The sequence below is a fragment of the Hibiscus syriacus genome, unplaced genomic scaffold (assembly GCF_006381635.1).
Source record: "Hibiscus syriacus cultivar Baekdansim isolate YM2019G1 unplaced genomic scaffold, ASM638163v2 tig00110283_pilon, whole genome shotgun sequence".
Classification (NCBI taxonomy): Eukaryota; Viridiplantae; Streptophyta; class Magnoliopsida; order Malvales; family Malvaceae; genus Hibiscus; species Hibiscus syriacus.
The window spans coordinates 773840-845928 of record NW_024062661.1 but is presented as its reverse complement, the minus strand read 5'-3'; the positions used below and the strand labels follow the sequence as shown (position 1 = coordinate 845928).

The window sequence follows — 72089 nt, the reverse complement described above, 5'->3', positions numbered from 1 at the left end:
TGTTTTTATTGTTTATATTCTTTGAGGGAAACCCAAAATCATGGGAAAACCTTCATTATTCTTTGACTTGATACTATGCAGTTATAATTTCATCTTATCGGTTTATTTATTTTTCTTAATATTTTTTAATAAATTTTAAATCTAATTCTATAATTTTATTTAGAGGGGAGGGATACTCTAGGAGAAGGAAGGGGAATTCTCCTAATGAGTCAGAATCCATGAGTAAGACAAAGATGAATAATTTAATCGACTAAATGTACTTGCTTTATTTTTTCTTAATACATATGTGCTTTATTAATAAGTAACGTATAAGTGATTATTTTCTTCAATCACTAAATGAATGCATGTTTGTTAATTCAAACATTTGTAAAAAAAATCTAAATAATGTGAGACTCAAAAAATCTTATGACAAAAAACATTGATTTTGAGCTATTAAATGCATGTTCTAAATTTTAATTAAACACATGTCATTATAATAATTAAAGGAAGTTTTGATTATTCAAATTTCAAGTATTTCAGACAATAACAACTGACAGAGAATTTCAAGTATCTAAAATTTTCTTTAGCTATCATACTGATACGAGTCTGAGCAAAATTTAAGACATGTCTTTGATAACTCAAAATCAACAATTTTTGTCATGAATTTTTAAATATCACATTGTTAGACTTTTAAAGTATTTAAATATATCTTTTTTAAACATATATTCATTCAATGATTGAATATATGTATCTTTTTAAACATATACTCATTTAAAGATGGAATACAAGATAAATATACATGCGTTGTTGTCTGACTTAATTCATGCTCATATAGACACGTGTTTTTCACAAATATCATGTGGATGCATTTTTAGATAAAATTAATAATTTAAAGTTAAAGCGTAAGAATTACACGAAAACTTTGAAGTAAATTGTATAGACTTTTATCCCTAATTTAACATGGGATTGCTTAATTTTGTTTTTTGTTTTATTTCATTTTTAAATTTGCTGCTTAAAACGATAAGAAACCAAAGCTTATGGATTAATATGAAAAAAATAATAATTTAAAAAGTCGTTAAATTGAAGAACTAACTGCTGCTATGTTATATCATTTTTAGAAGTAGGATTCCTAATTTTAGGGATTTTTCTTGTGGGGAAAAAATCGTCGGAGATAATATTATTCCGAACAAACATCCATCATGGAAGCTTTTCCGATGGGATCATGAAGCATATTCCTCAGATGAACAATTTCGTTGATAATATATACTCATGAAATATCATCAAAATCATTTCAAATCTTCATAAAAATCCAATACATAATTCACTGCCTTAAAATATTGCAGGAAAAATTTCAGACAAGAAAGCTCAACAGTTTCCAGTGTTACAATGGGATCTGAAAGTGAAGATTTTAGCCGCTGGGGACCCAAACACCTTAGCAGCGTTGACTGGCACAACGCCGACCATCGAAGGTGCGTATCAGCCTGCTTGGTTAAATGTGCTTACATACTGGAAAGTGATCGACAAGAGAAACGTCAAGGTTCTCAATGCCTTGCGCCACCATGGTGGGAGGCTTTCAGCTTCAAATTGATTTATCAGCTAATCGATGAGGATGATAACAGCATCTTCGGCGCCATTTACCAATACAATCCTCCGACTTATACCTATCATCGTTCCATCGATGGAAGCCCTCAATTTGTATTTGCCTTTCGAGCCACTTTAAAGAAAGAAGGATCAATTTTTAGGGATCTCGACTTGGATTTCAATGTAATCCGAAATGGACTTCATGAGAGTAGTCGTTTTAAGATGGCCATGAAAGCTGTTCAAGCTGTGGCCCCAGTGTTTGGTTCTTCAAATGTCTGGTTAGCCGGCCATTCCCTAGGGGCAGCCATTACAATGCTTGCTGGAAAAAATATGGCGAAGAGAGGCAGTTTCTTGGAAGCTTTTTTGTTTAATCCCCCATTTGTGTCTCCTCCGATTGAGAGAGTCGTCAAAGATGAGAGAGTGAGGCATGGACTTCGATTTGCAGGAACTTTAATCAAAGCCGGCCTTGCATTTGCTGCTGCAAGTGATAACCACAACAATTCAAAGGGTATTGAGGATTCATTTGCTGTAATATCTGGGTGGATTCCGTGTCTATTTGTGAATTAACTTGATCCCATATGTTCTGAATATATCGGTTATTTCGAGCATAGGAGAAAGCTTGAAGACATGGGAGCAGGGCGACTTGCAAGGCTAACAAGCCAGAATTCACTGGGAAATAGAATACTGGCTAAAAATCCTTTTGTAGTTGCCATCTCATATACCAGGGTTGAATATAAGAGAAATCCTTATAAGTAACTTTTCTTCTAACCCTAATTTCTAGTATCTATCTATAGAGATAGCTACTTATTATATAAGAAACTTAGTTAATGTAGATCTGCTCAAAGATTTTTTTTTTATATTAATCAACATAAAAGAAAAATGTTTCATACTTTCATTCAAATTAGGTTTCTTATCTTCATCAATTTTATTTTAATTTTATAACTTTATTAATTTGAGTTTGATTGAATTCAGATCAAACTCTAATAATCATCATCTTGACATGAATTATGAACGTGCAAGGAATTGGATACAAAAAATCCCAAATTTAAACACACTCAACAAAAAAAATCATTTCTTCATCTTGACAACCAAGTTTTCTACTTCTACGAAACTCCTTAAAAGGGTATGCTTTAACAATGATAGCCAACCGAATCCAAGTCTTGTCGAAATCTGGATATATGAGGTAACTTAGTCTTCATATCGATAAGGTTATACTAAGTATCGAATTTTCCCATAACTGTATCACTACAAGCAATATCATGTATAACACAATTTCGATCATCAATGAAAATCTTATCCTTTTTGTTATTAATCAATGTGACCAATTAGACTCTCTATTCCTTCTCAATTTTATTATGGTCATGGAACTAATTTTGTCCAGATAATTCAAATCATATTACAGATGATCGAAAGGTCAAATTAATTTAAGTGACATTGATGGCACTGGTGAAAGTGGTTCGTGGAATTATACATGTGATGGGAGCGCGGAAGGAGTTTGATTGTGAATGATGAGTTTACACCTTTGCTTAATTAGGCTTAGTTGAGCTTGGAACCATGGATGTTCATCATAAGTATAAAGTCTAAATTAAGCCAAATACTCAAATGATTAAACTCATTCCAAATTAAATGTCCATTTACAAATTAAATTAACTCATTACATCACCCAAATTTAAATTACAAGTCCAAATGCCACCCAAATTAAAACCCATTACGATAACCCAATTCAAATAGACATCTACATTTTACCCAAGCCCATTACAACATATCAGCCCATATCCTAAACATTTTGATAAAACCTAGGGCTCCCACCCTTAGCTGCCGCCGCCGTACTCTCCAACAGCCACGTCCCAGCAACTTGTGGTCCACTTTCCACATCAGTCACCAATAGCCCCTCACGCGCATTAGCCCCACGGTCCACGCCAGCTCCTCACCTCGCCATGCATGCGGCCAAATGGTCCCCTCCATACGTTGTCAGCAACACATGCAAGCACACAAAACAAAAGAACGAAAAAATAGTCTTTTTTTTGTTTTTGACATTTTGTAAAAAAGGGATGAATATAAAACCCCAAAATTTTCATTTTTTTGGGGGCTCTTGATTATTTCAGCAAGAAAAACAATACAGTGTAAAAGGAGCTCTTTATTTGGAAAAATATATGGTCGCTCTTCTTCCCCATTTGAAGCAAAGCAAAGCAATATAACAACAAACTTTTTTCCTCAAAAGGTTAACTTTTTTCCCCACAGCAATCGTTTTTTATTCTTTCAAAACCAAACAAAAAGAGAAGAGAGTTAGTTGTTACCCTTAGTCGGTCGCCGGTCGTCGGGATTGCCGAGAGGTCGTCGCCGGAGTTAGAAGTCGAGCTTGCGTCGGGTTGAGGGCTCTTTTTTTAGGGTTTAGATGAAAAGAGGTTAGGTTCTTTTTTAGGGGTTGAGCTTTGGTTCAACCAACCACCGTTGGTGGCAGTTGGTAAGTTTTAGGTACCAAGGCGGTGGTCGGAAGGAAAGTGTAGGGTCTTTGGTTTATAGTGTTCTAATCTCACCTTAAAAATGATTGGTGGCGACTCGCATATTTTCATAAAAATCCTTTTATTTTCAAAATAGACTGATCGATCTTCCTCCCGAAAATCAGCTACGACACTTCTCAAAACCATTATACCTACAATTGTCTTGTGCAACATGAAATCCTCTTATGGTTTGTTCAATCAAAAGATGTTTTCACCTATAAATCCATCATCTAACACAAACGAGGAAGCAACAAATACATCATATAAAATTGTTCAACTATATAGAACATAAAATTTGATAATAATTTTTTGCCTTTCCATCACAATGAGAAAGTTGTTGCAAATTTTTATAACTTTACTTTTAGTGGAACATCTATATCCTTTTGAATCATGTAACGACCTGCTAAGTCAATCTTGAGAGTTGACACAAGCTAATAAATAGTAAACTTTAGTGTTTTGAGTTGTTAGTTAAAGACTTGAGCCTTGTTAGGGGAGAGGCCCAATTTGTGAGTTTTAGGAGAAGGGAGAAAATGAGGGGGACTTAAAAGTGTAATTATTTGAGAGTGATATATAGAAGGCCATATTAGTGCTAAGAGTGAAAAACTTCGAAAAGAGTTGTAAGCAAAGATGTGTTTAACCATAGAAAAAACTCCATATATCTCAAAAATGTATTATTATTCAGTATACTACTCGTGAAAGTTAAAATTCCACAAATATAATTAGAACGACAATTACATGTTTATTTCTTAATTTTTTAAAATATATTTTTAGATTTTTAAATGATCATTTAATTTTCTTTTGTAAGTCTTACTCGTAAGATGTTTTTTACTTTGCATTTTACTATGAATGTAATAAGACCCTTTTAAAACTTTGGCAACAAAAAGTATATTTTCAATTTAATAACTTTTAAATTAGGAACCCCATAATTCGGTATTTTCGAATTATGTAAAAGATTAAAAATATAACTTTTGTGTGCTTTATAAAATAAAAACAAACCCTTGTAAATAAGCATCTCAATTCCCAACTTATACCAACCTCTGAGTATTGTGAAATTTTGTTTTAATTAATAATAATAACGCAAATCAATTAAATAAAAATTTAAATTTAGTCCCATATTATTTGAGTGTTTGTATGAGAATCCAAAAAGTGAAGCATGAGGTCAATATCAACTACAGGTTTTAATAATTTTTGTTACTGCCCCACCCCAGTCGAGGCATATTATTTGATTCAAATATATCAACTAAAGATGCATTTATACTTTGCATAAGAACAATTTCTTTTATTTGATTCCCCACCACTGCTTTACATTTTTCATTGCATTATTCCACTATACGCTTGTTTGAATTTGATTTGCGGACTATTATAAGTGATTTTTTTTAATTTCATTTAATATATTTCTGAATAAATATTACTTTATAATCATCTTGTATTATGAGAAATCGGAGAAGATCAAAGTATTTTTAAAAAAGAAATAGTGAGGAATTTGAAAAATTATCAATATGACGTAGCAAACAACTTATTGAGAGAAATGAAAAAAATAAAGAAAAGTGTACACAAAAATTATGTTGTGGGTGTAGTGAAATAATAAGTGAATGAATTAGACTCCAGGTATTTTGACTTTTACGGTTTAAATTTATGTTTGGAGTTGTAATTAGAATTAATTTAATTAATATTTTAATTGATAATATATATGATATTTACAACTATCTACATAAAATAATGACTTAAAGTGTATGTGTCAAAAACACAATAATTAAATAGAAGCTTAAATTGCAGGATCAGTTAAAAAGTTTGTTCAGAATAAATAATCAAACATAATGAAAGAAATTACAACAACATTTCAAAAATATAAAGTGAAATATATTAATCTAGAGAACTAGAAATGGTTTCATCGTCCAGCTCGATAGCTTGGAAGATTCAAACAATGCTTTTTGTTGTGCCCTTCACCTCTGTAATACCCATAACACTTTGGTTGACTTTCTTTTCTTTCAGTATCTTCCATATTTGTATGAATACATATAGATTCAAGTTGAATCTTCATCTTCTTACGCAGAACTGGATCTTGTAACCATTCTTCATAAATTTAGTCTTTAGGTTAATAAGTTTCGTTCGAGATATGCTTAAACTCACAAATGTAGATGTTATGCATATTGTGTAGGATAAAACAATCATCAACATACGTGTATGGGTTAATATTAACGTGGATACATGTCGTGATAACGTGTGAGCATGGGAATCTAAATACTTGAAACCGACTACGGTCATAATGTCTTCTATTAAGATTACCTTGTTAGGTGATAGAATTTTCTCTGTGATGTTGTCGAACAACAAAATTTGCATCAAGTCGGAAGAACGCATTAACAAACATTGAGATTGCCTTCAATTGATTTTTCTATATTGTTTCCTCCAAATCTATAGCCTAATGTCTCTCATTGTTGAACATGCCTCAGTTTTTTCGCCTTTGTCTAATCAAAATCTTCCCAACTTGAAGTAAGTCTCCTTAATAATACTTACTATTGGGAAACGAAGCCTAATGTCTCTTGTTGTTAATCATGGCCTTAACTTGCTCGCCTTTGTCTAATCAAACTCTACCTAATCTGAAGTAAGCCTCTTTAATAATACTTACTATTTGTTGATGGTGTGTCCCTTTAAGCATTGAATTTATACATTTGGAAAGGTTCGTCGTTAAATGACTGTAACGTCGACCATAATCAAGGCTTGTGACTATCTTTTCTTAGGGATATCAGTTTCGAACTTCCAAACGTCTGTATCGTAATTTCTCAAATTCTCTAATCGTAAATGAAAGTTTAGCTGAAGAGCTCATTCCTTGGAAAAATGAAGTTAAGAACCAAATCAGAAGAACACAAATTTTACAACATATATGTAATGAGTTTATAATTTATTTTTGGATCTTTTTATTCTTAAGCCTAGTCATAGCATTAGACTCAATATGACATATATAATACGTCAAGACGATTCATCATGATCAATGGCGGTTCTGTGACTGGAAATATTTAGTAACTTTTATAGATTTTTAATTTTTAAGGTGTTTTAAAGATATTTTATAATTAAAAAATTAAAATGATATGGATAATAATAAAAAAATATATTAATTTCTTTTAATTAATGTGTAGGATTTTTATTGATTATAAAATACCATAAAAATTATAATAGAATACATATAAGATTTGATATAATATTTATTGGTTAGACTAATGATTTTAATAATGAAAAAATCTCATTGATGTAAAATGATAGTTTCAAGATCTAATTACAATAATTTAAAATTTAAAAACCAAAATAAAATTTAATTATTATTTAATAACGATACATACAATTAACCCAAATAAAAATCGTAACACTAACATATGGCATTTTCTCCAAGGAAGTATATGCCAAAGCTATCACACGACATCTCTACAACGTCATATGCCCATGTGATATATATTCCTTACACTGTCTTAGATATTTTTGTTAATACAAAAATAAAAGATCAGTCGTTTTGTAATCTGATTAAAATAATATTTTTTTCAAATTAAAAAAGAAATTAAATACAATTACGTAAATTAGGTTATCACATTTATCAATTATTAGAACGTTTGTTACATTATTTTGTTCTCACTCTTCATTTGCCAAAAGTAAAATGTAAAAATCAAAATTTTAGTCAATTTTTTCGTTCCATGTATGTAATATAATTAATTTAACAAATTAGATTTAAATTTTAATATTTAAACATTTGATAGAACAAATCCACATACCATTCTATAATTATATAATTATGATCAAGACACGCTCACCTCTTAAACTTTATTATATAAATTTTTAATAAAAATGAATTTATATTTTATTAAGATTATATTTAAAAAATAATCGAATAATTGAATTTATAGGTAATTGATTATAATTATAATTTACAACATTTTTAGTTTTTATTTTTATTATCATTCAGTGCATCCCATTAAGATGAGTGTAATCTAAATATTCTAATTACACCCTTTAATTTTTATCGGGTTAAGAATTATAATTATAATTAGTCATAATAACTTTAAAATTTATTTATTTATTTTTAGTCATTAAATTTCAATAAATTATTTAATTACATTTTTCCATCTAAGTATATTTATAAAATCAAAATTCGTTATAACTATAAGAGATATATAAGTATACATTCCTGCAATTACTTTACGATATCAAAATACACTTTATTGACATGAACCAAATTATCTCAGAGATTAAAGAGGTGATTATCATCTCTAGAGGTCTCAGGTTCGAGCATATCATATGTTAAGGGTGTTTGAGCATTTATTATCAAATTGATTAAAAATCTTTCGAACAGATACAACATTGTAATCAGCCTTAGATTAATCAAAATACCTTATTGTATATATATAATTCATATTTGATACAATATCAATATACCAATTTATACGTATAATTAAGTGAATCAAATAGTAATGTCTCGTTACAAATAACTCTAGGTGTAGTTATTTAAAGGTAAAGTACATAAATGGTCTAATGACTATAGAATGTTGTTTTGTTGAATCTCCAACTATTAAAAGTTACAAAATAATCCTCTAATTATAAGAAATTGTTTTGTTGAGCCTCCACCATTAAATGTTACAAAATGATCATTTGACTATTCATATGTTCCAAACTCATCATTTTCTGTTAAAAAATGACAGCCCTCTGTGCTGGACGTTAACCAATTGATTGAGATATGATAAATCATATTTTAATGATATCTACTCGCACTACCAACATTGCTTTTGAGCATTGACTCGAGAACATAATATAAACAGAGAGTCGATCCATGAAATACAACTCAATCAGTTATAGGATTAGATTTTATCATATCTCAATCAACAGATTAATGTTTAGTTTAGAAGACCGTAAATTTTTTAACAGAAAAGGAAGAGTTTGAAATATATGAATAGTTGGATGAACACTTTATAACTTTTAATAGTTGGAGGACTCAACAAAATAACACCTTATAGTCGAGAGACCATTTTATAACTTTTAATAGTAGATGGATTCAACAAAGCAACGTCTTAAAATCGAGAAATCATTTCTGTACCTTATCCTTATCTCAGACATTTATAATAAAGTGATACCAAAAATCAATGATCTATATTAAATGATTCTTCATTCTAACATTATTAAGAATTCTCTTTAGTTGGATGCTTTGGCTTCTGAATTACAATTTCTATGTATATATATACATATGTGATGGGGTTCAACAAAGCAAACATAACAAGTTTAAAGGGTGAGGGAAAAGGATGAGAACAGTTAGAAGAGACGATCTAAGACCGGGAGATCACATCTTTTCTGACAGGACATTACGTCTCTATTATCATCATGGTACACTCCCTCTATTTTTCTCTTTTCATTTCCTTTAAAAATCAGAAAATTTTATAATTTTCCTCAATCTTTTGCTTCTTTAGTTGGGAAAACCCAACAACATGCATGGATTTGTTATTTTATTTATTATTACTATTTTGCTAATCCATCAATTTTTTATGTTAACATGATTTTTAAAATATGTTTTAATATAATATTTTAGTATTTTTTAGGGGTAAAGTACACAAATGGTCCCTTAACTATAGGTGCTGCTTTGTTGAGTCATCCAACTATTAAAAGTTACAAAATGGTCACTCGACTATTCATATGTCCCAAACTTATCATTTTTCATGAAAAATGACGACCGTCTAAGCTTAATGTTAACATGTTGATCGTGATATGATAACAATCATATTTTAATGATGTCTACTAGTACCACCATTGCTTTCAAGCATTAACTCGACGACACAATATTTTCAATATTTTAAGCATTGACTCAATGACATAATGTAAACAGAGAGTCGATCTACAAAATAAAGCTCAAACAGTTATGAGATCAGATTTTATCATATTTTAGTCGGCATGTTAATGTCCAACTCAAACAACCACTAATTTTTCAATAGAAAATGACGAGTTTGAAACATATAAATAGTCAAGTGATCATTTTATAACTTTTAATAGTCGGAGAACTCAACAAAATAACACCATATAGTTGAGGGACCATTTTACAACTTTTAATAATTAGGAGACTCAACAAAATAATATCCTATGGGCGAGAGACATTTGTGTACTTTACCCATTTTAGACTTGAGCACTTTACACGGTAAAAAAAATTGGATGTCATAGTAGGAACCGCCCTATGGATTTTAGCTCGAGGAAACATTTTTTCTTTTTGTTACCAAACGATAAACCAATTTTAACAACATATTTGCATTCAAAAATAGCGATATATGGATATATAAAAGAGCATTTATATTCTGAAATAACTTTCATACGGAAAAAGGCAGAACCTAATAAAAATCCAAATTTACATACAAAATCATGTGAAAAATAATTCATTGCATATGATAATAATTCTATATAGTATCATTTGATTTCAAAGTGAAAGAGAGAGCTTTGGTTACACCAGGCATATATGTGGGCGATGATATGGTGATACATCTAATGGGACCAAGCAAGACTTACAACCGAGCACCCTGCAAGAAATGTGGGTTCAAGCCACAAACAGGGATATTCAAGACCTGCCTCGACTGCTTCCTCGAAGGCCACTCGCTCTACCTCTACAAATATGACGTTTCTTACCTAAAACTGGTTTTCAAACGCCGTGGCTCTTGCAGCATGTGGGATTGCAAACCGGCAAACGAAGTCATCGAAACGGCCTATCGTCTGCTCGAAGACAAGAGCTTCGGGAGCTACAATTTTTTACTCAACAATTGCGAGGACTTTGCTGTGTATTGCAAAACGGGCAACGCAATGAGCAATCAAACTGCAGGGTTATTTGGATTTAATTTGGTTGGCTCCGCCGGATATCATGTTACGAAAGCGGTCCACGACACTATTTTCAATTAAAGAACTAAGAACTGATCGACAAATTAAAGGCTTAAGAATGAATATGCTGTGTATGGAAATGTTTGTCTTCTAAAGTTTACAATATCTGTAAATAAACAACCGCTTGAAATTGGAGTTTACATAAAATAAGATATGTACAATAAATAAGATTTAACGTGGTTTGACATTGTCTACTTCCAGGAGCGAGAAGAACAACAATCCACTATAGATGTAGAGATCACAAATGATACAAATACACAATAGCACATGTATCTTAAAATCTAACATCTATACCAAAATCCTGAGTATCCCAAATCTCTACAAAATCAATCTCTGCAGCATAAACCCAAAAGTTACAGAGATCCCAAAAGAGATCAAATAATCCCTCCAAAATAATTATCTCTCGCATAACCCTAAAGACTAAGACTTAATCTTTATTTATAAAGCCAAATATTGCTCACCTAAAATTCTTAAGAAAATAAATATGTACTTAATAAATAAAATAATTACTAAGAAATCACTATAATTATAATAAAATCTAACTTAATTACCAATTATAATTTGGGTTAAAATATAACAAATATTCTCATTGATCTAAATTTCATCAAAAATTGATCTTCAAATCTTCAATAACTTCAATCTTTATGTAAGCCACATATCTGTTAAAGCATCATTGGATCAATTGAGAATTATTCCACTACAATTGAAAACTCATTGCATCATCATCTTGCATATATAAAAAATCGCTAGAAATTCACATCCACAAATTCCTTCAAAACATCATAGTTCAAACTATAGCTATGATATAGTTTGTTAAGAATTTCACAATGAAAACCAAAATGAATTAAACGATATCAACATATAAGAAGACATACACAAGAGACATGATTTAACGTGGTTCGAACTTACCTACCTCTACAGGTAAGAAGAAAAACAATTCACTACAGATGTAGAGATCACAAAGAGTACAAATACATGATATCATATGTATTCTAAAATTCGATATCTATACCAAAACTCGGAGTATCCCAAAACTCTACAAAATTATCTCTGCAACATAAACCCCAAAAATCACACAACTCTCACAAAAAATTATATTTCTCCAAAACATGTCTCTCTTTCATAACCTTAAAGGTTAAGAAATAATCTCTATTTATAGAGTCAAATAATTAGTCACTAAAATTTTTTATCTTGTCTAAAATAATTATTTATTAAATAAAGTCAATTACCAATAAATATTCAACTACTAGAATTGCAATAAAATTCAATTTAATTACTAATTATAATATGGGTCAAAATATAATATGTTCATTTGTTAAGTTAAATAAATAAGTATGAACAAATTTTTTATTTTCATTTAATAAACGAGCGTTTGTGTGTACGGTTCGTTTATGTTCACAAACTGTAACCCCCTAGACCCGACCTATGCGTTTCGGCTAAGTCTAGCGGATTACATTAAAAATTCTGAAAGTCATTTTTTCCAAAAACATTATTCGATAATTTAAAATCATGTTGCAAATGACCTTTATATAAAAGTATATAATAATTAACGATAAAAACTAAATTCGTAAATATAAAACATAAAAGATACCAGGTAAAACATTACATGAAATAAATCCGGAGCATCGAAAATCAAACATCAATAACAACAGCAGAAAACGTCATAAAACGATAAATACTTCAGAAATAAGGTACATGCCACCATAATTAAAAACAGTTCAGAAAACAGAATTTTACAACAAAATACTCTGAACTAAATGTACCAATCCTCCAAGTGCCTGATACGGAGTGTCTATCCGAGAGTATCTGAAAGGGGTAAAACAATTTGAAAAGTGAGCTAGAGGCTCAGTGTGTCCCGACAGTGCAGAAATAAAAACATACAATTATGATTTTTAAAACCAGTACATGTCACAGTTATTAAAACCTCCTAGGAGTTTTTAATTTAAAAACTCTGCATCGTCCTCCAACCGAACGCCGTGTGTAGATCCCCAGAACTGCACAATCTAAGGGAGTAACTCGGGGCCTGCGAGCCTACCCAAGACAATTCCTGGGGCCACTAAGGATTACCCAAGAAAATTCTCAGGCCCGCAGAGCCTACCTAAGGCTCGACTTAGGTCCATAAGGAATTATCAATCGGTGTTGAACCTGTCAGAGGAATTACCAACAGCGACTGAACCTGCCAGAGTCTTCATACCAGAACCCAGAGTACCCCGAAGAAAACATTTTTCAGATGGTAACCAGTAGTAACAGAAATTCAGAGTTTAGACAGATCATCAGTTCAAATAAACCGGTATTCCAGAAATCATAAGTTGGACAATCATGCTTTATATTTCAGTAAATCCGAAATCAAGTAAATCATACAGTAGTCAAATCAGATCAAACATTATATTTCAAATCAGAGAAAACAATCATGTGCATATGAGATTTCAAACAGATATTTAAAACATTTATACTGCACATAAGGAATACACCTCGATAATAGGGTCAATCTGTAAGATCTATCGAGTACCAGCTTCACTAGGCTCTTCGACTGAACGGGAACCTAAGCCATATCAGAACATGATTATATTTGGAATAATATTCTAAACAGAATAACTAACAGGGTTTCAGAACTATTCGAGTATTCACGACTTCACGTGGTCGAACGGATCGAGAGGAACCAGGTCGAGCAATGAAACAATCAGGAGATCCCCGAGTACCTTTAACATAACTATAATTAGTCCTTGACCATTCAATTCAATTAACTAAATTAAAACACTTAGATAAATATGAATTTTTCAGGTTTACGGGCTAATTCGGAGGCTTTCGAGTCTAAATTTGACCAAACCGATTGCGGAATCGGAATCAGGACATCGAAAAACATAAAATATGACTTTTCGAAAATCCAAATTCTTGGTCAAAGTCAAAGTCAACGGGGTTGACTGACGATTTGGAGGCCTTCGGGTTCGAATTTGGAGAAACGAACTTCGGAAACGGATTCGGAACATCGAAAAATGTCAGGATAGGTATACTCGGAAAAAGTCAAAGTCCGTTTAATGGCCGGTCAATGCCGGTCAAAGTTCTGGTCAACGATACTCACAATACAATCAACTTTTACAAAAATAGCACCCTAACAGAATTAATTACGAAACTAACACCCTTTTAAAAATATTTACAAAAATAACACTATTAAAATATTTACGTAAATAACACCCTTTTAAAAATATTTACGAAAATAATACCCTTTTAGAAATATTTACGAAAATGACACCCTTTTAGAAATATTTACAAAAATAACACATTTTTTAACAATATTTACGAAACTAACACCTTCTTAACAATATTTACGGAACTAACACATTCTTAACAATATTTACAAAAATACCACCATAACCGAAATTAATTTCGTATTAGTCATTCTTTTAAAACTATTTACAAAAATAGCTCCATAACATAAATTAATTACATATTAGTCATTCTTTTAAAACTATTTATCAACAATCTAAACCAACAACAACTATAATATGTTTTTAATCTAAACACTGAAATATTATCCAAATTAAACGATCTGACTTTACCTACGACGAACGGACGAAACAAGACGGTCGTTGAAATGGTCGGAATCGACAGAATTAAAACGACGATTGGGGTTTTGGGTGTCTATTTCCCTTCTCGATTTGGCCTAATTGTGATCGATTTCGGAACGAGGTTGGTCGGGATCGCTTCGCGGAACTCAGGCGCACCTGATGGAGGTGGCGGTGCTGTCCACCGCCGGTCGGAGCAAGGAGGAGGAAGAGGGGTGGCAGCTAGCTTAAATGAAGGAAATTGAGTTTAAAACACCGGGGAAGAGGAATTTGCCAACATGGGTAATCATCCATCTATAATAATAAAACAACCCTTTATTATTTTGAATAAAAAAATTGTAACATGGCTTAGTGCTCTATATTTATTCTTAGTGCTATAATATATATATTATTATATTTTTTTGTGTGTGGCTAATATGGGATAGAGTGTGACACAAACAAACTCGTTTTTTGACTTGTTCGTTTATGTTCATGAACAAGTATATTTAATGACTTGTTTATAAGCTCATTTACTTTTTTTTTTACATTTTAAACATTGAATGCATGGTGAAATTCGGAGTTTAAACTATGAAGCTTAAAAAGTTTAAACATCAGTTACAAAATTATACAATTTTTAAGCTTACAAATGAATATATTCGCGAACATTCAATAAACATGTTTGTGAATATATAAACAAGCATTTTCATGAATGCTAAACGAACATGAACACGATATTATAAATTTAAACGAACACAAATCGAATACGAACATCTTTAAAAATAAACAAAAGAACATGAGCATAATCTTGTTTGTTCAAGCTTAATTCATTTACACCTTAGTGATTATATAAAAACTCTCTTTTCTTCATAAACCAAAAATAAATAAAATGGAGCAAATGTGTTAGAAATTGAATTAAAACGTGTTAAATATATTTTCAAAGATGCTTTTAGGAACAAATTGGGTTAAGTCCCGGATGTCAGACATTTGGCTAAGACTTCGTTAATAACCACTATTTGGCTCGAAAACAAAGGCAAAAGAAAAACCAAACTTAACGGTCTTCTTGAACAATGTCAGCCTCTCGAAGACCCAACTTTCACTCCCTCACAGGCACACAAATATTACTCTCCAATCTTTTTTCTCTTTCTAATTTTCCCAGAAAATTTCTTCTTTTTCCGTTTTACTTTGCATTGCAATTTTCTTTTCAATAAACTGGAATGTGTTAATTCCTCGTTTAGGAAATCTGGGTTGTTTCCTTTTTATGATATTAACTTGGTTTTGGTTTTGAATTCTTGCTGGAATTTCAACAAAGCCTCCATGGCTGATAATAAGGAGCCAAAAGTTGTGTTTAGAAAATCTCATATTCATTAGAATTTCGCCAAGCTTCGTATTGAGTGATTAACAATGGTAATCCGAAGTTTACATAGTGTTTTTTTCTTAAGTCTAATTTAACACTAACATATAAATATAGATCTAGTTATTATGGTTTCACTTATATTTATTAATCGAATACAAAGACTTGGGATATACAGATGGACAGGGATGGACCGCGGAGCGGATGGGACAGCCGGACAGTGGTCCTATGAATTTTTTAAATTTTTCTATATTTTTTTATTGATAATCTGATTTTTCCCCTAAAATTTATATGTTTGCCCCTATAAAATCATGCGTCCTTAGATGGATATAAGCAAGTAGTGGAACACTTTTGTTACTCAAAATTTTTGGCTTTTTCATAAAATAATCCTCCAAATATGCCCAAAGCTTACCCTTATGCTTATGCTTGACAATGTGGTTAAGCTCAGAATTTGCTGTTGTACTTCTTGGTAGAAAGAAAAACAAAGTATTGTTTATATTCAAGTATGAAACTTATTGTTTTACTGAAAATTTGGCTTTTATATGTTACAGGCAACTTCTGTGAATATTACTGTAGGTTCTCATGTCTGGGTTGAAGACCCAGATGAAGCCTGGATTGATGGGCAGGTTTCAAAAATCAATGGAAAAGATGCCGTGATTCAGACCACCAATGGTAAACGGTATGCATACTACCTATAATAAGCATTGCATTTGAATTGGGGCCGAATTATAGGGACTCGAGTGAGTGTTGCATATGCTTATGTTTTCGATATAAGTATTTTTTTCCATATATTTAGAGCATCAATATCTCCATCTCCGGTTATTTTCTCACTATTTAATCAATTATCATGTGTCTGGGATTGACGTTTCTCATGTTGATCAACATAAAGGTCACAGCAAACTTATCGAAAATTTATGCAAAAGACATGGAAGCTCCCCCCGGTGGAGTTGATGACATGACAAAGCTGTCTTACCTGCATGAGCCTGGAGTTTTGCAGAATTTGAAAAATAGATATGAATTGAATGAAATTTATGTACGATTCTCTCTTATTTTCATGAAATCACTGCTTTCATATATACTTATATATATGTGTGTGTGTGTGTGTGCAGACTTATACAGGGAACATTCTAATTGCTATAAATCCATTTCAAAGGCTGCCTCACATCTATGGTTCTCATATGATGCAACAATACAAGGGTGCCCCTTTTGGAGAGCTAAGCCCTCATGTTTTTGCAGTTGCAGATGTTGCATACAGGTTATTCTTTTTCGGATTATGAATGTAGAAATTTTTTAATGTTTTTCTGGGTATAGTTGATGAACAAATTTAAAGAGAAATATGAACAACAACCAGGGCCATGGTTAATGAATCAAAAAGCAATTCAATTCTGGTGAGTGGTGAAAGTGGAGCAGGTAAAACTGAGACAACCAAAATGCTTATGTGATACCTGGCGTATCTCGGCGGTAGAGTTGCCACCGAAGGACGGACAGTTGAACAATAAGTTCTTGAAGTATGATTCAATGGTTTCATATTATCATCCATCAGAAAATGTCACTATGATTTCTTGCATGGTATCTGATATGAAAATTATATTGTATGAATTCAGTCTAATCCAGTCCTTGAAGCATTTGGCAATGCTAAAACTGTCCGAAATAACAACTCCAGGTAAGACTAGACCTGGCAATCCCTGTACTTTTACATTTCATAATCATGTTTAACTGTGTTATAAGAAGAAGCGTATAAATTTGAATTTTTTGTAAGCAACTGATGCTTAAACAATGACAAAATGATGGAACTTATGGGATATCTTATGCACTGGCACATTTCTTGCCGCGTAAGAAATCATTGAACTCGTTACATCTTATCTCATGCACACATACATATAAAGTTTATTGATTTGCTTCTTTGTAAACGAATCGATGATTAAACAATGAAAAGACACAAGTTATGGGAATGTCTTATGCATTGAACATACTAGAAAGTCCAGGCAATTTAGTCTATCAAACCCTTCCTGTTGCAAAAGAAATCAATGAGCTCATCCCATTCGTGTAAGTACATACTCCTGGTAACACTGATCTATCCTAAAACTAATACTGGTGCAGTCGTTTTGGTAAATTCGTTGAGATCCAGTTTGATAAGCATGGAAGAATATCAGGAGCAGCCATCAGGACTTACCTTTTAGAGAGATCTCGTGTTTGCCAAGTTTCTGACCCGGAGCGCAACTATCACTGTTTTTATCTTCATTGTGCTGCACCACCAGAGGTATTTCTGTTGGTTTCTTGTGAGATCATCTGCATAATTGGAAATTTTAGGCATTTTATATTTTTCAGTGATGCTTAAATTACCATTTTTAACAGGAAGTTGAAAAGTACAAGCTGGGAAAACCCGAAAACTATCACTATCTTAACCAGTCGCGTTGCTTCGAACTAGTTGGCGTAAGTGATGCCCAAGAATATCTTGCTACAAGGAGAGCTATGGATATTGTAGGAATTAGTGACAAAGATCAGGTATATATATTTATATATATATATATAACTCTTATACCTGCGAGAATTCGTCTGGTTACTTATGAAACAAAAACTGGGGTGATCATCCTTGTATCCCACTTGCAGGAGGAAATTTTCCGAGTTGTTGCTGCAATTCTTCATCTTGGAAACATTGTATTCACTAAAGGGAAAGAGGCCGATTCGTCGCTTCCAAAAGATGACCAGGCTAAATTCCACCTGAAAACAGCTGCAGAGCTTCTCATGTATGTGCTTTTTTTCTTCTTCTTATTGTCACAGAAGCCGTTTTTTTGTGTATCTTAACTGCCATATTTATCAAACCACTGAATTTTCACTTAATTATCAGGTGTGATGTTAAGGCCTTGGAAGACGCACTGTGTAAACGTAATATGGTCACACCCGAGGAAGTTATAAAGAAAAGCCCCGATCCGCAAAGTGCGACAGTTAGCCGGGACGGTTTGGCAAAAACAATTTATTCACGATTGTTCGACTGGTGAGACGAGCTTGCATACAAAATACTCTCATATGATCAGCTGAGAAATGTTTTGTAGGTTCTGAGATAATGCGTCTCTGCTTGTGTGCACAGGCTGGTAGACAAAATTAATAATTCAATCGGACAGGATCCGAACTCAAAATTTCTAATCGGAGTCCTAGACATCTACGGTTTCGAAAGCTTTAAGACTAATAGGTATGCTCTATTCTTGTAGGCTTCATCTAAGTTGTTACAACTCCAAGGATCCTCCGTTTCATGAAAAAAGTTTTGAAAATAAATAAACATATCCGTCTCCGACACTCAAACCTAAGTCTGAGTAATATTCAACATCTCTCTCCGTGCAGCTTTGAGCAGTTTTGTATTAACTTAACAAATGAGAAGTTGCAACAGCATTTCAATCAGGTAAACTCTTGAACCATGATTTGATCATTTCAGTTATATGAATTTATCCAAAACAACAAATTTATGTGTATCTCGTGTGTTCTTCAGCATGTCTTCAAGATGGAGCAAGAAGAATACACAAAAGAGAAGATCAATTGGAGCTACATAGAATTTGTTGATAATCAAGATGTCCTGGATCTTATTGAAAAGGTTAAATCCCCTATGTACTATGTTTAGTCATTAATGTTGGATGAGGTATCGATGAGTTTTTCATCGCGTTTATGTGTACCAAACTCCTCATATGGATTAACTCTTTTCATTCAAACCTGAAGAATGTATTAACTTAGCTCGTAGTATTCTGCAGAAAGCTGGTTTGATATTCCATACTGCTGTATATTTCTGATATTGAACACAATCAAACCTTGAACAAATTGGACATATCCCTTCATTTCATTTAGATTAACTCATTTTGCTTAATGATAAGTATTTCTTTTTTCTTTCTTGGCAGAAACCAGGGGGAATCATTGCTCTTCTTGATGAAGCTTGGTATAACATTAGGCCTTTGATGTCTTATTCTCAATGAAATTTACCTGCAATTAATTACATAACTTCCAAACACTTAGTAGTTTCTGTGTTCTTTCAGCATGTTCCCAAATCAACTCATGAAACTTTTGCAAACAAGCTTTATACGACGTTTAAGAACCACAAACGATTCATCAAGCCGAAATTGTCTCGCACCAATTTCACCATTGCTCATTATGCAGGAGACGTATGCTTCCAAAGCACAATGTTTACGAGTAAATAGCTGGATCTTATGTGACATTTCTGGATTATATTTTAAATAACGTTTCATTTTCAGGTCCTATATCAATCTGAGCAATTTCTGGACAAAAACAAGGATTATGTGGTTCCTGAGCATCAAGACTTGTTGAGTGCTTCCAAATGTTCATTTGTATCAGGTCTTTTCCCTGCACTTCCAGAGGAATCATCTAAATCAGCCAAGTTTTCCTCTATTGGTTCTCGCTTTAAGGTCGTTTTGCGTTTGTTGTCTTACAGATTTTGGTTGAATCCCTGCTACCAACTGAATAAAACCTCTTTCAACGTCTCATTTTAGCTTGTCATATACTGCAAGAAGTTTGGGGAGTAACACTGGCTTGATAAAATGCTGCAGATACAATTACAGTCACTAATGGAAACGTTAAACTCTACGGAACCGCACTACATCCGATGCGTAAAGCCTAACAACCAACTTAAACCGGCTATATTTGAGAACCAAAATGTCATGCAACAACTTCATTGCGGAGTGAGTTGAGAGTTCTCATTTATTTTCAGTTCTCAACTGGTTTTGCAAAGGGATTCTTGTTTCCTCTTAATATGTTCTATTTTTTTACACTAGAAGTTGGACATTGTAGGGTGTTCTAGAGGCAATTAGAATCAGTATGGCTGGATATCCAACTCGTAGACCTTTCTTTGAGTTCATTAACCGGTTCGGTCTTCTTTGTCCTGAGGCTTTGGAAGGAAAGTAAGAGAGCTCTTTTCGTTTAAAATCGCAATTATTTGTGATGAAATCGGCGTAATCCTGTTTAGATATGAGCTTTGCTGTTACAATATTGCTCCATATAATTGAACTAATGTGTCCACTCTTCACTTCAATTACATTGATTATAAGCAGTTACGATGAAAAGACTGCATGCCAGAAGATTTTGGAAAAATCCGGACTTCAAGGATTTCAGGTAATTCAATAATTTTTCATGTAGCAGTTGGAATTGTGCACTTTATAATGTGATATTGCAGTGTTGAAGCATCAATAATTGAGCTCAAAATGGTGTTTTTTTTTTCTTTTGCAGGTAGGTCTAACAAAGATTTTTCTGAGAGCTGGTCAGATGCCGGAATTAGATGCACGAAGAGCGGAAGTACTCGGTGGTGCCGCAAATATTATACAGCGCCGAATTCGTACGCATATATCTCGCAAAAGATTCCTTGCATTGCAAAAGGCCGCTATTGATCTTCAGTCTATTTGTAGAGGTAAGAGTTGACAAAGAAACAATCTACTGGCATGAGGTGTGAGTTGTTAGTGTATGCTTAAGTCTTCCACCTTTTTCTTTGGTTGTGATATGAAGGCTGGAAATAGTTGAATAATACATCAGAAAATGTTAAATCGACATCATTCTCGAGATAATTTTCTTACAAACATGAATAATCTGTAGGAACATTGGCCAGCAAAATTTATGAAAACAAGAGAAGGCAGGCAGCAGCTGTGAAAATTCAAAAGAACACCAAGAGGCATCAAGCCAGAGTAGCTTACAACAAACTCCACATATCTGCCCTTGTCTTACAGACATGTTTGCGTGCAATGGCCGCTCGTAGAGAATTTCGATCCATGAACTTAAATAAAAATGCAACTTTGCTTCAGGTTATACTCTCAATCATATTAGGTTGCTTCTTTCCTAGTCTATCTGTTTGAGACTAGTCCTTATCTTATAATTCAGAAAAATCGCAGGCTTGGTGGCTCTGTAGGAGAGCTGTCTCATTACAAGAAACTTACGAGAAGTTGTATTGTGACCCAAACCAGGTGGAGGGGAAGACTCGCACGAAGAGAGCTCCGAAAGCTTAAAATGGTCAGTGTTGGATAAACTTTCTTTTATAGCTATACATCATGCATGGTGATGGTTTCTTCAAAGTATTTGATTTCTATCCGTTTAAGCTTCTCGTTTTGCCTTCTTTATGTAGGCGGTGAGAGAAACTGGTGCACTGAAAGAAGCAAAGGATAAGCTCGAAAAGAACGTCGAGGAACTTACATGGAGGTTGCAGCTGGAAAAACGTTTAAGGTAATAGTTTTGTTTATGCTAAAATATGACAGATTGTGTTTCATGGTGCATTAAGCTAATGCAAATCCTATTTAGTTACAAGAAATAATGTACATATTATTGTGTGTTCTGACTTCAGCGTCGACATTCTTCAATTATATTCGGTTTATAGATATGTATGTTCATGGAAAGCCTTGAAACTGTCTGCAGACTGATCTAGAAGAAGCGAAAGCTCAGGAGATCGCGAAACTGCAGAACACAGTGCAAGAAATGCAGAAAGCCATCGATGAAACCAATGCATTGCTAGCTCAAGAACGAGAGTCTGCAAAGAAAGCTATTGAAGAAGTGCCCCTGGTTGTTAAAGCGAAAGAAGTTTTAGTCCAAGACACAAAGAAAATTGAATGTCTAACAGAAGAAGTGGAAAGCTTAAAGGTATTATCCTCCAAAACCGAATATATCTTCGTATAACAATGCAAGAATTTTGTAGTATCCATGACCTTATGGTTCTTATCATCTTTGTTTCCCACAGGCCACATTGGAATCAGAAAAACTAAGAGCTGATGAGGCAGAAGGAAAGTACAATGAAATCCGGGAATCGGGTGAAGAAAAACGAAAAAGAATGGAAGAAACTGAGAAAAAAGTTCAACAACTCAGTGATACAATTAGAGGGTAGCCTATCAGGGATAATTTGCCTTGTTTACTATAAATGGTCATGTTTTTATGTCAAGAACATGTGATAAATATGCTTTTCATGTGGTTGGTTGAACTCAGGTTAGAAGAGAAGCTCGCTAATATAGAATCGGAGAATAAAGTACTACGGCAACAGGCAGTTTCAGTTGCTCCCAATAAGTTCCTTTCAGCACGTTCAAGATCGATTTTGCTGGTAGTTTGAATAACGAGCTTGTGTACAATTTGCGGTTGAACTTTGAATGTCTTGTAGGATTGAGGAGATTCACTGGTTGTCTAATGATTGACAGAGAGGTTCAGAGAGTGGTCACCTGGAAGCAAGGGCATCCATGGTAAGGTTCTGGTAACTTGACACCATTAGGTCTCGGTATTCTTTGTTGTCTGAACTGTTTTTCACGGTCAATGTACACTCAGCCGGGTCTTCAAAGCCCCTCAATGAACCTTCGGGAGACTGCTGATGTCGAGGAGACACCACAAAAATCATTGAATGAGAAACAACAGGAAAACCAGGATTTACTCATTCGATGTATAGCACAAAATTTAGGCTTTGCAGGGAACCGACATGTTGCAGCCTGTATCATATATAAATGCCTTCTGCAGTGGCGATCGTTTGAAGTTGAGCGAACTAGTGTCTTTGATCGGATCATCCAGACTATAGGGAATGCTATTGAGGTTGGATTATCAAACTTTTCACACTGATGTTTTTCAAGTTTCTTATTAGAAACCTCGGATTCTTGAACTGATTGTTGGAATTTGAATTCCAGACCCAGGATAACAATGAGATCTTGGCCTATTGGTTATCCAATGCCTCCACACTTCTCTTGCTACTGCAGCGCACGTTGAAAGCTAGCGGTGCCGCTGGAATGACTCCAACACGGCGACGATCATCATCGGCTACTTTGTTTGGGTCCCTAGTAAGAGTTGTCACTGAAGTTGTCACTGATGTCAACATATACCCTTCAGTAACTTTTGGTTTCTGTTATTAATCCATGTATGGCTTTTATTGTCTTAAAGAGTTTCCGTGGAGCACCGCAAGGCGTCAATCTCTCCTTAATTAATGGCAGCATCAAAAGTGGGGCGGATAATCTCCGACAAGTTGAAGCCAAGTACCCAGCTTTGCTTTTTAAGCAACAACTTACAGCATATGTGGAGAAAATATATGGAATGATTAGAGATAATCTAAAGAAAGAAATTTCACCACTGCTAGGATTATGCATCAGTATTATACATATAATATAAATAGACACACACACCCGCACATATATCAGAATCTGATTAAGTGAAGGAAATAATGAGAAGAAAGAAACAATAACTACCTTGTTTTATTCTAATTTAATGATATAGGCACCAAGAACATCCCGAGCAAGCTTAGTTAAGGGTGCATCGCGATCCGTTGCAAATACTGCAGGCCAACAGGCTTTGATTGCTCACTGGCAAGGGATTGTGACGAGCATTGGAAATTCTTGAACACTTTGAAAGCAAATCATGTTAGTTACAGTCCAACTTTTCCCCTTTTGTTCATATCTGTAGTTTCCTTGTTTTCTGCATGAGTACTCTGACATAATCACATTCTGAAGTGAACTTAGTTCAGCCAAGTTCCTCAATTTTGGTGTAAAAATGCTACCATTTGCCTTGTATGTTCGAATGCCGTTTCCTCAAAGGATTAACATTTGGTTGATTCCTTTACAGGTGCCCCCATTCTTAGTCCGAAAGGTGTTCACACAAATATTCTTATTCATCAATGTTCAACTATTCAACAGGTAACAACAGTCCAGGCTGCAATTTTAGATCTTCATAGTTGGTCTTCTGCTTACACTTTTGAATTTGAATTCACTATCTTGTTGCAGCCTTTGCTGAGGAGAGAGTGTTGTTCATTCAGTAACGGTGAATACGTTAAAGCCGGATTGGCTGAACTGGAACACTGGTGTTACAAAGCAACCGATGAGGTACCTTCAAGTACCTCTGGATTCACTTTCCAGTTCATGGATATGCGCTTGCAAAAAACTAAACGCATTATAAATGCAGTATGCAGGTTCAGCTTGGGATGAGCTCAAGCATATTAGGCAGGCCATTGGTTTCTTAGTATGTTCCCATTGTTGCAGAACTTTCTATCTGTACCTTGATTACTATAGTTGTGCATTAATAATATCATTGGTATTCTTGATTCTGATTCAGGTAATACATCAAAAGCCAAAGAAAACACTGGATGAAATAAGTCATGATCTCTGTCCGGTGAGATACAATACAAATGAAACCCGGAATGAGATATAAATCTCCCCTGCTGAATCTCATGTCTCATGATAACTTGATTTCCATTTGCAGGTCCTCAGCATACAGCAGCTGTTTCGTATTAGTACGATGTATTGGGACGACATGTACGGTACGCATAGTGTGTCCCCAGATGTAAGTTTCCCAAATGCAGGTTTCCAGGAAAAAAGGGATTAAAGCCACATCCTGACATAGTTGAGCTTTGCTTGTTTATCGAAATCTAGGTAATAGCCAATATGAGAGTGTTGATGACAGAGGATTCAAACAATGCAGTTAGGAACTCCTTCCTGCTAGATGATGATTCCAGGTTAGCAGATGCATTCGACACATAGATGACTCGAGTCCGACTAACAAGCTGAAAACATTGATTGGAACATAATCTGACATTGTTCTAACACTTAACTTGTATTACTTCTGCAGCATTCCATTTCTGTAGATGACATATCGAAGTCGATGGAACAAATAGACATTGCAGACATCGAACCACCACCACTTATTCGTGAGAACATAGGATTTAGTTTCTTGTTGCCACGGTCGGATTAATCGAAAAATGATTCTTACAAAGGGATTGGTTCTATAATTTGAATCCGTCCATGATGTAGAGTCAGCTTCCAACCTTGTTGATTGTGGATGTCTTTATGGTGCTCAACTTATTTTTACTTTATGTTTAGAAGTATTATCATATAGGTCATTCATTGCTCCCTGTTTGGTATAACTGTCGAATGTTGTACAATTCCCAATTTTGCGGTTCTTTCAAAAAAAAAAATCTACATTTTTTTAATAATCTAAGATGATTATAAATAGAATCTGTTTAAAATTTTTATTATCTAAGTAATCAAATTAAAGGTTACTACAAATATTATCTAACAGTATTTAAAATGTTATAAGATAATTTATTATGATATTTTATAATATTTTAAGTACATACTAATATATATATATAAACACTTGGATATAAAATAATTTTTCTGGTAACTAATTGTATGGATACTTCAAATGTATTAATTTTGTGTATATGCTCAATTTATACAACTTTGTGACATTTAGGATATATATCAAAAGTATTACTATAATTTTAATGATGTATGTACATAAATAAAAATATATATAACATTTTATCGCTTGTCAACTAACTTTAGTGATTAAAACGAATGTTTTCTCTTGAAATTTTGTGTTCGACCATTAACGTTTGTAAGGTGTATGTGCATTGTCAATGATTAAGAAATATTTTAAACATATACTATCTAACACTCTATACGATTTTTTTTAGTAGAATGAACCAACTAGATCAATCCAAAGATCGAGGACCCTGTTCAAAGCTGGCCTTGGACAAGATCTTTATTACTTTAGTTCATATTGAATTACTAAAATTTTGAATTTAATAAAATATAGATAAATTATATTATTATCTTTTAATAAAATAAGAAGAGAGATAACATCGTATCTTTACAAGTTGAAAAGATCATAATCTTTTTATATTATTATGATCAAGTAATTTAAGAATGGTGGATGAAGGATTCAAAAAACTAGTACTCCCAACGATACAATTAACAGCTAACATTGCAAACGATCAACAACTGCATTCCTTGGACAATAAATACTTGTATTTTTAAGTACTAAATAAGACAAGCAAATCGTGAGCTACTCGAGATTGACTCGGTCAAAACTTGATAAATACCCGACTCGAATGGACTCAAGCTCGAGTTCTTAATGAACCGAAACAAACTACTTGATACTCGACTCGAAAAACTCGCAAGCAAATAGAAAAAAACAATTTATCAAAATTTTCTTTAAAAAAAATTAAATTATTAATAATATTAACATTTATGTATTAATTTTTTAAAAGATACAATATAAGGTTTTTATGTTTTGAAGGTTCATTGTCAAATGGTTGAGAGAATATTTAGCACGAATTTTCGAGCTGAGTCAAACTCCGTTTTAGAGTTTTCAAATCGAGTCAAACTCAACAATGCTCGAGCTCGACTCTTTACAGTCCTAATTATTGCAGGATTATGCATACATAAGATATACCATCTCAGGCGATCAAGAATTCATGGCGTGATGCATGGTCATCAATGTCCAAGTGTACACACTTGAATTAAGAACAAAATAAACTTGAAATGATGTTTTGTTTTGGTTGATAAAAATGCAGTTGTTTTTCTCAGTGATTTAAATTATGGTTGCTGTCTATTTTCGATTGCGTTGTGTTTATCCTGATTTCGGACAAAGCGGGTGCTATTACAATCATTGCGAGTATCAGGGTCGTATAATAACGGTTTTGGATGACATCTTTACCGCTATACAAAGCCGCTATTCCAATAATGGACCGCTATTTAAATCTCTGGATTTGCTAGCATATGTATAAAGTCTAATATGAAAGAAGGAAACTCTTAAACTATAAAACACTTCGATGAAGATCAGTCATCCTTAATAAAAGCCATAAATATTTATATATAATATGTCATGAACAGGAAAAAAGAGGACTGAACTGATAAAATCCAACAACACATCACATTCAAATCCGTAACTTAGCTAAACAAAAAGATGTACCTTCAAAGTATCACCCAACTGATAGTTACAGGATTCCCCAGATATAGGACGTAGCATGCGTTCATGTTGCGCCATTTCCATTGCCGCACGAGACAGACTGAGGCCAAGCTCGTTTATAGTAAGGCACTACTTTGGAAAAATCTGATAGGATTGAAGATCCACGACCTTGGTACTGAATCACTTCCAACCTGTCACTCTTGAAGTGATAGAGAAATATGTTTGATCCGGATCTAATGAAGACTGTTTCAGAACTTTGCGGAGAAAATGCCATTATTTCGGTTTCTTTTGACCGTGTAATGCATTTCGTCACAAGGCTTGGATTCTTTTTCCACATTAGTCTGAAATTCAACTTATATCTCATGCTCCAAGAAAGGTTCGACTGTTTGTCAGTTGAGAATAAGGATGAATAACCATCCAATCCCTTTTCAAGAACCCATATCTGTAGGCCTGCCTTACAGCTCCAACCATATTGTAGACATCCGTCCGAAGACTCACCGACAACTTGTGCGTCGAAATCAAATGGTCCCGGGAGTTTAACTAAAGCAATATGCTTGTCATGATGATCCGGGTCATAAATTGCTATATTCCCCTGGGCTGCATACCAGTGGATGACGCCTACAATCACAGTACCCGAAATCCAAGGTGATAGAGATATAGTAGAAGCACATTTAAGCTTGGAGTAACACCATGTACTGGTCTTTGATGAGAAAGTTTCTATCGTGACAACATTGATCTCCTCAAATCTGCTTTCACATTCGCACGAACAATCCTGTAGGAGATATCATCATCAGGTAAACCTTCAACGATGAAGGCCATGCACAACTCCTCAAAGTAAACTCGGGACGAGGTAGTTTAATTTGTCCTTGTAATGGGATTCCATACAAAATAAGTCTTCGGGTGACGACCACAAAGAAGAAAGCCATCAGAAGAGTCAATAAAGTAACCAAGCTTTTTAAGGATCCCAGAGAACTTCAAATCATCACTCTCTACTAGTAGACAGCAATGGAAGAGCAGGTTCGGAACGGGGGCGACGAGCACCGCCTTGAGGTCTTCCAAGGTATAAGGAATTGCACACAAAAAATCCCAACAGGTTAAAACCCACTTTCCATCGACTCAAATAACTATGACGAAAAGATGAGCTGCATATCAAGTGAAGGCACCTCTTTGATACAATAATGAGCTTGGGAATAGATTCGGGTGGTAACCGGAGAAGGATATTGCAAAGGATGTCATCACAGCTCAAAGCAGTATGAAGAACACCCTCATGTCTCATTCGTCTATTCTTCATGAAGACAAGAAATTGATGTGCTTAAAAAATCATACCAGTCAATTCGTCGAAATTGCATCACTATGATGACTCCAAAAGGACAGGCTACTAAATTGAAGCTCAAGTAATTACCTTGACAATCAAACCTGTAAAATTTTCACTACCAAATGAAAAGAAACAAGCACCAGCCTAAGTCATACTCACCAATAGATCTAGCAATGCCAGACATGACGTAAAAAAATAGCTAAAAACAATAAGAAACGTGGAACGAATAAACGAGCATGACAAATCTATATAAGGCAACTATTAACATGTAAAAGTCAAAGTATAAATACCTTATACAAAATTATGACATGAGAAAATACATGAATAGGATATGAATACACATTGCAAGATCTAGCCATCAGCACCACAAAAAGCTCACAGTATATTTCTCAACCAAGAAGTGACATAAGATTTCTGGTTATATCAATGAAACAATGTGTTAAAGGACAATCTACAATAAGATCAAGAATTTTTTTCCAAACTTATAGCTTCTGTAGTTAGAAGATTCGTAAAAGCCAATGACTTGATAAGAGCTAAATTTATAAATTCCCTTAGAACTTTCTCATGTTCATTCATTAACATCCCCAAAAAACAAGAAATGACTTAGAAAATGGAATCATTCAAACTTATTTTGGGCATCTATTATCCAAGCCAATTACTGTCAATCATCACATATTCGTTAAAGAAGTAGAAAAATCAATTACACTAAAACAACAAAAGGAAGGGAGTTTTCAGAGTCTCAAATGGCGAGAATCATATGGGCTTGTCTTAAGAACACCCGATGGGAAGTAAATGCTTAAACTAGAAACCCAGATGTTAAAATGAGACTTAGGATCCAAAGAAAACGAGACACCGAATAAATAAATATTTTTTTCATTTTCTACTATTTTATTTGGTTGAAGAGAGATTACCTGAAACGGGCTGATTGAAGGATGAAGGAAAAGAGAGAACTTGCCAAGATAATCAGAGTTTTCAACCTTGAGAAAAGGCTAAAGGGATTTTGAGTTAAACAGGAGACTCAAAACCCGAATTGCAATAACACGGATAGACTAACCCGAATTGTTTAATTTGAGTGACCCGTCAATGAAGATTAACCCGAATTGCAATAACATGGATAGATTATCGAGGCATCATTAAACGGCGAGTGCCGAGTTTCCGCCTGTGGGCTGAACAATAAAAATAAGGATAATTATAAATTTAATAACTGTTTTTTTATCATTTTATCTTAATCGTTATACTCTAAAAAAATAATAATTGAATTTTTTTATTATTCTACTGTTAATTTTATAACAACGTCATGACTGACGGAGTGAGAAAATACTAATCATTAAAAGGTCTCACACGACTGGTTCAAAAAAAAAACTCTCTCACCATCTGGTTCAAAAGAGGGTTCCTGCAAAATTGAATTTGTCATTAAAAAAAGATAAATCACCATAGGTTACACCCATCATCCTCAATAACAATATTTCATCTTATTAACTGTCTTATAATATGTATTTCATTGCAATGTTAGAAAACCTTTCGTTGCTGAAACTGTTGCTTCAGTAGAAATTGGACAAGTAGCTGCTGACCTTATATACCATCATCCAAGACATTCTCTGTTTTTGGATGACCACCATCTATTTGAATGAAGTCAACAATTTTGAACTGAATAAAAAATAGCATGCTTCTTGCATGATGGGCCAAACTTTAGTATGATTTCTGTTTCTTCTTCTCTTGTGATTAGTTGATCCTCTATTATGTGTTGAATAATATTTTTTACGATAAACATCTCTTTAAATTTTTAAATTCTCTTATATTTCACGTATTTTCTATTAATTAATTAATTTCGCATTCTCTAAATTTTAATATAATTTTTCGCACTGTCTAACATAAATTTTTGTGTTTGTACCTGATTATGAATACCTTTCACAACTCGTGATTTTAACATGTCTTACAATGTTATCACAATCACATGCACAGTTTTTTCATTGTATTTTGGATTGTTGCTCAATGCACTACGAAGAAGATGAGGTCAGGAAATGCTGGACTGGTGCTATGGGTTCTGCATCGCCTAATGCTGAGTGAGCTGCTGTTGTCAATGGTGAAGGTGAAGATGATGGCTTTGATGATAAACCACATGCATGGGTTGAATGGAGAGAGACCAATGAAGCAGCTGGTATTGTCCGAAATGGTGAAGTGAAAATGAAATTGGTGATAGTACTAGTGAACCCTCTTCATCGCCCTCTGTTAATAAAAGTGAAACTGCTTTGGAGGCGTCTTCAGTCATCTGTAAGTCCTCTTGTTACTAAGGATGAGACAACTTAAGAACTGAGTTTGCACCTATGAATTGGTTTAAATCGAGTCATTATGTGGCAACATTGATCTGATGGGAGTGGGCACTGCTTGGTTGTTGATCAGAGTTGACGATACTTTTCACTGTGCTTTCTGATCTTAGCCAAGAAGAGCAAGAGGGATGGGTCTGAATATACTGTTGAAACTAAACTGAACCGTTCAACTTTGCAGAAACTCCATGAAAGCAAGCTCGAGGAATCTGAATCTCTCGAAGAGGCATATGAAGAATGCTTTTCTTCAAGGTATCTAAATGTAAATCCTACACGAACCAAATTATCTCATTGTAAAAAGAATCTTTGTAATTCGTAGAGGTCATGAGATCGAGCACTAATAATTGCAATAATGATTGAGCGTTTATTTTATTGTCAAATAATTGTAAGTATTTAAAACTAATACTACTTATAATCAATTTAGTTTAATAATATATGTATATATATATATATATCCTATATGTGGCTAGAGAAAATATTAAAATAAGTAAATCCTATGTGACGAGCAAATATTAAAATAAGTCATGTTATCAAATTATAATTGAGAAAAAGGTCAAGTGACTAAAAATATCTATATATAAAGTTCAATTATTAAATTAAAATTTATTAAGTACAATATCCAAAATAAGAGTGATAAAAATTCAATTATTAATTATATAATTTCTTTAAAATAATTAAAAATCAATTTAAATTGTTGTGTTTAAACATGTCATGAATTATAATTTTAAAATTTAAGTTACTTAAATTTAATCAAATTTAATTTTTTATTTAGTTTATAATTAATTTTAGGCTTAATGTGAAAATAAGTGCTCAAGTTATACTCTAGATTAAGTTAACTGATATTTGAAGAATTTGTTTGCTTAAAATAGATATATAGTGTTTCAATGTTACTCTTTTAAGTATTACATCATAACGATCATTAAAAGGAACTGTTATATAACATGTGTCACATTTATATTTTTTGAAAATTTATTTATTTTTAAATATATTTAAAAAACCCAAATTTCTTAAAATTACAAAAAATCCAAAATCTCTAGTTTCAAATCCTATTTTCAGTCATCACCAATCATTTTCAGTCATCTCTTTTATCACTCGCCCACTAACCGATTATATCTTATTATCATCTCAAACCCCTAAATACATAAACTCCTAAATCCTAACTCTAAATTTAATGGATGCAAATTTTAGTTGGAATTTAATCTGAACAATCTCAACTCGGGATGGATCATATTGGGGGAGAAGGCGAACAAAGTAATTAAAGTATTAGTTTTTCTTTAAAAATGTTTTTAAATAATATTTTTTTCAAATAAAAAATAAAATATTCAAAAAATATAAACGCAACACGTGAAAATGTAGTCACTTAAAAGAGTAATCTCGGAAATGTTAGGCACATACTTTGAACGAAAAAATCTTTAAACATATAAAGTAAAAAAAAAGTATAGTTTGGTAATTTTTTATTAAGCTTTAAGTTTAATTATTTATAATATAAAAATAATTACTAGGGTAAGTTACATAATTCATCACTCAATTATCTTCTCATTATTGTTTTGATCACAAAAGTTTAAAAATTTCCAATGTAATAACTGGACTTTTACATTACTCCTATTTTAGTCACTCCACCTTTTGAATTATAAAATCTTTGATGACGTAGAATATTTATTATTTTAAACGAGAATGTATTTTTCATTAATTTTATATAAGTAGGATTTAAAATAAAAAAAAAATAATAAATCCAAACCCGAATCCCAAACCCACTGGCCGTCCAAGCCCAAGTGCACCGCGCATGCTTGAAAGTGAAGAATGTTAACAGTGTTCTTTTATATTATCTCTACAGTGGAGATTCTTGGCTGATTTAGTCTCCAACGGAAAAGAGCTCTAGAGTGGGAAAGATGATTTTAATGTTGCCATTGAGATTCTCTGGTGGTCTGTGCTTGTGGCACTCTTGAAATGCAGTCAAGATCAAAGACTGTAGGGTCGTCCCTATAGAGAATTGCCCAAAGTTCTACATCGGATGAAGAAATTCCAGCAATCATTTACTGCTTGTTCTACTGCAAGGAAGAATGAAAAAGAAACAAAATTAAATATGCTTGTATAAATTTCAAAAATTAAAGGATAGTTCACTAATTAAGCATCCTTTTGTTTTGTGAGGGGATCTACTACTACATCAATTTTTGCATGGCTTTGCTTCATATGGAGGTCAAAATAATGAAACGTGGAAAACATACACCGACATCGTCCACAACAGCGCCATTGGAATATTCCTTTGATTTTCAACATCGGTGCTCCTTCGAACCTCAATATCTCCTAATGACGGGTACAGCTGTCGGAAGTATGGGCAGACAAGAAAAGGGGTGAGTTTCTATAAGTTATTATAAGTGCAGTAATCTTGGTTGTCCACTGGATATTGGAGTTTGAGTTGTTTTCGATTAAATAGATAATAGATTCGTATTTAAAAGGATCAGGTGAGTTTAGTGGAAAATTTTGAGACTCATTGGCCTCCGACAATGGTTGTTGGCAGTGATCAAAATGATGGCTAATGCGGTGGCCGGATTCTAATTAATTTAGGTCGAGAGAAAAAATAAAGAAATGAGGACAATAAGAAGATTCTCGTCTACAAGGTGAAACGAGTTTAGTTAAATTTTAACTCACCCTTCATTGTTAAGGATGGCCAAAGGTGGTCAATTATGATGTGCAGTGACCATAATTTGATGCAGCGTGAAGGTGATTCACGTGAATGTAGTAGAGGTGATGGGATGTTTGATAAAAATGAAAATTAAAAAGCTTTTGGAGTATATTAGGTATAAATCATTGTTCAAGAACATATTTGATGTTTTAGCAATAATTTAAGGGTAAAACTCAATTAACATTTTTATTAAAGTTAATGACCAATTTATTACTTTGAAAACTTAATTGGAAAAAAAATAAAAATTTAAACGAAAATTAACCTTCAATGGCTACATCTTAATTAAATAGAAATGAAAATAACTAAATATTATGTTTTTAAAATTTAAAAAGTGATCAATCTAGTTTACTCAATTTTTTGAGGGCCTTGTATTAAATTTAGATACAACAATCCAATCATGTTATTCAGGCTCAAAAGGATTGGGTGTGAAATCAATACAAGTGAATAAAATTGCTTTATTCGGTCTCATTATCAAGTTTAACAGTGTAATTGAGGTAATTTTGGAATGACATTTGGAAATGCATGTCTAGACATACACGTTCAACTGAAATATCCGACCCCAGTACCTAAAAAAAATGAAAACTTGAAAGTAAATAAGCAACGAGATGCAGGAAACTTCTCTTTTACCAGATTGGCTGGTATTTCTTACTTCATCTGTAAGTAGTGAGGAACTCTGAAATGATCTCTTAATACAAATAATATATGAAAAAAACGAGTGCCCAAAATATCAATTATCTATATATTTGTACAAAATAGTAGACTAGATCTTCTCTCTATCAAGCAACCCATACCTTGTATGCAAGCTTTTCATGTAATTCTATGTTATTACATTACAAACCAATTTATTTTTTTTTTTTTTAAAAAGGTAATCCAGCCTACATCCATGAGGATCAATCGGAACAAAATTCAATCTTCATAGGGATGCACCTCAAACCACAAGTAATATCTTCATCTGCCTGTTGGAGTTCAGAAAAGATCAGAGATATTGAAACCAATCATGTCTCTTGTTCTGCCAAATCTGCAATCCATATCTTCAGTCATGCTGTTTTGCCCCCATCAATTTTAAGTCAGCTAGTTCTACAGAATATCAACAAGCATTGACAGAATCCGAGAAATGGATAATTTCTTTTGATTTCATCTTTTCTTTTCCATTTTTTTATCATGAAAAGAATAATACGGCATAATTATCTGCAAGCTTGTAAAGGATATCATCATGTTTATATTGTTCGCAGAAATCCCCGAACTTCTACCAGAAAGCTGTTTAAGTTCTTCCTAAACCTCTGGTAGTTAACACGGTCTAGTCTTGAAGAAAGATGGTTTGAACTTGTGAGCGAATGCATGCATTTGCCAGTCTTGATTTGAGTGCCGGATTTGTCTGCCTCTCGATTACCTCATTGCCTAATTTCTGCAGAAGAAGCATTAAAACATGAGGAGAATGTCCATAGTGACAAAGTAGAAATAGCATGGGACAAAAATCAACAGAACAAAAATAAAATGCTTGAAGACCAGATCGTAGCTCTTCATGCTTCAACTCATAGAAAAAACATGCACCGATAAGCATTACTATTATCAAGAAACTAAAGGAAAACCTGGTATAGGCCTTGCTCGCAAAGGATCAACGGAAGGAGAGCATCAGCTGCAGCGCTAACCAGATCAGGACTGGAACCACAAGCAAATAAAGGTAAGATCATGTGTAAAACAAAAAGGAGTCAGTCGAGCAACCAATGTTCTGTTCATGTAAAGCTTATTATAGAAATTTGCTTCCTAGTACCTGTAATCTTCAAAAAGGAGCAATTGCAATAAGGACCGTAGAAAACCGGCTGAAAATTCCCTCTGGTAAATTTCCTTGTCCTGCAGAAACCAGACCTGGTTTACCAGCACAGATCTCCTGATAGTTGTATGCAGCCAGGGTTTTCAGAGCTCCCAGGCACATGTTAACCACTTCTAAGTCCTGTATAATCAAGGTTAAAAATTGAAAATAACTAAGCATGAAATATTTAAAGTAAAAATTTTATCTTCGAGCCTGCAAAAGATATATTCATAATGAGGAAGACTCAAGAAAACCATACAATTTGCACAGAAGTTGAATATTAAGGCCCCAACTTAATTTTCTCCATCTTATACTACCCAACCCTAATAGAGGGAGAAATATGGGGTGAGGGTTGAAGACTCGTGTTTGGCCAGGAAGGACAAAAAAGGAAACATTGACATCGTAGGTTATAATTTGGATAGTACTTTACCTGATGGTGAAGACCGAAATCCAGAGTTCCTATGATATGAGCAAATGCCTCACTATTTAATTGTGGAAGTGTTTCGGGGTATACCTCCAAAATATGCGATAGAAGTGAGAAGTACTGCAGAATAAACACTAATGATAAGCTTCCAGAAAATAACACAGGCTACTTCTTCGGAACAGATAGATTTCTTACATCATGACAAAGTTTCGGGTACTTCAGCAGCTCCAAAGATATCAAAGGAGTGACTATGTGAAGACCAAAGAAAACAACCTGCAAGAGGAACATCAAACACTATCCTGAAGATTTAATGACTCCAACAATGAAGTGCTAACCTGAGATATATTAATGCCAGCAGCTTCAACAGAATCTGAAGAAAAATCAACCTACAAAAAGTGGTAAATATTATGTGATAAATTCTTACTCCCACGTGAGAATCAACCACCACACAACACTTACCAGATCTTTTGAACAAAGACTTGAAAGAAGTTGAAGGAGAGCACGCAGATCTTTATATTTCTCTGTCTTTGCCTCACTGAGTAAAGTGCTTGAAAGACTTATTGATATCTGAAAAACGAAGAAAAATAACCTTGCGGAGTCAACTGGCACAGTATTGGTGACAAATATATCACAGTAGTACACGTAAGAGTGGCAGGAGCAAGAATCACAAGGAAGCCCTTTAAAAGTTAATGCTGTTTTGAATAAAGTTGGTTCAACAAACAGAGATTTCAAAACCAGAATAAAAGAGCAAAAGTATCCAGGAAAAAATGTAAGCACGAAAAGTAAACCAACTTATAATGAAATAAAATAATGCCTCCTGGAAAAAATCATAAGCACAAAAAGCAAACTAAACTGTTATAAGAAACATTGCTTGATAAAGAAGTATTCAATAAAAGATCTTTTGCTTGCAATGAATGGAGGAGTTGGATTTTGTCGCAAATCAAAGAGTTATCTTGGAATCAGACTCTTCTAACGCTCTGAAGTGGATTCAGAATCCGGGTCTAACCCCTCATTTGCATCTATCCTTGGTGAAGGACATAATTTCACTTTTGATTGGAAAGGATATTATTTTTAGGCATACTTCAAGGGCGGCAAACTGGGAAGCTGATAAACTTGCTAAAGATGGGATAGGGTGATTTTGGTTATAGTTGTGTTGTTTAACAGGAATTGTTCCTCCCTGTTTGTTGGATGTTTGTGTTAAGTTTTATGTTCTTCCGTTGGAAGTGTAGGAGTTTGTTCAAGCTTGTAATCTGGTTATTATGAATAAAAGTTTTCTTGGCTCTCTTTTCCTCCTTCGTTGTTCCTTCATGTTACTCTCATAACATGGAGGGATTGAAGGAGGATTTTAATGGGGCCTTTCTATCAAAAAAAAAAAAAAAACCACAATAAAAGAACACGAGTATCCAGTAAAAAATGTTAGCACGAAAGGCAAACCAACTTGTATTGAAACAAGATAATGCATCCTGGAAAAAATCATAAGCAAAAAGCAAACTCTTATATGAAACATTGCTTGATAAAGAAGTATTCAATAAAAGACTTTTTACTCAGCAATGAATCATGCGACTTTTATGCACACTAACAAAGAAATAAGATCAGAGGCAGATCCAACACAAATAAGAAAGTAAGATCATCATTATGGTGTTAGAAGGCAAAAGAAACCATACCAAGGTATTGCTTACATAAAAGTTTTAAAAGAGACAGTATAATAGGCCCAAAATCAAGTAGTTGATGCCAGTGTGACTAACCCGAAGCAATTTCCAAATTGAGATATGTGACATCCATATCAAATTCTCTACATACTAAATTGAGGATATTGGTCAATGAGGCCAGGTGAAACATAAGTAAGTCAAACCTAGTACCTCTTTTATAAGGTAAAGTGAATGCTAGATATGAAGCTCATTTTGAAACTGTTACAGAATTATAGGCTAAAACTTAGGATTAATATATATTTATATAATGTAGGATATTAATTTACATATTATAGGACCTTTGTACTTGTATATATAGCCATAACGTTGAAGAATAAAGCTAAGAGAAAGTATTCCATTTTAGAATTCTACGTGTTAAAAGTTGAATATAGAGCTACAGCCATATCTATGTGGAATCCTTTGGGTATATCAGCTCCACAATTAAGTATAAATTAAGGTCAATACCTGCAAAACTATGGTGTGATAATCAAGTTGCGCTTCACATTGCTTCTAATCCAATTTTTCATGAACGAAAAAAAAACACATTGAGATTGATTGTCATTTCACTCGTAAAAAGACTTAACAAGGTTTAGTTACTACCGATTATGTGAAAACTGGAGAAAAATTAAGAGATTATTTCACAAAAACTCTTAACAGGGTCCGGATTGATTATCTATGTAAAAGTTTATTTCATAAGAATAAAAACAAAATGTGATCTCACGATCCAGGTAAAAGTTGAATATAGAGCTATCGTCATGTCTGTGTGAAATCATATGGGTATATCAACTCCTCAATGAAGTAAGAAATAAGGTTAGCACCTGCAAAGCTACGGTGTGATAATCAAATTGCATTTCATATTGTTTCTAATCTAGTCTTTCATGAACGAACAAAACACATTGAAGTTGATTGTCATTTCATTCTCAAAAAGATTCAACAAAGTTTAATTACTAGGAGATATTTTCACAAAAACTCTTAATGGGACCTCGATTAATTATCTATGTAACAAGTTGGGCACAACAATCATCTATGCTCCAACTTGAAGGGGAGTGAAACAAATTTCTAGGCTAAATCTTAGGATTAATATATATTGTATTAATGTACGACATTACTTTACATATTATATGACCTTTATACTTGTATATATACCCATAATTTTGATGAATAAAGAAAAGAGTATTCTATTTCACAACTCTACAGAAACAAAGTGAACCATATTCCATCCAAAAAGGCCAAGGGCAGTAATACTAGACCAGCGTAAATTCATCCTTGCCAGTTGCCAACAATATTTTTACCAGATAGAACTTTGTGACGGACATTTTCAGTTTTGAAATGATTTTGGGTGCTCTAGCATACAATCGATCTTTAGAAGAAATTACTTCCACTACTATGGGAGTATGCCTTTTTTTGCAATTAGCCAAGAAAATGGTTCTTACAGCTCAAAGTCTAGACAATGCAAAAATTATCTAGCCAACAGAGGTTCTTCCTTTAGCATGATAATCGAGTTCTTTTTTAATTTTCAGAAGTTTTAAATACAATGCAAGCAAATTAAAACTATAGCATAACTGCTGGCTCAGATATATTAATAAGGTACCTTCATTGTTCAAATGTTACTTCAGTAGAAATTTAATCAGAGTGTTTAAGGAACTTTTTAAGGAATTCGAACAAAAATACCTTCCCAATATTGTGTGATGAGTAAAGCTGGAGCAAACGCATGCAGAAATCAATTACAGCAGCCGTTTCCCGAGACTCCAGGTAGGAAATTTGTCCATCCACCCAGTCAACAATGAATTTGAGTAGCAGGTATACAACTGCAGACTATGCAATAATTTGAAATTAGTACAAGTACTCTTTGTTTCTAATGAAGATAAGTTGTGTAGGTTAAACAGGAATAAGAAAAAGCAGAAGCAATTCACTGCAAATGAAGTCATCAGATGGCAAAATGCTGAGATCTGAAGAAGTGTATAACAACATTCTAAATCTATGTTACAATGATTCCTCATTTTTCTTGAAAGTACTCATCTATGACACCCATGTTTTTTTTTATAAGAATTGGAGGTCTCATTAAAAAACCCTTTCATAATAGTCAATATACCATAAAGGTAGACTGATAAAAAGAGGAAGGAGGAAAAGAGTAACTCGATTTTTTATTAGAAAAAGGGTTTAAATCAACCCACCAACATACAACCAAGTCATAAAAAAGACACATCATTACAAGAATCAAACCACCTAGACTAAACCAAATTTATTCCCTAAGATCAGCCAATACCTTTTTTTGCTAACTCATCCACCTCCCAATTAGCGCTTCTCTGGATAAGACGAAGTATCACCTCTTGACTCATTACAAAAGACACAATCTCCCTAACAATTGACTCAAAACAAGTGGGACACGAAGCAGGGTTCTTAATCCACTCCAAAGCATTCCTGCAATCACTTTCCAGAATCAAGCGACCCTTTGACCCCCACTCTGACGATAAGAAGAACAGTAACCCAGCTCTGATTGCCTTCAATTCAGCCCTTTTACCCCCACTAGACACCCATGTTAAATACATATGTAGACAGATATTTTGATATGAGCCTCCAAATAAATTTTAGAACTGAAAAAAAAATTCAACATACCCATGTTGGACACGTACCTATACCAAAAACTAATATCCTAGTCCGAGTAACATAGTTCTAAAGTAATTGCACTCAAATGATATAAACTTGGCCCAAACAAGGTTTCACAAACACAGATAGACAAACTGCAGCCATTTAGCTACAATAATCTGGAGTTGCAGTAGATGATTTCTGTAACTAGCCAATTAATTATAAGACAACTGCCTCAGTGAGACAATACTGCAGTTTCAGGATAAAACATGTTTCAAAAGATGATCTACGAAAAAGAATATGAAAGGATAGAATTACGTAATACCTCATCCTTGTAAACTTCAAGAAGATGTAGCACAGGGTTCATCACAGAGATACCAATCTCATACATTGCTCTTTGTCTTCTAGGTCCTGCAGCACTGGCAGCTCCACGAAGCCTCTCCAATAAGCAACTAACCTGCATAATATCCATTATTTATATGAAAAACTATTCCAAGTGATTAAATAATTAATAAGATTTTGCAATTAATTTTTAATATCCTTACCGACATGATGATATCCGGTTGGTGTGCAACACTTTTAAGATCACTTCTACTAGATAGCTCCACCAGATACGTTGTCATATGAACCGTGAGACCCTTTACATATCTTTGAAAACAATGAGAGGAAATAACCCCATTAGAAGCTGAAGTTCAAAAGGGCAAAGGGTAACCCCCCCCCCCAACAAAAATAAAAAAAAAAAGACTTACTGATTTGCGGCCTCTGAATTCCTAAGTCCAGAAGCTGAGAGAACAAGGGTCTGAGCCAGTGAGCGCTGGAACAGGAAAAATAATCATTATAATACAGGAATATGAGCAATGACATGTATAGTACAATGAGCTTATATAGCATATTCTTACCTGATTGGCAGAACTCAACAAAAACAAACTTTTCTCATTTGTAAAAGCATTCGCTAGAGTACGCCATGACTCCTACAAAACATAGATTAAAACAAACTAGCTCAAGTTAACAATGATTTTACATAATAAATGCAGGTAATGAGACCGGAGATTTTCTTAAGAGTAGCTATAACACTAGATTCATCAATTAAGTAGGAATATGAAGATATACAAATAAGTTTGACTTAATATTCAACATAAACCAGTTGAACTTAATATTCAACAAAACCCTATTTTGTAGAAGAAAACAAAGAACGATGTGAGAAACGGGCAACTACAAATTTATAATAGGACTTGAAATAAATGTGAAAGTGAACTCCAATGCTATGACACAGGACTGATATAGACTATAGCTAATACATCTCAAAGGTATAAATGAAATCACTAGGGACCCACCAGTGAGACAAGCTGATAACAAATAGTTTTCCGGCGAACTAGGGTGTGAAGCAGATGGTGGCAAGTAAGACCCTGTGTAAAGAGGGAGGGAAAATAAAACAATCATGAATCATTTAGTTCATTGATAACATTTTATAAAAATAACCAGGAAGAGAATGGAGGTAGCACCAGATAGACATTACAAAAGACAAGAAAGCTTTACAAGTTTAAATATTATACCTGCAAATCCTTCTCCCCTGGGTATGACATCAATGTCATCACAGAGATGCGGACAATAATGTCAAGAACAACTTGTCCCTGACTATGTTCTCCGAAAAAACTTAATAAAGCTTTTTTAGAGTTCATTGGCTGATGCTGCTGATAATCATTACTAAGGCAGTTAGTTTCTTCGAGAGGCATTAGGTATGTATGAGACCATCTTGCAAGAAACCATATGACAGCCTATACACAAAATTAAGAAAACCAAGTAAGAGGGACAATGGTCAAGGTAACTAGAAAAGAAGGGCTAGGATGCTAGAGAGAAAATATTACCTCCATAAGCCGAGGACTGAAAACTGTTGCTCTTACTTCTGGATCCATGCTCTGCTCAGCAAACCTTATAATTGAACTGCATCAAATGAAAAAGACCATTGAAAACAACTATTTCAAACTGAAAATAATGAGTACAATTTAGATAAAATCAACACACTTCTATGAGAAAGAAATTAAAAGAAAGCCAAGTTGTACCCTGAGAGAACAACAACAGGATGCTTTTCTGCTTCTACAATGTCAACAAAATGAATTTGTATGGCAGTTGGTACCTAAGTCAAATAACAAAACTAGAGTCAGATTCCATGTAAGACAAATTCTTGTTTAAAATAAATAAGCTTAGAAATATAAACATAAAACATCACATTAAATACTGCCAAAAACACCTTAAACTTCATGGGGGAAAGATAGACAGGCAGTCAGGCACCTTTCTCCAAGAAGAATATGAAACATGAAATGTAAAACCAAGGGACCCACCCAGCACTCAATTAGCTATACTGACTTTAACATCACACATAATAACAAGAAAAGTCATTCATCGCTGCTTACTGTATGACAAAGACTAACATGTAGCAAATAAATCAAATTAAATTGTTCAACTAAAGCTACTACCTCCATAACTGCTGAGAAATTCAACAAGGAAATCAATTTGACAAAAGTTGATATACTCTATCAATAACAATAATAATGATAACACTTAATTTTTTTTATAGGAATTGAAGGCCTCGTTAAAAACCCCCTTCTTGATTAATGGAGCTTGAAAGGAAGCTCCTTAATCATCGAAAGGAGGAAAAGAGTGCCTTAGAAATTTTATTAATATTGAAAAATTACATAAGATTTAACCATTACACCAAACTGCAATACATAAAACTTAAAAACTCCTCCAACCACATAAACCTGCTCACTGGAACAGAAAAACCACAGGTGTATCCTTACAATCAACCTATCCCTTTCTTTGCTAAACTGTCTGCCTCCCCATTATACGCCCTTGGAATCAACCTAACTGATTGTTAACTTTAGGTGGCTAAAGGGTTTTTTATTGTCAAAGTAGCTACCTAACGTTTTTTTTTTTTATAGAAGAATAGGCCTCATTAAAAAACCCCTTCATACCCTCCATGTTATATTAGTAACATGAAGGACATTGGAAGGAGGAAAAGAGTGCCTATTACTTTTATTAATCTGAACAATAATACATTGCCAGTCCCTAACATCCTGCTGAAATACCATAACACTAATTACATAAGACTGAAAACAAACACCCTACATAAATGAAAACGTTTCCTACACCTTAACATACCAAATACAAAGCCTATTAATCAACCTATACCCTCTTTAACTAATTTGTCCGCTTCCCAGTTGGCAGCCCTCAAGATATGCCTTAACGTAATATCCTTCCCTTCCATTATAGAGACAAAATCCTTCACCAAGGATTGAAACATAGGGGTGTTTAATTCCGGATTCTTGATCCACTTCAGTGCAATACTTGAATACAATTCTAAAATAATCCTCTGATTAAGAACAGATCCTGAATCATTCAGAAGACACAACCCCCACTTTATCGCCAATAATTCTGCCATAATAGGAGGTCCACCCCCAACTTTATCTGAGAACCATTGAAGCAACACACCACTGCTGTCCCTAATCAGTCCACCTATACCACCTGTATCACATCCTTCACCATCGCTCCATCAACATTAATCTTTATGAACCCATCTGGAGGAGGAACCCAGCAAGTTGGATGGGAACTTCCTTTTTCCTGTCTACCAACCGAATCAGCAAGTTTTAAATCACCCACTAGGGAGTCAAAAGGGATATGCACATCGTTGAATCTAGCAGCAAACCAAAAAATTATTCTAAATCGAGCAATAAAGAACAACATCACCACATCCACCTTTCCTTTCTGAAAGATAACCTCATTCCTGCATTTCCAAACCGTCCACAACACCAACCTTGGAATAAATTTCCAAATACTGGAATTTGGAAGTAGATCATCCCATAGAATGATAAAGTCAAAGATGTTCTTTGGAATCACCAAAGAAACATTCCACAAATTCGAAAATCTAGACCACAGTCCCCATACTACCTCACAATGCAGAAAAAGATGTGAAATTGTTTCCTCAAACCTACGAACAAAGGGATCATCAATCCCAGCCACTCCTCGCTTCAACAATTCCTCCTTAACTGCCACTCTCTGATGAGCAACTTGCCAAATGAAAGTTTCGACACGAGGAGGTGCTAGTCCTACCCAAATATGTCTTTCCCAAGTATCATGATTTCCCTCAATACCATCAGTATCAAAGAAATTCTTGATACATGACTTGGCTGAAAAACAACCCTCTCCATTCCCTAACCATATCCAGCAGTCTTACTCATTGAGAGACAGTGAGATATTATTCAACAAATAAATCAGCTGTAGCCATTGATCAACCTCCTAATCCACCAGATTTCTTCTCATTTGAATATCCCACACCCAGCCTGCAGCATTGTTCACCCTAAACTCCACCACTTTACCCATTTTATTATTCGAAATAGCATATAATCTAGGGAACAGATCTTTGAGGGGTACTTCTCCCAACCATACATCATGCCAAAACTCCACAGATCGTCCATTTCCAGTTTTCAAACGCAAATTTTTCATCTCCCAACACGAGGAGCTGCCTAACATTTTAAAAATTACCATTTTAAGGTCAATTTTGTCACATATGTTAAAAAAATCAGTCAACCAATCAAAATGTGAGTTTGTGACACACGTCACATTTATAAATTTTTGAAAATTTTATTTTAAAAAAATTAAAACTATTATTTTAAAAAAAATCTCAAAAATCCCAAAAAAAAACCTATAATCCCAAAGCTCATTACTGCTGACGAAAGTCCATCCACCCGTTGTCGGACCACCACTGTCGGTCATCCCTTTGTCATCGCCCCAATCCCTAAATTCCTAAATTCTCAATACCTAATACCAAAGCCTATTACCACCACCGGCATTGTAGAACGCCCACTCATCCATCGTCAGACCCCACTGTCGATCATCCCCTTTACCGTCACCTCAATCCTCTAAATCCCTAAACTTAAATCCCTAAATCTTCATAAACCTTAAATCCTAAATTCTCAATACCCAAATCTCTAATCTTAAAGTCTATTACAACCGCTGGCCACCACCGCCAAATACCCACCAATCCTCCGACCCCAACTGCTTGCCATATCCCTTATCCTCACCCAAATACCCTAAATCCATAAACTTAAGTAGGGAATTAGGATTTTAGAGATTTAGGAATTAGGGTTTATGAATGTTAGGATGTTATGTGAAAAACAGAAAAATTTAGAGTTTTTTTATTTTATGAATTTTATTTTTTTAAAAATTAAAGAAAAGTAAAAATTAGGCCAAGTGTCATACACCAATTAGTTGACGGAACTGACATTAAAATGATAACTTTAAAAACGTTAGGCACCTACTTTGACCCAAAAAAAAACTTTAAGCACCTAAAATTAACAAGAGGTATAGTTTAGGCACTTATTTTTCGATTAAGTCTAATAGTAAATTAATAATAACAACAACAATGAATACAAAATTTCAAGCCACAAAAGCTTAAAAGTGAAATGAGTAAAGACATTATGCACACACATACACAAATGATAGATACTCTTTCATAACAAAGGTTTGGAATATATAGAAAAGAAATAAAAATTACCAAAGGTGTTTCTCCCTCCCCTTCATCAGCAAGTACATGTCCAGTTATTAATAATAGTGAGTAAAGTTCTTCCAAAGTTTCAGTAGGATCAATAATGCCTCTTCCCTGCACGCAAACAAGTAACTTAAAAAATGAGGAAAAATGCAAATAGATACGTGCGACAACATCTCAATAATCAATGAAATATGCAGGGGATTTTTTTTTTTTTTTTGAGGGAGGATATTTGAGAAAGAGAAGAAGTCAAGATAACAGAAAAAACATGAGAGAGAGAGAGATTTCGAAAGGCAAGTTTTCTGTAGGCAAAGTCAGTGAAGTCCAAGGAGGAGGTCCATGGTCAGCGTTCGTTGATAATCTCAGTAGGAGAGTGCTTCGAACTGCAATATGGAAACGTTTTAGTTATCATGGCAAAGTTATTAAGGTGTTCATTCCTTTTATTAATAAGAGACCGAAATATAAAGTGTGTACTTTTGCATTTGTTCATTTTGCAAGTAAGGAGGATTTGCACAATGCAGTGGATAAGATGAACAATGTTATGATGGATAGGAGAAGAATAACAGTGGTAGTAGCAAAATATGAGAAGGTATATGGGTCGAGGAGTCGGGTAGGTGTTAGAAGAGAGGGTGCTGATAGTGCTGAAGGAGGAGGGGTGAAGGGAGGAATGCATCCATCTTCAGTGGAAGTGGTGGGGAAGACGGATCTGTTAAAAAGGTTTCTTGATGGAAGGACGTATAAAGAGACGCTAGTAGGGGTGAACAAAGATCAAGAGGGTGTTAAACAGAACAATCATAGTATCTTGAAGGAGGTTAGAAAGCCTTTGGAATTTTTTATGCCGGTGGAGGAAAGGGTTTGGCTGAAATCATCCCTGACTGGGATTCACAAGGCACTTTTTGAAGTGGAGTTCGTGCAAAAGGCCATTTGGAATGATGGTTTCAAAGCTAAGGTGATAAGGTGGGGTTTTGCAAAGAACGCTTGCCTGGTAGTTTTTCCGTCGGAGATGGAGATGAAAACTGCGCTAGAAGAGAGGTGGGATGCTTTGTCTTTCTGGTTTGAAAGACTGGAACCTGTTTCGGATGATGGGATTATTCCCTTAGCTTATTGTGCGATCTCCATGATAGGAGTGCCTCTAAACTGTTGGTCAGTTCCTTTCTTTTCCAGTTTGGCATCCAGATGGGGCAAGCTAGTGAAGATTAAGGAAGAAACTGCTCAAAGAGCGGATTGTAGAGTTGCTCAGATGCTGCTTAGGGTCCAAAGTCCATTTGATATTCCAGAACATGTTATTATTAATACGTATGGGAGGAAGTTTTGTACCAAAATAAAGGTTGAATGTTCTGAGGATTTTTTCCCTGAATTAACAGACTTGGTGGGAGATGATATTTCTGAAGAAGATCCATGGAAAGATAATTCTTCGGATTGGAGCCAGGAAAATATTCATTCGAGACAGGTAGAACAAGTGGGATTTCAGGATTTGTCAGATTCACAAGAAAGGGTGGAGGCATGGGTACAAGATTCCCCACTACGAAAAAGCTCAGATTTTGAGGAGCGTTTGAATTTGAACAAAGATTCAAAAAATATGTCTTTTGTTGACTTATGTGAGGGTTTGACAGCTGTAGGAGCTGTCCCCACCCACCAGAATGAGCCAGGAAATTCAAACGAAGGCAGAGGTGATTTTATAGAGCTTGACAATGTTGACCGGGATAATGGGCTGCAAACAGGCCTGCAAACTATGGGGAAGAATGGGCTGGATAAAAAGGGTATTAGAACTAGTATTGTTTCTCATGGTTCAGCATCAAATAATATAGCAGAGAAGTTTCAGCCTGCTGTTCAGTCAGGGACTGTCCTCTCGTCCCAACCCAGAATTTCCAGCAAGAATGTTGCCGTCAGTAAATCGGAAAGAGGATTATGTAATCATGTCTATTCGAGATCAAGAAGGGGGGGAGTGAAGAGTTGTGCTGGTACAACTTCAGATCATGTATGTCAAGATGAGATTGAGGGAGAGGTAGAGGCTTTAGAGTGTTGGAATGTGAGTAAGTTAATGGGAGTTACATTCAGAGGGGGGAAAAGCATTCATGAAAAAGGCAGTTTCCTCTGTAAAGGGGAGAGAGTTGAATGGGGGAAGTTAAGGGGATAAGCCTAATAAGGTTGTTGATTGAGAATGATGATTAATTGGAAGATAATGTCTTGGAATGTTAGGGGTTTGGGTAGGAGGGAAAAAACTAGAGTTGTTAGGAAATTTATTGATGAGAATAAACCTTTAATTTTATTTGTACAAGAGTCGAAATTGGAAGTCATGAGGAATTCTGTCCTGAGGAAAATGGGAGGAAAATTCTTAACAGGTTCGTTAGTTTCACCAGCTGAAGGTTCTGCTGGAGGAATAATAACATTATGGAATGAGAAAGAGTTTGTAGTGCAGCAAGAATTTACACAACAGAGATTCACGGCAATTATGGGCTCTTTTGAAGGGGATTCAGAGGCTTGCTGTTTTATAAATGTGTATGGTCCAAGTGTGGAGTCAGAAAAGGAGCAGTTTTTTAGAGAGCTTTTGGATTTTGTGGAGACTGTGAATGGCCCGGTCTGTTTAGGAGGGGATTTTAATGCAGTTCTAGCACATGAGGAGAAAGTAGGAGGTGCTGTAAATTCGGTTTCATTGGGATTATTCAGAGATTTTGTGTATAAAGCAAATGTGGTTGATTTACCGTTGTCAGGAGGTCGTTATACTTGGTGCAATAACAGGGAAGAACCTACGTATATCAGATTGGATCGTTTTCTGGTTAATCAGAGGTTCCTATCATTGTTTCCCAAGATTATTCAAACCTTACAGCCAAGGTCTGTTTCGGACCACAATATGATTCTGCTGGAAAATTGTGAAATTAATTGGGGTCACAAACCATTCAGGCTGTTTAATTATGTAATGGAAGAGGCTGGTTTTAGCAAGATGATGGAGGAGGAATTGCAAAATTTTCGAAAACAGGGAAAAAATAATGACATTACTAATCTGTTGATGGGAGTCAAAGGGGCGGTCAAAGATGGTCTAGTAAAAGTTATCTTCAGTTTCCTGCAAAGATTAACAGCCTTGAGAATGAAATTCAGGCGATGGAATTGGATTTACAAAAAGGTAGTTCTTTGGTTTCTATGAAGGTTTTAGTGGAAGCGAAGAAAGAATTATGGGATTTGTACAAGAAAGAAGAATCGATTTGGTTGCAGAAATCAAGAATGAAGTGGGGTTTGGAAGGAGATAAGAATACAAGATTTTTCCACCAAATTGCAGGAGCGAGAGGAAGGATGAATAGGATCAAGTCTCTAATTGTGAACAGTGATGTTATTTCGGATCCTATTTTACTTAAAAAAATCAGTTAAGGATTTTTTCCAAGGGGTGTTCAACCAAAACGATACCTTGGTTGTGGAGGAATTGGATTTGGAGTTTTTAAAACTTTCATTAGATCAAAACAGGGCTCTTGAAAATACATTTTCTGAAGAAGAAATTTGGGAAGCAATTGTGCATTCGGACAGCAATAAAGCACCAGGCCCAGATGGTATGAATTTAGGGTTTTTCAAGAAGTTTTGGGGAAATTTGAAAGAAGACTTGGTGCTGTTTTTTAGAGAATTTCATCGAGGGAAGGTATGGGACTCGGAGGTAAACCATTCTTTTATCTCTCTCATTCCAAAGAGGGTGAATCCGGAGGAGCAACAAGATTTTAGGCCAATTAGCCTTGTTGGAGTATTATATAAAATTCTTTCTAAGGTTCTAGCTAGAAGGTTAAGCCTTTGTATAAATGAAATTATTAGCCCTTCGCAATTTGCGTTTATACCGGGAAGACAGATTATGGACTGCTCGTTTATTGCAAATGAGGGTATCGATTATTGGAGGAAAAAGGGGTTAAAGGGGGTCGTATTTAAAGTAGATTTTAAAAGAGCTTATGATTCTGTGGATTGGGCTATATTGATGAAAATAATGTGCAAAATGGGGTTCGGGGATAAGTGGTCTTCGTGGATTAATCAATGCGTTTCAACAACCACAATTTCAGTTCTCGTTAATGGGTCACCGACAGAAAAATTTAAAACAGCAAGAGGTCTCCGACAAGGCTGTTCATTATCTCCAATGTTGTTTAATTTGGTTGGAGAGTTGCTTCATTTGATGTTGGCTAAGGCTGTTCAAGAGAGGTTGTTTATGCTATCACATTTGCAATTTGCGGATGACCTAATTATCTTTAGCAAGGCTACTGTTCGAGACTTGAAGAATGTCAGAAGGGTGCTGTTAATTTTTGAATTGATGACAGGTTTGCAATTGAATTTATCTAAGAGTAAAATCTTCGGTATTAATGTGGATCCAGATGAGTTAGCAAGTTGGGCAGTGGAAATTGGCTGCACAGTGGGACTTTTTCCATCAGAATATTTAGGATTACCCTTGGGATCTAAGAGGAATTCTGCAGTATTGTGGGAACCAATAGTCCAGAGATTTTATTCTAAATTGGCTGGTTGAAAGGCTAATTCCTTATCTCTAGCTGGTAGGGTAGTTTTAGTGAAGTCAGTTTTGTGCTCTCTTCCGACTTATTTTCTCTCCCTTTTTAGAATTCCAATTGGTGTGGTTAAGAGATTGAATTCTATAATGGCAGCCTTCCTTTGGGGCGGTTCGGCAGATAAGAGGAATATTCATTGGCTGAATTGGAAGTTAGTATGCAAGCCGAAGAGGTTGGGGGGTTTGGGAATTCCGAATTTGGCACTTCTAAATAGAGCTCTTTTGGGTAAATGGGTATGGAAATTTGCATCAGAGAAGAATTCGTGGTGAAAAAAAGTTGTGTGTTGCATGTATAATTTAGATTTTAATACATGCTTAATTATGAATTCTTTGTCTAATCGGGCATCTTGGATTTGGAAAGGAATAATTAATAATTTCTTTTCTAATGATGATTTTGGGGAATGTATAAGGAATAATTTGTGTTTGAAGATGGGGAATGGAGAGACAGTGCAATTTTGGCATGATTCTTAGTTGGGTTCGTTCCCTTTAAAAGTTAGGTTCCCAAGGATCTTTGTTCTATCACTGAATAAAGGGGGCAAAGTTGCAGAATTCATGGAAAATTCTTCTTCAGGGTGCTTCTGGGACATTAAATTAAGGAGGAATTTGGTGAACTGGGAGGTTGAACAGTGGATGCAGCTTATGTCCTTGTTGAATTCTAACTCTCTATCATCTTTGCAAGATGACTGTTGGGTCTGGACAGGGAATGGGGAGGGTTGTTTTTCAGCTAAATCTTGTGTGAAGTGCTATTTTGATTGGGCTGGTAATGAGGAAGATGATGGTACTTGGGACAATATTGTATGGACAGGGGTTGCTCCTCCTCGAGTCGAAACTTTTGTTTGGCAGGCTGCTCATCAGAGAGTGGCAGTTAGAGAGGAATTGATAAAGCGAAGAGTTTCAGGGATTGAAGACTCGTTATGTCCTTTGTGTGGTAAGTGTGTGGAGTCGGTTTCTCACCTATTTGTTCATTGTGAGGTTGTCAGCGGCCTGTGGTATAGATTCTTGTCATCTTGGAATGTATCTTTTGTGCCACCTCAGACTTTGTTGGATTTCATAATTGTTTGGAATGATTTAATCCCGAAATCCACCATTTGGAAGTTCATCCCTAGGGCGGTGCTTTGGACGGTTTGGAAGTGTAGAAATGATATTATTTTTGGGAAAGGAAAGGTGGATGGCCCGTTATTGTTCTTCCTTGTTCGTTTTAGAATTGCAACATGGTTTGTCGCGAGATTCAATGATGTGCAAATAAATTTTGATTCTCTAGTGGGTGATATTAAAATAGTTGATTTGGGGGTAAGAATGAAGAAGGATTCTATTTCTTCCTCGTGTTGGACTGCTCCTCCCTTGGGTTACGTTAAATTAAATGTTGATGGTGCGATGTCTAAGGAGTGGGATAAAGGAGGCATTGGTGGATTATTAAGGGATGCTCAAGGGTTGCAGCAGGATTCGTTTTCCGAAAGGATTGGGGGGGGTCCTCCTATTCTTTCAGAGCTATTAGCTATAAAAAGAGGGCTGATGTTTATTGAGGAGAAATCTTTGGTTTCATTTCCAAGGGTCATATTGGAATCAGATTCCCTTAATGCACTGAAATGGATTAAAAATCCGGGTGTATGTACTCCTATGTTCCAGCCGTTGGTGAAAGACATTGCTGCATTAGTGGAGAGTAGAGGGGTAATTGTTAGGCATATTTTGAGAGCTGCTAATTGTGAAGCGGATAAACTAGCTAAAGAAGGAATAGGATGAATATTAGATTATTGGCTAGGTTGCACAATTATTGAGCTGGTTTTTATGTTCTGTGTTTGGTTTTTAAGTTTTATGTTGTAACAGAACTTCTTAGGATGGATATGTATTATTCTGGTATTAATGAATTTTTAGGCACTCTTTTCCTCCTTCCCATGCCCTTCATGTTATTGTTGTAACATGGAGGTCAAGAAGGGGGTTTTTAACGAGGCCTATCCAATTTCTATAAAAAAAAATATGCAGGGGAAATCAGATAGTTTCTTTTTTTTCTTCTGTGAATGTGAAAGGAGCACCTGATGAAGCCGTGCAAAACGTTCAGAAAACAATCCTGTGAGCAAAGGAATTGTGGCATCAATTGCTGCTCTTGCAATGAGAGCATAAGAACTTAATCTTTCATCCATTGCTGCAAGGAAATGCAATGACAATGTTGAATGGTATTCATACACTCCGAACATGAGTTAAGAAAGAAATAGATGATAATAATTATCATGGTTTCTTTAGCATGTGTTATATATATATATATATATATATAATGATAAAAACAATGAAAGTCACTTTCCTTACCAGAAATAGAAGCCTGTAGATAGTCAGAATCACCATCATCATTTGCTACTGAAGCAGAAGCTACTATATCAACCAAAAAAAGGCAATGTTACATTCACAGGTAACAGAACTAACTGTTGAATGACTAGCACTGTAGTGAAGCAATACAGTCAGTAAATTACTATGATTACCTTTTAGCTCAGACTCTACGATCATGGCAAAGAGATTTGCAGCAGCATGTTTCCCTTCCGGAGGAAGCAATGCATCATCACCATTACCATCAGTAGGCTGACAAGTTGTAAAATACATTTTATTTCAATGGTCACCACTAAATGAAGATAAGAAATATATATTCACACTAGACCAGTCAATTCTTCCAAATCTGAGAAACCCAAATAACCCACCCAAACCCGATCCAACTCAATTTGACCTGAAAGGTTTGAACCTGATACAATCCAAAAGAAAAAGATGACCGAACTTGAATAACCAAAATCAGTTGAACTTCAATAACCCGAGTGTCACCCAAATGGCCCAAGCCCAAAATGATTCAAATATGAAAATGACTCAAAACAAACATGAACCAAACACAAAATGACCCAGAACCAAAAAGGATCCAAAAATTTTAAGATTTATCCTGAAATGGCCCAAATACCCCATTGATATGTCTTATTTGCACTAAATAATGAACTTGAAGAAACTAAATAAATTGATAGATTAGCTTAAGGCAACAACATCTAAATGTTCTACCAAGCTTAAACAACATACCACAAGTAGAATAGTCCATGTATCTAACAAGATATCTCGGGCCTCCCAGCTCCAAGTCTCCTCATCAGTGTTATTAGTCATCAGAACTTTAACAACTTCACACATCAAGGTGGACAGCAAGGTAAGAGTACCATAAGGCCTGAGCAGCAAAGCAATAAGGCAAAATTGTTCCAGACTACACAAAGAATTAAGTAAAACAAAAAAATGGATAGCATCATATATATATACCTTATGGATTTCAAGAGTTGATCAAACACAAAAGGAGTCGTAGCAGTTGCAATAGATAGCAATGCACGGCAACCATCAAGCATTTCACTGGATAATACAATAGAAATCTTGTCACTTCAAGGCAAGCTCATAGACATAGAAGTAAATGTTCAACAGAAGAGCAAATATGGAAAAACAACCTTTCACTTTTCCCCTCTTCGATGCCTTTTGAAACAACATCAGGAGGATCTATCCACTGTAATATACCAGATAGCAATTGTAGCAAATGATTCTCTTGCATTTTCCCGTTATCTAAAATTATTTTAAAAAATATTGGTTAAAACTTTAGATCTGAGGACCCTTTCTAATACGAAATAAGAAGGTAAACAAACTTCATATTCAATGATCTTAGTAAACTCATAAAAGAGAATTTATTTTCATAAGCAAAGTGATGGTTCATTAAAAAGGAGATTGAGACAGTGAGTCGCCACTAACTCAATCTTTTTTTTTTATAGAAATAGGAGACCTCGTTAAAAACCTCCCTCATAGATAACCCTTTCCTAACAAAAAGGATCAAGTAGTGGAGGGAGGAAAAGAGTGCCTCATTTTATTACTATACCAGAATTACATAAGACTTAACAATTACACCAGAAGAGATTACATAAGACTTAACAACTTCACCTACTTCAAAATCCTACTAACCACAGAATAAAAAACATACAACTAAAATCATACAATCAACCAATCTCCTTCTTTGCTAAACTATCTGCCTCCCCATTACAAGCCCTTGGAATCAACCTAATTAACACCACCTTTTCAGAAAGGATCAACAAAATTTCTTTAACTAGAGGCAAGATGAAAACTGGAGCCAAAGACGGGTAATGGATCCACTCCACTGCTGACTTACAATCACTCTCGACAACCAACCTACTAACCGCAGACCAACGTGAAGCCAAAAAAATTTCAATGCCTCTTTTAATAGCCTTTAATTCAGCAACTGGTGGGGGACCTTGACCAATATTCTCTGAAAAAGTCAGAAGAGTGCAGTTATTCCAGTCCCTTAAAATGCCTCCAATACCTCCAACCGAGTCATTTAACCTCACAGCTCCATCAACATTCATCTTCAAGAAATCAACAGGAGGGGGAGCCAACAAATCACAGAATAATCCTTAGGTTTAGGAACAGAAATACCATCAGCAAGTGATGGATCCCCAATAAGCAGATCCTCCAGTATAGGGAATTTAGGATACTTTGCTAGGAACCATTTAAATAGCCTAAATCTCACAATGAAAAAGAGAGACAGCCTATCAAGGTTTAATCCTTCAAACACAATCGCATTCCTTGCTTTCCAAATAGACCAAAAAACGACTCCCGGTATAAACTTCCAAATCAATGAATTCACCCTCAAACTCCCCCACGAGTTAAGTAAAGAAGGAGGGTCTTGTGGTAACACTATAGATAAATCCCATAAACTTACCACTTTATTCCATAATTCCCAAACTACAAAACACGTAATAAACAAGTGTTGCACTGATTCCTCATGTTCCTTGCAAAAAGGACAGAGGATATCTTCTTCTAAGGACATTCCTCTTTTCGCTAACTCCACTTTAACTGCAATTTTCTGATGAGCTAACTGCCAAATGAAAGCTTCTACACGAGGCGGGGACAAACCCAACCACACCCCTTTTGACCACAAATCACTACCCCCAGCTTCCTTTCCAAGAGCTTTCCTGCACGATTTTACTGAGAATAACCCATCACCACTTGCAGACCAAGAAAGAAAATCTTCAACCGAATCTGAGTTTTATATCCTTTAATTTCACCATCAAATCCATCCATTGATCCAATTCCCAATCAGACAAATTCCTCCTAGTAAGAATGTTCCACTCCCAACCATTCAACTCAAAACTTCCAAATTCAGCAACCTTACCCCATTTGTTAGTAGAGAGTGCAAAAATTCTAGAGAAAAGATTTTTTAAAGGAACCTCATCCACCCATGGATCAATCCAAAATGATATGGACTTTCCATTGCCTACCAATAACTCAATCTTTTTCTCTCCAGAAAACGCTCTCCTTGGATAAATCTATTATTTGTACAAGGTTTTAAGCCTGAATCAAAATTTAACCTTTAACTTAGCAACAAAGTTAAATCTAAAAGTGTTGATCATTGGAACCAATCACCAGTGTCCTTAAAGAGGAGAATGCTATTTGTGACAATTTCAAGATAAAACAAGGGGAGATTTCTTATCTCACAATTTCAGGTGGTTCTAGTCAAACTGCTCAGCTTCAGCAAGACAAAAAGCCCTTCAACATAAGGAATCTGCTATGTCGGCATACCATAATTTCATTGTTTTCAATTTCAAGCAATTATTAATACACTGTCATTATAATTCCACAGCAACAAGTACACAAAACAACTAATGGTTATAAAATATATACTTCAAGGGATTCATCAAGCAATTAGAACAAATATTATACCAAAGAAGAAACAAATATGGATTTAATACAAAAATACAAATAGAACATATAACAATAAACTTAAAGGTATTAAATGAAACACATACCAGAAGGAAATATAGTTCCTGTCAGAGAGCATAACTGTACAATTAGTTTTCGAGCTGAGACTGCAATAGGGCAGTCAATCCAGTAACCTTCACGGGAAAACTTCCGTCTAAGAGCTGCATATAAGCTGAGCAGCCAGCTAACATGTCCACTTGAGATTAAAACATCAAACCATGCAGGCCCAGGCTACATAAAAATTGCACCAAAAACAATAATCAACAAGATTTGTGCAAGTAAATTATTCAACTGCAGCATCTACAAACACCCCATCTCTTTGTGAAAGGCCAGAAGTATCGTATATTTGGTTGATCTCTGGGCAGGTATTCTCCTATTTTGAAGTCTCCAAAGTATTACAAATGGCCATACATTCATGTTATATTCAATGAAGATGTAATAATGGAATGTTTCCACGTTAGCTTTCTTTCTTCTTCTTTTTTTTTTAAGGAGTGGGCTGCGAGCAGCAAAATCAGATACTCTAAATATGTCCATTACCTGCACTAAGACACATTCAGACCTCTTAGATGAAGCACTGTCATGTCTAACTCCAGCTGAAAAAACATCAATACCAGCTTTCATACTGGTCGTATCATTTCGAAACTCCCAGTTCAGAATTTGAAGCATGAGTCGCAATGCAGCAGTACAAACTTTAACCTCAGGTATCACAGAATTAGGTTCTATTATCTTGTTTGTGACGCTTAAAGCAGCATCCCGAGCCCAACAGTAGAACATCTATGAATCAAAACACAAGGGTAGGACAAGTAAACAAGTCAAGATAAAAAGGAATCTCTACATAAACAACAGCCAATTCTTTGATGGATAATATCAATAAATCGATAGTATCAATACAAGGTAGAAAGAGACTGAGGGAACCTTCAAATAGTTTAGCTCTAATGATGTCCGACACTGCTCATGAAATTCCCTAGGAAGACCCATGGCACTAGAAGTAGAAGGTGAAAATTCAGAAACCTAAAAGAGAAAAGGAAGTTGAGTGTAAAAATATAGTCAACATAGTGAAAGACAGAACAGAGGCTAATTAGAATCCTAAAAAGACATTGTATACCAAAGATTCCAAGAAATTCACTCCTATGAACTGTACATCAACCCCGTGAGCACCAAGAATGGCCTGATTAACCTGTAACCATGAAACTGTTAAGACATTCCAATCTATAACTGGTGACCTAAAGTGAGTTCCAAAACTTGAAAAGCTCAACAAAGTTAAAATTGTATGAGACAGTACTTATATACTAAATCACGTCCAGCTAATATGGTTAACATAAATAAGTTTATTATTTCACCCTCCAAAATGTTATTCAAGCTATAACAAAGAAGTGAAGGATAGAATCAAAACATGTATGATCTATCTCTTTTTAAAAGTAAGCAAGTTGGATAAATAAACAGAATCGTTTGAAAGATAACCCACTAAGTCAAATCACAACTACATCTACAGAAAGAATAATGATTACAGGACTCATACCTGATAAAAGAATGCCTCCTTCTCAGTCTCGGTAAAATCAAGCCTACAAATAAAACTTTCATTTAGGCATATAATGTTCCCAATATCTCGGAGCATATGTTGGAATTCAATAGCAATGTCATGCTTGTTACTTCAGCATGAGAAAACTTTTACTCCATGCTTTAATGATGAGAAGGTCAGAATAGCTAGTACAAAACGTTATCTTTAAGCTCCTGAATATGGAAGCTCATGCGACCTACCAGCCTCTTTTCATCAATTGAGCAGCCACAGAAGACACCTTTGCTAGGACATAGCCCTCTAGTAAACTAGCATGTTGCATAACAAAGCACAGACAGAAACTGCATAACAGAAACAGGGTTTACTTGAAAAATATGAAAAGCCCAAGAAACACAGCGAACAGAGGCAATTTAATTGAAAAATGCATACTTTTGTGCCTTGCTTAATGCTGAAACTACTCTGTTCTAATAATAACAATATTTTAGCAGAATGTAATCTTCAAATTTTTGAAGGTACCTAATCAAACTTCTCCTTTCTTCAGTGGAAAGAGAACTCCATTCTCTGATAGCTGCATCTCGAATGGCTGCAGCAGCCTGAAACCTGGCATTTGGCACCTGAGAATTTTCTGAATAATAAAGTGATTGTTAGTGAAATGTCAGAAGCTAACCGTCTAAACCATAATAACTACAGAAATCTCACCAGATTCAGTACAGAAGTTTTCAAGCTTATTGAACAAAGGTCAAATGACCATGACAACCAGTTAAAAGTACATCTCCAAAAGTGATCAATAACATTGTGAACCAGACAAGCAAGAGTATAATTCCTAGATGTTCCGTTGAAAATGAACAAAGCAGGCCATAACTTAAGAACAAACAAACAAACAAACAACAATTGTTGCTGCTACTGCTGCTATCCTTTGCGATAAGTTGGAAACATAAATGTCACTGTCGACCCCTAGAATCAATCTCAACAAGCTGAAACATGAGTGTATGATTGAAAAAACCTTCTATGATAAAAAAAAGCAAATGAATCAAACATTGCAATTCTATTCTCAGATAATCTTTCTGTTAATACATTTCATGGAGTACCTTTAACAATATTTTACATATAATAGAGTTTTTACCTAATAATCATAGGCCATCAACAGAATTAAACATTCACGGGATCCACATCCTTCCTTCCATCAATTACAGATGAAATTCTGAGCACCAAAATGATGTTGGATTGGATACAAAAGTGATAGATCTATTTTGAATGATTTTACATTCCATGGAACAGCCATATTAGAATCAGAGTTATGTTTCCACTATTTGCTTATTTCTTTGAAAAACAAAACGTCACTTTTTAGTGACTTTTTCAGGAAGCAAAAACTAAATACGATAAGAAGTGCATTGGTACATTGATATCTATATTCAGTTAGCTTAACTCACCAAGGATAAATCGACATGCCGTGTACGGTTGAGGAGACTGTGATAATGCCAATATTGTTGCCTCTGCCGCCGCTGGATTTATATGCATCTGTCCCAAAAACAAATGGAATCCAGTTAAGTGTTAAAAGAATCCAATCAAACTAGTAGAACAAACTTCACATTTTCAACTCGCAGATAAAACAAATATTAAATTTCAGTCACCCAGAAATAAAAGGCAAATAAATGATAGATTAATAAACGAAGAATATGAAGTAATGTAATAGACCATCTATACAGTTCAATCTTAAGTGAGTAAATGGTGAACCTGAATCGAAGCGCAAGCGACTTCGATGTGGTGCATGGTTGTTTGAAGCTGCCCCAAATCGGCGCCACCATCGGAAAACCCTTGCATCTCTACTGAGATTGTTGAGGAATAAAAGGATTTGAGATTGAAGCCAATGGAAGCTCAAAGTTGATGTCTCGATGATGATGATGATGATGGGATCAGCTTTGACAGATTTTCCAAAAATTAATTAAAAAAATTGGGGTGTCTGGAGAGGGAAATTCATGAATAATTGACAAAAATATCTGATATATCCTTCAAGTAATATAAATAAATGGAACCTGCACGGCTGTGAATTGTAATTATCTGAAATAGTAAGTACTTATATTTAATTATACCACCAATTGAACCCTAGTAAATTACGTCACTTGTTAGACTCCATCGGCAACTAAAAAGAAAGAAAGGATAAATTACATTTAGTGGTCACTGAAGTATGAGTAAAATTCATTTTTTACCATTAAAGTTTGAAAAGGAATGAAACAGTCACTAGCATAATTGTTTTATAAAAAACCGATCATGCTGTCGTTAACAGTCATTATCCCAGTAATGGAAGACTGATGTGACGCATTAGCTAGCTTACTTGGTCAAAATTCTCTCTCGATCCTACTAGATTGACAGATGTGGCACATTTTCCTTTCTTCGATTCTCTTAATCTTATTCTTTTATAACTCTCTTTCATTTCTTCATATTATCAATCTACTCAATTTAATTCAAACACTCATAAAAAAAATAAACTATAAATGGCATTTATAACAGCAACTCAGTCGTGTTGTTTCAAGATGGAGTCTTACGTTGACAACAAGCACAGAAAAAGGCATCCGCCATACTAACATGTAAGCTACTCGATATAGATTGTTCGAATCAACTTAAGTACAAAAGGAATAGATAAAATGATCTCAACCACAAACGATAAAGTTATCATAACAAACAATGACACAACCATTTTGAATAAGATGGAAGCCCTTCAACATGCCGCTAAGATGCTCATCGATCTGTCTAGATCTCTGTTGTGGGTAGGGGTAGGGGTTAGTGTATACCCATTGTTTTAAATAAGTTATTAAATATAGTTTAATATATTAAAGAAAGGATAAATATAAAAAAGCTACATACATATTTGATTAAATTAAATTAAAAATATAAAAAGCTTAAATTAACCACAATTCAAAATATATCTGAAATGTATCCAACTATAAATCATCTATTAAATGTGCTTCAGTTGTTTAGATGTTCCCATACTCCGTAACTGACCTAGTGGTTTGAATCCTTCCCAGAACACTTTTATTTTCTGTTTTTTTTTCTACATTAACTATAATATAAGATATATACAAAATATTGTTATGTTTGTTTCAAATATGAGATTTGACTTGGGGGTTAAGGTGTGCCCAACTCCTTTTAAGGATTGATGTTCATTTCCTTTCAACATCATTTTTATTCAATTTATTTTTCATCCCATTAAATGATGATATTTTCATGACACATGTCACCATCTGATTAGATGATTAAATTAAAATTAAAATTAAATTGATATAATAAGTAAATAATGAAGATAAAATGTATAATTATATTATTTTTGTTAACTATCACGACTTGATTCATATTATAAATAATAAAGTGATCTGATTGAAAAAACTTAAAAATCTATGGTCAAATTAAAATTTTCCAATAATAAAATGGTCATAGTGTAGTTTGCCAAAAATAATATAAATTCAAACTATAAAACTCTAAAAAGAATTGAAGCTATTATACACGTGTTTGTCACGATCCAGAACAGTTGAAGAGGAATTCAACTAAGGGGACAAATATAAGAAATGTTTGTTTAGCAATAATTGGTTTTTTGGAAAATGAATTACTAAAATTTGAATTATGGAAAATGATTTATATTTTTGGAAAACGTTTTCTGAAAAATATTTTTCGTAAAATGAATTACATTTTTCTAAAAAATATATGAAAAATATTTTACGATGTTTAGAATATGTTGTTTAAACATTTTTTTCATTAGTTAATGAGTTTTTTTAAAAATGATTTATTACAAATATTAAATACAATAGGTAATATTATTTATCATAAAAATTAATATTATTTTTTAAAATATTAAAATAATTTATTTATTATTAAAAAATTATTTTTATAACTTATTATATATTATTAAAATAAAAAATATATTATCTTATATTATTATAATATAATTGATTATTTTATTATAATATTAAAAATATAATATTATATTATTAGAAATATTAATAAATATATTTTTAAATATTTTAATAATTAATATTTTGATTAAAATGATATTAAAATATTTTATTAATATTAAATTCATAAAATAAAATTATTTTGAGTATTTATTCTTTTAAGTGAAAAGTTTGAAAAATGACTTACGAAAAATCAGACCGTAAACGTAAGTCATTTTCCAAAAAACACAAAAGAAATTTTGTTGACCAGAAAAATGTTTTACGTTGACCAACCAGTTTTCCTCCAACCAAACACTAGAAAATATTTTTCAAAAAATGAATTACGAGAAATAAACACGAGAAAAATATTTTCCTAAAAATAAATTACGTAAACAAACACGAAATTTCAAAGAAAATCAATTCCGTAATTTATTTTACGACAATCAAATAGACCTTAAAATGAATTGAAGCTATTATACACGTGTTTGTCACGTGCCTTATAAGCCGTCTTCTTAACTGTGCAACAGGGCAAATAATCACAAGGAAGAAAGAAAATATCGATAAAAAAAAGGTGAAATGTTTTGCATTGTTTTTAGGGAAAAAGACTGATCTTGTTTTCTTTGAACTTTCTCCAGAAATATCAGAGAAGCAGAAGTTGTTCTTCATTGAAATCTTCCACGCAGTCTCTCTCTCTCTCTCTCCTTTCCCGCCTCATCTCATCTCTTCATTTGATTATCTTCCTCGTTTTTGTTCAATCTGAATGAAGTTTTTCCACGAAAATTATTCGTCATTTTTATTGACTAACGTGGCTCGTCGATCCAAAAATTTCCGACTTTTATTTCCCCTTTCGAGCCGATTTTGTCATAAAAATTCTCTCATTGTAAATTTGTTTCTATTAATCAATATAATTTCAATAGCTTATAATGGAAGCTCAAAAGGTATCCGTGAAGATCAGAACCAAAGCTCTTAGCACCATCGAAGGGTTACAGCTGATAGGAAGGGATGAATCTTCCATTCGGTAAGAACGACTCTTCTATTAAACATTCCTATTTCAATCCGAATGTATTTCGTACGCACATAAACAAGTCTGGTCACGGTTAAATTGAATATTTTTTCGTAGATTCATCAAGAGAAGGATGCCATATACGTTCCTCTATATGATTCTCTTGGAAATTCCATTACTCCATTTACTGTTCAAGCTTCATTATTTAATTCATTTCGAGTTGATAATTTATCTGGTTTTACGTTGCTGGAGGTGCTAATGCAGTGGAGTCCAGCGTTAACCATGTTGAAGTTTAAATAGCCTTTTTTCAAGAGAACAAACTCCCTGCTGTAAGTTGTCATTGCAAAATGAAGCAATATGGTCATTAGATAATTTTATATGAATTTTTCTTCCTCCAATTGCAGACTATAATTCTTTTTTTTTTCAGTTGCATTTCATTTTAAGTTTTGATTCACATTATGTTTTTTTTATCCTGGACAGATCCTATCATGTGTTCCAGCATGTTGTTCTTACTTAAAAAGTAAGTCCATATTCCATTAATTAGGAGCTTTGACATTAAGGTTACTTATTTTCCACAGCAAAATCTCATCAACTGAAGTATTTATCTTCTTTCTTCAGCTATTGTCATCATTGCAAATGTTTCCAGCAAGCAGAAGAAGGAAGCCGAAGAGCTCGGTGTGTCGTTCATTTCATGGAAAGAATTCTCTGAGCTGGTAACATGTTTAAACTTCTACCGGTTAACTTTTGAGGTGGAAGAATTCTCTGAACAAATTTAAATTTTGAGTCTTTTGTACTTTGGATTATGATGAGAACATTTGTTCTGTCATGAGAAAGCTGAATTCAGATGGTATCACTACAAGAAATTTCTACTATTGTGAGAAATTTAATTTTCTCAAAATTAATTTTGTCACTATTAGTAGTTTTTTGGTGACAAAATAAATAAACGTCGCATTAGATTAAAAAAAGATATACAAGTATGATAAAAGCTAAAATCGTCATAATAATTTGTCACAATTAACAAACATATGTAATATATGGTGACAAAATATTTTTTATTATCATTTTTTGTCACAAATGTTTCCCTCCAATTTTTTGGCACCAAATTGAAGGCATATATAGCGACAACTTTATAACTAAAAGTTTTAGTAATTACGACCCAAAAAATTGTCACAAGAAATAATGAGATTTAGATTTGTTGTGAAAAATTTTGTTTATAATTATATATTTTAATTATAGTGACAAAATGTATAGTCACAAATGATTATCTCCAATTTTTGGTACAAAAACAAAATCATATAGTGACATGTTTTGTAACTATAAGCTATAATTATTGTTACAAAAAAATTGTCACAACAAATAATGAGATTCAAGTTTTTAGTAAAAAACAATGTTGTCGTTATATGTTTTAATTATAGTGACAAAATATATTGTCACAAAGATTTCCCTCCATATTTTTGCGCCATAAAAAATAATATATTGACAAATTTTGTAACTATAAGTGTTAATAATTATTACAAAAAACATTGTTACAAAAAAATAATTGTATTCACATTTTTTGTGACAAATTATATTTGTAGTTATAAATTTTAACTATGGTAATAGAATATATTAATTGTCATAATATTTTTCTCCAATTTTTTGTTTCAAAAGTTATATTAACAATTTTTATAATTATAATTTATAGTTATTGTTATAAAAAATTATCACATCAAATAATAAAATTCAATTTTTTTTAATAAATTATTTTTATACTTATATATTTTAATCATTATGAAAAATTATACTATCTGAATCATTTCTCCCTATTTTTTAATATAAAAAATATTATATAGTAAAAATATATATTGTCATAAAGATTTTCCTCCAAATTGTTTTGCACCAAAAAATCATATAGTAATAATTTTTGTAACTATAAGTTTTTATAATTATTACAAAAAATAATGGTATTCACATTTTTGTCAGAAATTATACTTGTCGTTATAAATTTTAATTATAGTGATAACATATATTGTGATAAATATTTTTCTCCACTTTTTTTTTGTTTTAAAAAGCTATATTGAAAAGTTTTGTAATTATAATTTATAGTTATTGTTATAGAAAAAATTATCACATCAGATTATAAAATTCAAGTGTTTTGTAATCAATTATTTTTGTAGTTATATATTTTAATTGTTATGAAAAATTATACTATAAAAATTCATCCCTATTTTTTGGTGCAAAAAATGTTATATAGTAAAAGTTTATTTTAGTTATTGTTATAGAAAAATTATAACAACAAAAAATTTATTTTTTAATTAATAAATTATTTAGTTTTTTATGAAAAAATATGTTTGTAGTTATACATTTTGATTATAATGAGAAAATATAATTATTATTATAAAAACAAAAATTTCAAATAAAAATCAAATTTTTGTGATATATATAATTCAATGGCATTTTCAAATGTTCGATTCAAGTGAACCGTCCAAATGCAACTTAATAACCTGTTAAAATAAGTTTAAAAGTGTAATTAATAAATATTATTTTTTATTGATGGATATGATATGAATTGAGAAACACTTACATACCGTTTTAGCAAAGAGAAAAATTCAACTTGTTGTCTTTGTTGCAAGTCAACATTCCCTTGTTTCTGAATTTCCTCCATATGCATTTTGTATATTAAAATATATATATATAATTAGTAAAACATAAAGTTTAATAATATTTAAAGTTTACATGTACTTTAATGACAAAAATGAACTTACTTTAAGTCTTTTTATATCTCTTCACAATTGATAAGTATATACTATTGAATCATTTTAAAAATCAGAATCAGACAATGTATCATATATTGCAGCTCCCAAAGATCTTGTTTTTTGTGAAAAAAATAGAATACTCATAATTATTACAAAAATAAATGTATAATTATTAATCTATATTACTGTAAAAAAATCTTACAAAAATATTAAAACAATCTACATAATAAAAGACATAATTTGATGCAAAGAAAATAAGTTTTTAAGTCCGATAACTTGGAAAAAAAATTGGACCAAAAGATTTAAAATTATTAAAAAATATCAAAAAATTCAAAATTAAAAGCAAAAATAAGCGTTTCGGGATGAAAAAACGGGACAAGGCACCTTCTGTACCTTGCCAGCGCATAGATCTCGAAAAAATACGTGGATTCAAAAAAAAAACAGCTCAGTCGGACCACCATCGTGGGCGAAGTTATGGCCTTTCAAAGTTTTGACACTCATATTATCGTTTTACTGCACTGAATTAAATAAGTGAAACGCAGCGTTTGAATTTAAACCATTTACTGCTAAACTCACCGTTTTGTAATAAACTAAAAAATGGTTTTATATTCCCCTATTATATCCTCCCCGCAAAAAAAATCACCCTCATTGAATCAATGTTTGAAATTTGCAGTCAAGGTTTTCAGAGAATCTCCGATTCCGATGGAACCTTACTGGACTAAAACTGTTGATTTGATTCGCTTTTGGGGCTTTTGCGTCGACTTCCGATTGTGTTTGTCAAAAGGTAAATTTATATTTCTTTCTATTCCTGCTGAAACATGGGATTTCTATTTTCAATTTCCGCCTTTCAATATACGCAGTTAGTTCCCAGAACAACAAACAGATGGTTATATTTACATCGAATTCTTGCTCAAGTGGGAAGCGAAGCGGTTTTCCTGGTAGGTTCAAATGCGTTATTGTACTACTGTTATGTACCACTGTACGATCTTACTACACTTCATGAGTTAAATTGCTGTTCATTGTTAACATGTTCCAAGCATTGGAAAAACCTAAGGAATTTCTATTATCTTAATGTTCAATTATACGTGAAATCCCCATTGTTCTCCATCAACTGTTAGTACCTGGGTTATCTTATGTACGGGGTTATATCATGTTTTTTAGACAAATGCCCATAATTGAATATATTGACAATTAGGTAGTTTGTCAAGTAAAAATTATGCAAATTCTGGCTTCTGTTAATGTTAATTATTATTATCATTGTCTTTTTTTTCCTTTGGGAGGTAGGGTTGGGGGGACTGCAATTTTAAGCTGAAGGCAGCATTAGCCGTACCGTTTATTGTGGACAACTAACACTTTTCAACAGCCTTTTCTTAGTAAAACCAAATCTTCATGAACGTATGGGTAGTTCTGATATTTCTAACATTGCTGGTAAGTATCTACCCTACACCTTGTCTATTTTTTTATGCTTTGTTCATTGAGAATCAGATTCTTTGCTGCAAACCACATGGGTATTTCCGCCTAAAGTAATGTCATGTTAGGGTAAAGAAAATCTTATGTAGAAGGAGCTGCCAATTGTTGTACACAATTGTACCTATGATTTTTATGATTGCCACTATTTTAGGTTATCTCATTAATTCATCTATAGATTCATGAAATCTAGTGTTCATACATAAATTGTGGTTTAGGGTTTGCAAATATTTAGTATCTTACTATGCAATTAGACGTCAAATGCTCCTTGTTTCCTTCACTGCTAGTGGGACAATTCTCTGATGTATGAGGTTATCTCATTTTTTTTTATATAAATGCTGCTAATTGAGGATGTCCACAAGTAGTCGGTTTGACTTCAATCAGAGTGCACTAGAAGCACCAATCCATATGTTATCAAAAACAATTGAACCTTATTGCATTAATTAATCCAAAATATGTTCTCCAAATGCTAAGTATGAAATGTGCAAATTAAGGGGTTCGAATCTCATATCTGGTCTAGCTTGAAGTAAGCTAGATTGTTCCACTTGCAATGAATAATCCTCCGACTTTTCGTTTGTTCTATCTTTAGTAAATCATGCATTTAGTCACAATAACATATTAAATTTGGTCAAAATAAAAATTTATGTTAAATTTATTTTGTCACAATATTTTCTCAAAATAACAACTTTTGACAAATTTATTTAGTCATAATAACAATTTATAACAAATATTAATTCCTCTAAATAAAAAATTATGAAAAATAATATTCTTTCACAATATAAAGTATAACAAATTTATTTAGTTACAATAACATAGTAAATTTAATCAAAATAATTTTTTTGTCAAATTTATTTGGTCACAATATTTTATCGAAATAAAAAATTGTAACAAATTTATTTAATCAAAATAGTAATTTATAACAAATATTAATTTCTCATTATAAAAAATTGTGACAAGTAATATTCTTTCACAATAACAAATTGTAATAAAATGATTTAGTCACAATAACCCATTAAGTTTTATCATAGTAAAAAATTATGTCAAATTTATTTCGTCCCAATATTTTATCAAAATGAAAATTGTGATAAATTTATTTAATTAAAATAAAAAATTATAACAAATATTAATTTCTCATTATAAAAAATTGTGACAAATAATATTCTTTCACAATAACAAATTGTAACAAACTTATTTAGTCACAGTAAAAAGTTATAAAAAATATTTAGTGACGAAATAAAAGTAGTGAGAAAATAAATTTTGTTGTAATGTCTTTTTGTCACGAAAACATTTTTTGTTTGATGTTATAATTTAACTTAATTGTGACAAAATTTACTTTTTGTGATAAAATAATTATTTTATTTTTTGTCTCTGTAAATTACATTTAGTGACGAAATAACAATTGCGACAAAATAATTTTTGTTGCCTTATGTATTTTCGTCACAAAAATTCTTTATATTTGATGTTTAAATATAAGTTAGTTATGAAAAATGTACTTCTCGTGACGAAATGGTTAATTGATTGTGACAAATATTTTATTGCGATAAGTTAATTATAGTAACGAAATTTCATTATTATAATAAATACTATAATATGGTAACGAACATAATTTTGTCACAATATACTTTACATTACAAGGTTGTTCTAACAAACATGGTAGCAAATAAAATTGGTCAGAATAAATATATCGTGACAAATTTAGTACTTTTAGTGATAAATAATTTTATTGAAACAATCTAAATTTCTTGTATTGTATGGTGGATACAATGCAAACCTTGCATAATTTGAATGAAGGCAAGTTAGTGTTACATGCAACAAAGTGTTGTTGTATATTTGTTGATAGAAGTAGATTAACTGGTCCAATGGCAGTTTAAAGGTAAATCTTCTGAATTGGTGAATTTTTCAGATGAACTTATTGGTTTTGAAGAATCTTGGAATGGAAAAGCCCAAAAGTATTTACCTGGTTGGTCTGAGAGTTTTATTGGCCATGATACCATAGGTAATATATGTCTTACTACAATGCTTTTCCCTTGTAATTTTGCATCACGTTATAAGGGGAAAAAAGGCAAGACTAGTTCCCCCGTTTCTTCATTTAGTTTTTTTTATTATCTCAGTTTTTCACTTTACAAATTTATAGTTGGTGTAACGGCCTGAATAATGTTGAGGCAATGCTTTTTTCCCCATCCTATAACCTCGAATCATATATTTTGCTGCAACTATTGTCTCAGGGGCTAACAGCAGTGGACAGAACATGCAGGCATGTCAGAGAGGATGGGCACTTCCCTCTACTGAGCATTCTCAGTCGAAAGAGAGGGTGATGCCGGATGCAAGAGACGGGGGAGGGCCCTCATGCAGCCAGCACTGTGCAAGGATGAAAGGATCAACAGATTTGGAAGATGAGAGTTCCCGCACTCAAGGGAAGCGAAGGGCCTAAGTCGAAACACACCGACTAGATCCTGTAGTAGAGGGCATTGCCTTTTCTCATATATATAGTTTTGTATGCTTGGCTGTTGCCATCTTTTAGAGCTTATGTTTTCCTTTAGTTTTAAGCTCATCGATTACGTATTATATGATATATTTGTGGCTGTCCTATATCTGAAGGGGTAGCTAATGCAAAGAGCTTTAGACAATTACTACAAAAACATGTTGTTAGGGTATAATCTCGATTCTCCGGATTAAACATTGCAATTTGACATGAGCAAATGCTTTGCTTCACTTTCTACTGAATTTTATTGTTGTGGCAATGTAATTTTGTGATTGGCTTCACTTTCGACTACACTTTGTGTTTGATTCTCACATTAAAGTGTGAAAGTTGATACCGTCAAATCAAAGATTAACGTAAAATTTGATCTATTACAATATTCATATGCTTATTTAATTAAATGTTGATGCAAAATTTTAATATATGTTTAGATAAATTATGTAAATTTTAATATTAATTAAAATTAAAATAATACGTGATATATTTAAATAATAAAGTAATATATTATCGATGAATTTTTATATTTATAATTTTCATTTAAATATTTAGAATTTCACTTGTTAAAAAATATAGAGCAATGACAATTTGGTAAAATATACATTCCACTAATCTTTTATTCCTTCAACTAAACACTGTAATCTTACATTCCTGCCAAACAAACAAACACAGTAATGTAACATTCCCAGTAATGTGTCAGGTAATGTTATATTCCGGTAATCCTATTCCATAAGGTAATCTTACATTCCGTGAACCAAACGCACCCTAAAACTAAACTCACCAAATATTAAGCGGGTTCAACAAAGAGAGACAATTAGTCAATTTTTTATTTATTTTTAATAGTATTATTATAAATAAAAATATGCCACATTGATATTCATGAGTAAATAAATAAATTCAAAAATAATAGTTAATTCACATCACAAAATACCAAATACTACACCAATATCAATTCTTTGGACAATAATATTAATAATAAATGGTGTTTTCGTTGTAATAATTAAATATTAACAATAAACTATATATCGAACAATAGATTAATCTTTGAATTAATTTAATGCTCACATAAAATACCTTATAATTGTCACATATTATTGTCACATGTGTCACTTGAAATTCGGTCAAATATTAATTTTCCTTTGGGTCAATTAATAAACGCATGAATTACAAGAATACATGATCATCTTGATATTTTAAATAAATTAATCTATGCAAAAGAGGTCACTTTGGCAACATTATGTTTCAACGACTCAACTAAAATATCAAATATAGCCAAAATATAAATTTATTTTTTTTAAAATATATATTCTAATAACCAATGATCTAAAATGAAATTTTGATCAAACCGAATTAGATATATATATTTCATAGATTGCATTAACAATATATAAAACTATATAAATATTGTCGACCAATGAATTTCTCTTAATTTTATCTTTCAATTAAATTAAAAATACTAAAATAATAATAAATTTGAATAATTATACACCTCATCTTAATATATCATATACTACATTAATATTTGATCTTTTGATAAAATGTTCACTTTAAGTGATATATGATTCGGTAATCAAACATTGATAATAAAGACATGTCGAGCACAAATCTTCCTTTGGGTTGTTTTATTACTCTCAAATCAAACCGAATAATTATCATATGTTTATTACTAAAGTTGTACATGTAATAATATCAACTATTAATCTTCATTTGGAGTTTGGACCGATCAATACTAACATAATATAAATTGCACACATAACCTTCCATACTTTAAAACATTTTTCATAATTGATGTCACTTTAATTACTTATTGCTTTAATTATGTCATCTCATTGGGCTAACGAGCAAGAGTTTGTGCACGTTGTGACAAAGACTATTGAAGATCACTAGGGTACGGGAGTGAGGAATACGTTACGGGCTGCAAAAGTTGCATCAAAACGGTAGGTATCAAGCTTTAGATAGATGAATAGTCGTCAGTAGCAGCTATTGAAGGAAAGATTTTTAAATTGGAAACTAAGCTCTTGTCTTCATCGGATCCGTCTGCTGTTCGGAATGAATTAATGTCTCAAATCATCTTTGTGGGCAAAGCTCAGGAGAGATGAAAGGGAATGGCTCTAAAAGTCTCGGCTTAAGTGGTTCAAGGAGGGCGATAAGAATATGAAGTTTTTCCATGTGATAGCATCCATGAGAAATAGGAGAAATCATATCTCCCAAATTCGATTTGGCAACCATTTGACCTCTGACCCGAAGCTTTTTTCTTTGAACATTGAGGGACATTTTCAAGAAATTTATAATGCTATTCCAACCATACCAGTGAAGTCCTTTAAGGGAGAGATGAGGAGGTTCTGCGTTGAGTCGTCCAATGCTTTGGAAATGCCCTTCTCGGTTGAGGCATGGGAAGCTATTTGTGCGTCGGACGGTTCTCGTACGCCTAGTCCGGACGGTTCTCGTGCGCCTAGTCCGGACGGGTTTAATTTGGATTTTTTTCAAGAAGTTCTGACACGTGCTTAAAGATGAAACTATGGTTTTTTTTCCGGAAATACCAAGGGAACTTTTTTGAGTTTTCGTTAAATCACTCCATAATACTCATTTCCAAGGTGCTTAATTAGAAGATTTTAGGCCAATCAGTTTTGGGAAGTTTGTACAAAATTTTAGCCCATGTACTATCAAGAAGATTGGCTTGTGGAAGGGAGTAAGAGTTGACGCAAATGGAGAAGCGGTGTCTCGTCTACAGTTTGTCGACGATCTGGTTATTTTTTCAGAGGCAACCGGACCCTTTGTAACA

General features: G+C 33.5%; 4 protein-coding genes and 2 pseudogenes across 5 annotated transcripts in view; 4 read left to right on the top strand and 2 right to left on the bottom strand.

Moving 5' to 3' along the window:
* Positions 1-2236, top strand: part of LOC120116087 (GDSL esterase/lipase At4g10955-like) — a 2316-nt gene extending 80 nt beyond the window's left edge. The window contains exon 2 of the mRNA XM_039136636.1: positions 1335-2236. Within this exon, the coding sequence (XP_038992567.1) occupies positions 1366-2127 (762 nt within the window). The 5' untranslated portion in view covers positions 1335-1365 and the 3' untranslated portion in view covers positions 2128-2236. The remainder of the gene's footprint in view (positions 1-1334) is intronic.
* A 7051-nt stretch (positions 2237-9287) lies between these two features.
* On the top strand, positions 9288-10994 carry LOC120116088. Its single transcript, XM_039136637.1, has 2 exons — positions 9288-9419; positions 10528-10994. The coding sequence occupies exons 1-2, from the start codon at positions 9338-9340 to the stop codon at positions 10965-10967; spliced, it is 522 nt and encodes a 173-aa protein (XP_038992568.1). The 5' UTR covers positions 9288-9337; the 3' UTR covers positions 10968-10994.
* A 5734-nt stretch (positions 10995-16728) lies between these two features.
* On the top strand, positions 16729-25668 carry LOC120116168 (annotated as a pseudogene).
* Positions 25669-27401: 1733 nt separating this feature from the next.
* On the bottom strand, positions 27402-29044 carry LOC120116160 (annotated as a pseudogene).
* Positions 29045-34572: 5528 nt separating this feature from the next.
* Positions 34573-59655, bottom strand: LOC120116159 (exportin-4-like). Its single transcript, XM_039136714.1, is given in 34 exon segments — positions 34573-35185; positions 35188-35251; positions 35436-35505; positions 35618-35661; positions 35663-35797; positions 36087-36200; positions 36276-36353; positions 36416-36466; positions 36540-36647; positions 39440-39583; positions 40680-40811; positions 40900-41002; positions 41104-41168; positions 41254-41325; positions 41689-41760; positions 41908-42129; positions 42220-42295; positions 42415-42488; positions 45906-46010; positions 52449-52558; positions 52720-52782; positions 52890-52986; positions 53464-53602; positions 53692-53778; positions 53871-53982; positions 56235-56418; positions 56725-56961; positions 57103-57198; positions 57293-57364; positions 57707-57749; positions 57946-58044; positions 58220-58328; positions 59134-59221; positions 59438-59655. Coding segments are annotated over 34 exon segments (3474 nt in total). The 5' UTR covers positions 59525-59655; the 3' UTR covers positions 34573-35063.
* Positions 59656-66043: 6388 nt separating this feature from the next.
* On the top strand, positions 66044-69524 carry LOC120116158. Of its 2 annotated transcripts, XM_039136712.1 has the most exons (5): positions 66044-66148; positions 66225-66302; positions 66649-66792; positions 68735-68827; positions 69057-69524. In XM_039136712.1, the coding sequence occupies exons 3-5, from the start codon at positions 66762-66764 to the stop codon at positions 69260-69262; spliced, it is 330 nt and encodes a 109-aa protein (XP_038992643.1). In that variant the 5' UTR covers positions 66044-66148; positions 66225-66302; positions 66649-66761; the 3' UTR covers positions 69263-69524. The 2 variants fall into 2 exon arrangements, with proteins under 2 accessions (XP_038992643.1, XP_038992644.1); XM_039136713.1 differs by lacking the exons at positions 66044-66148; positions 66225-66302; positions 66649-66792 and adding an exon at positions 68584-68622.
* Positions 69525-72089: the final 2565 nt, after the last annotated feature.

What these genes read in the sequence shown, in the direction of transcription:
- LOC120116158 (XM_039136712.1), top strand. Translation starts at nt 66,762, where the DNA reads ATGGGTAGTTCTGATATTTCTAACATTGCTG. An exon ending in TGATATTTCTAACATTGCTG is followed by an intron (nt 66,793 to 68,734) that starts GTAAGTATCTAC and finishes TGAATTTTTCAG; the next exon opens with ATGAACTTATTGGTTTTGAA. An exon ending in TATTGGCCATGATACCATAG is followed by an intron (nt 68,828 to 69,056) that starts GTAATATATGTC and finishes CTATTGTCTCAG; the next exon opens with GGGCTAACAGCAGTGGACAG.
- LOC120116088 (XM_039136637.1), top strand. Translation starts at nt 9,338, where the DNA reads ATGAGAACAGTTAGAAGAGACGATCTAAGACCGGGAGATCACATCTTT. An exon ending in ACGTCTCTATTATCATCATG is followed by an intron (nt 9,420 to 10,527) that starts GTACACTCCCTC and finishes TGGTTACACCAG; the next exon opens with GCATATATGTGGGCGATGAT.